We start from the raw sequence: 72,089 nt of genomic DNA, 5'->3' as shown, positions 1-72,089 counted from the left end.
GCCAGCGTCGATTCCTGCGTGGATTCCAGCACTCCAACTTGATCTCTGATGTTGACGACAATATTCTGAAGGTTCTCGACTTGATTCAATTTCGAGCTCTTCTCGGTAAGATCGTTCACGATGCTTCGCATCTCTGTAAACTGCGTGTGAAGGTCGGCGACGCTCTGCGAAGTGGGCAGCGTCGACACCAGCGAACTAATTTCGTCTCGAATCTGTTCCACGTTCCCCGTTTCCGTTTCTAGTCGTTTCAGCATTCGAGATATGTTTCTTTTCAAAGCGTGCAATTCTTTGGAGGTGGGGAGATTGGCCACCCTACTCTCGAGATCGCTCAATGAGCTTTTGATGTCGCTCGAATCGGATAGTGCCGTCACCGCCGTTTTCAATTTTTCCAAATCTTCGCTCGAAGGCACGCTCGTCCGTAACGATTCCAAGTCACCCTGTATGTTGTCGAGTACGTGATGAAAATGAGCGAGATTCGTTTCGACGTTCAAATTTTCTAAATATTCGATTTTCTGCTGAACCGTGCTTAACGTGTCTTGAATGCTCGTCAACGCTCTTGCTTCAGCGTAAATATTTTTAATTTCTTCGTTGATCAATTCCAAGGACGCCTGAAGCGTAGCGATAGTGGTTTGAATGTGTTCGAAATCTTGATACGCCTCCAATTGAATTTTTATGTTCGCGACGCTTTTACCGATGACCTGCAGTTCGTCCGACGATGGTAGGTTCGTCATTGTATCTTCCAAAGTCTGCAACTTGGATTTAATTTCTTCCAACGTGCTGGTGAATTCTTCTTGTAATTTGGAAACGACGACATGCAAGCGTTCTGCGTCTATATCGTTCACGACGGTTTGAAGTTCAGAGAAATTCTTTTCTATTGCGGAAGTTCGTTCTTCGATTTCGAGTTTCAATTTTTCCAAATCTTCATTTTTCGATTGAAATTGCTGTAATTTGGCCAAATCATTTTGAAGCGAATCCACGCTCAACTGTATATTTTGAACGCTGTCGTAAGAAGGTACGTCGACATAATTTTTTATCAGCGTCTTCAGTTCGGAATCGATTTTCAGAATGGGGTCGAGACATTGCGTTTGGAGCGTAGCGATTTCCGACTCTAAACTTTTGTTTAAGGTCTCCTGCAAAGCAATCAAATCGGTCCTCAACTTCTTAACGCGAATGTCCAACATGAGAATCTCTTCTGCGTGGTCTACACGCTTGGTGTTGCCGAAAATGTCGTTAGGCATTTTTGGTTAACGGTTATTTATAATAGGATAGACGATTCGTAATTCTACGAAGACAGGAATGAGTTTGTCGTAATCTCCGAGGAGTTCCATGTAAAGATAATCTCCTGCAGACACATCGTACGTAATGTTAGAAAGCATCTTGTCGTGCTTGATTCGAAAAATGTTCTTGCCGGTAGAAATTTTGATTTCGCCTACGTTTTCCGGATTCACGGTGATCCGAAGTTTCCCGTCGATCGGAATTTCGTAGAAATGTAAATTGTTATTGAAGACGTAAAACATCTTGCCCACATCGTCGTCCAATTTCGTCCAAATACTGTTGAGGTGAACGATCAGTAGACCGTTGAGTTTGGATAACATGGAAGGTAAGAGGTTATTGGAATTTGGTGGTGCACTTTCCATGTTGATCTGTTTCCGGAAACCAAAAAGATTCATTGTCCTTGTTAGTTATTTAAATTTTCTATATGCTGTGCCCCTTTGTAGATCGAATAAAAAGAAGAGAAGATTTTATCTACGGCGATGCAATTCAAAAGACTCGAACGTGTAATTATGTCATTAGATCAGGATGAAGAAGAAAAAAATAAGAGTTGAATTTAATGAGGCCTCGTTTAGAGCGAGCTTAACAACATAATAACAACTTCCAACTTTTCATCCCCCGAGGGTTTCTCTTTTTCTCCATATGTTTTTGAAGAATGGTAAAAGACACAGCGGACTTTATGGCTATGGGGTTACGGTTAACACACGTCACATTTGTCGCTTCCATTACAGTGGCCCCACTCTCTCGTGTGGACTTGACAATCGAGAACACGTAACTTGTTGTCTCTGGCATCCAATGCGACCTTGGTTACGCGCGTCGTGTACAGTTCGTGTAATTTATTCGCAATGCGATGATCTGTGCTGAGTTGTCTTTTACCTTGAAACAGGCATTCCTTGTAGTCTTTCATGCTAAATTTGCTGGTACTTATTTTTCCTACCCCTTTCGCTTTCTTGATCTCTTTTTCTTCTGCAATCTTGACGCAGTACATTTTGGCACGAAGCCCCGCAAATTCGCTGATGTAATTACCAGCCGTTTCATCTTTGAACTTTCCTATGGTCATTTTATTTTCTGTCGAATGCAAGTGATGGCCTGATGGTAAGTTGCTACAATCAAAAAAGATGCTTCATCGAACTCAGATCATGTTCGAGGCTTGGTGTTTGGATTAGAAAAATGAAGCTATCCGTATCAATGTAACATATTTGGATGTTATCTCCATAAAAGGGTTGAAACTGATCGTAGTACGATTGGTACATGTGTAATTTTGATAGTTCAAGGACGGTGGCACCTATGGCAATCGGCTTGTTGAGCATCACTTGCTTCTTGTTCTTCTCGACGAATACTAGATTCTCGTCGAAAATGGTGAAGTTTTTGAAGTAGGGGGACGCGACAATCTTCTCAAATTTCTTTTCGTCCGTGACCAACGTTGCGTCGATGTAATTACGCACGTTCTCCATCGTCTTGCCGTAGATGGCGTTATTGAACAGTTTGTACAGATCCTTGTCTGCAGGCGATGTCGATTGCGCTCTGCGTCGCGTGTTCTCGGCTATGTACGGTTCGAGCCACCTACTCTGTCAGAACTTCAATCCTCTATGTACTTTCTTCAGCTGCAAGCCGTGACTCACGTAAAATTGGAGGAGTCGGTAGTGCAGAACGTAATTCCTCTTGTTCTCCATGCTTAGTATTAGTTTTGGCTCCGATGATCCTCCAGGTGGCTTCTCTTTGGTAGGGGCCAGGGCCAATCCGTGATGTTTCTCGTGAAGCGTTTCGGGATAATCGAGATCCACTTCCAAGAAACAGCCCCATTCGTTATCTTCGCTCCAGTTGAGAAAATCCTCGCAGGAGAGTTCCTCTTCGGTCATCCACGCGTAGTCGCTGATGGGAAGACACTGGGACATGGAGTGGCCGTACAGGTTGTTGACATCCCAGTAGACGATGTAGGTGTTGGGCTTCGATGCATCGTAACCAGGCGTATGAGGATTGTTTGCCCGAGCATGGCGTCGGGGACATTGGACGATGCCACCGCGTATCGCACTCTCCATGAATGCATACTGTTCCTTCTCTGCGATGAGACCCAGTTCCACGTTGGTGTATTTCATCATCGATTCCCAAGTCAATCCCGGCGTCGTGAAGAAATACGCAGGATCCAACTTGTAGATCGAGATGCATCTCTTGCGAAACGATTCGAAAATGTCCATGAGGAGAGTCACGTCCAATTTGAGATAGAGATCGTGATAATCACGAAAAGTTTGGCAATTGAAGGCCGTCCACACACTACGAGCGTGTTCGTAGTCCTCTTCGGAACAGACGTCCTCCGTGAGATGGAAATAAAATGCCTCCCGGGGTGGAAGTTCCGCCTCGTCAAATTTGTCGAAATCGTTGACGTACTCGTAGGGGTAGACGCCCTTGCGACGCAACAGATTCAAATTCTCATCTCTCCCCGAAAAACATTTTTGTTTGGTGGCCACAAGATCTTCGTCGCCAAGTTGAGCTGCAAGAGTAGCGAGGCTGGAGGACAGGAAATTGTAAGAGTCCAGGATTCTAACTTCCACACTTCCTCCTTCTTCGAGAGGGATCCACACTCTCACTGTAATATACTTCTCGCTCGTTCTCGGAATGATACTGATTCGAGTCGTTATGTTGTAGAGCTCTTTGACGAACAGATGCGTGTCGTACTTCTCCGTGTAGTGAAGAAACACGGCAACGAAATGCGACTCCTTAATCTTGAGATTGCACGAATTACAGATCGTGCTCAGGAATAATCCATTCTGATGGTCATGGTGTACGACCTTGTGATTTTCGGGGGTGAAAGCCTGGTTACACTCCGCGCATCTTGTCGTCGCGTCATGTCTCCGCTGTTGTTCCGTCGTGAGAGCAGGTGGAGAAACGTAAGAGCCTTTCAGGCTGGGTGCAAGTTCTCTCGCGCATTCCGCTATCTTCTTAACAAAATATTTTGCCGCATCGGGTCCGCAATACAAGATGACATCATTCAATTTTTCTCCGTAGATGGAGAAACTACAAGGCTCGTGGTGAAAAATTTGTATCGTGCTTGAGGTAGAGGGATCAGGGTTGCAAGACGTCATGGGAACTTGGAAGCTTTCAAAGTCGGCATAAAGGACAGCGGGATGGTGGAGAAGAGCCTGGTGTTTCTGAAATTTCATCTTGGTTCCGGGTTCCGGCATGACATCTTCGGGTTCTGCATTCACGGAGCCAAAACACTTGTGCTGTTCTTTCATCTTCTTACCCCCGCGAAAAATTCTCAAACATCGATCGCAAATTTCGATCTTATCGTGATGCTTGCTCATCTGTCTTCCTACTAATCGTGAGAAATTCCGTATCAAACTGTAACGGTCATCTACAAGCAAGAGTCGAATTACATTATTCTGGCTTCTAGCAGGTCTTAACACACGAATGTTGTCGCAATCGTCAACCCCAAACACAGAAATATTGATATCTTCTCCTTTTTTCTCTCTATAGTTTTTTTCAAATTGATTTATCTTATTCAGAGGCACAGGATAGGAAATTCCTCTCATCATATTCTCGTATCTCCCCTCATATCCTCTGTAATTGGACAGGCGTTGGGGGGTCATTATTATTTGCTGGGTGTAATGCGGCGATGACAGACCACAGGAAACTCTTCGCATCGTTACTTTGTATGTTCAACACTGCATTTTGCTTTTTTTTTTTGCTTGTTTTTTTGAGCGCTGCGTAACGGTTTAAAATTGCAGACTCGAAGCTCTAACATATGATTCTCACCGCAAAGACTCCATCCACTCCCACGTCCTTCAAAGTCTTCTTGTTTTTGTCCCAAGTGGTCGAATAGCCGTGTCACAATCTCATCAAGATCCTCCTTATTGTCATCGTGTAAGCCTTCGCACCCTACGTAAAAGCTGAAAGTGCTTGTCTCGGATGAGACAACTTTCTCATACATGAGGGTCAAGACGAGATGAATTTTAATTGAAACATTGACGAGGCAATCACGTAATTGATCAACTACCAGAGATTTCACATTGTCGAGGAAGGTGCTCGAGTCACATTTTTCGTCACCTCCAGATTTATACGTCATGATGCGTGCACTTTTATTCAAAGCACCGCCTTCATGCGCATCAATGCGAGATTTCTTTGCCGGGGGGCGACATCATGTTCAGGTAGACGACATTTTTTCAAATGCCTGGCAATATTGGGTTTAGAAATTAATTTTCCACAGTTACGACATGCCACTTTCCCGCAAAAACCGGAGGGACCTGGTTGCGGTTCCATTTTTTTCTCTGTTATTTATATATACAGAGAAATTTTTTTGGGGGATTGTGGTGATGGTGGTGGTAGGGGAAAGCGCACTGAAACAGAAGGAAAAAAATAGATCAAAAAAGCTGAAAAGTGCTAGATATTTTTTCCTTACACAAAAATGCATATATATATTAGACGCGAACAGTGTGTGCACTGTTGTAGGAGGTGTGTGTCAATTTTTATGACTCCTCTCAATATGTGCGTGTGTGTGTGTCAGACGCAAAACAAAAGAAATATATATCGTGAAAACAAAATAAAACACACTTGAAAAAAAACTTACCTTTCAAGAGAGATAGAGAGACTTCAAAAAACTTGTAGCTCTCTAAAACTTCCACGATGATATATGTATACTGTCAGACAAACAATTAAGAATACTGAACTGCCACGATTGACGTTCACCTTTCAAGAAAGATAGAGAGACTTCAAAATAAAACTTGTAGCTCACTAAAACTTCCACGATGATATATATGTATACTATCAGACAAACAATTAAGAATACTGAACTGCCACGATTGACGTTCACTATGATAATGATGTACAAAAAGAGAAACTGGTGTGTTATATAGGAACGGGGAGTTTGTTGCCGTTTGTGCTTGCCGAGGGTGGAGTCGTCCACTGCGGAAGCGGATGGCAATAAACACCGTTGACAGTTCCACCTTATGCGTGTTTGTCATGGTATTCGATCATTTTTCCTCAACCAGATTCACCTCGGGCGGAAGCAGATGCGAGATGATTAGGTTCGGGGAGTTTGTTGCCGTTTGTGCTTGCCGAGGGTGGAGTCGTCCACTGCGGAAGCGGATGGCAATAAACACCGTTGACAGTTCCACCTTATGCGTGTTTGTCATGGTATTCGATCATTTTTCCTCAACCAGATTCACTTCGGGCGGAAGCAGATGCGAGATGATTAGGTTCGGGGAGTTTGTTGCCGTTTGTGCTTGCCGAGGGTGGAGTCGTCCACTGCGGAAGCGGATGGCAATAAACACCGTTGAGGCTTCGCATAGGATTATCGATTTATGTTTCATGGAATAATCTACGTAAGATTCCAGCATCGAGAACAATTTTTGGCAGCATTAGCAATACAAATCCAAACTCGTGACGATTTTCGCCGCCACGCACCCTGGCGAGGTTATAGGGGCCAGGAATCCTAAAAAACAACAATTATTATTTGTTTGTTTGCGTCACAATACGGAAATAATAAGAGGCAGGCGCGCGCGTGTGGCACATCGTTCCCCGAGAGAGGTTTACAAAGGTCACGATATATAAACATTTTTGGTCCCCCGGGGGTTGGAAAATTACGATAAGGTGCATTCATCCTTCAAAGGATGAGAGGATGAGAGGATGAGAGGATGAGAGAATAAGAGGATGAGAGGATGAGGGGATGAGAAGATGAGAGTGCATCTTTCACTCATCACTGCTTTTCTGCGCCGTGAAACATCGTCAGCGCAATAAATAAGGCGCGGAACGTGGGGAGAAAGTGATACACACGCGCGCGTGTGTGTGCGTGTGTGTGGCACATCGTTCCCGAAAGAGAGAGGTTTACAAAGGTCACGATATACAAACATTTGACCGGGACTTGGAAAATTACAATAAGATGCATTCATCCTTCCAGGATGAGAGGATGAGAGGATGAGAGCTCATCTTTCACTCATCACGGCTTTTTTTGCGCCGTGAAACATCGTTGGCGCAATAAATCAGGCGCGGAACGTGGAGAGAAAGTGAGATTTTCAGGTTTTTGTGGTCGTTTGGTCAAGAAATCAGAGTTGCGGTCAAAGGTACAAATACTATCTACTAATGAATATGCACCAAGTATAAAATCCTGATCATCTTACAAAAACATATTTTTTATTGTGTTTTCCCGGATTTAGGGGGCTAAAAATAACAGTCCACTGGCCAGGGGTGTCCATCCCTCCAAGGCCAATGGCGCATCCCCCAATATCATGTAATGCGTCCCCCCCAAATCATATCATTCGCGCTCTCAAACCATATCGTAATCCCCACAAGGTATTTAAATACGACAGCGTGTCTATCGAAATTAGGGTCATTTGTTCAAAGACGGCACCCCTAAGGACTTTTCTCCTTAATAACAAGAAAATATTAATTTTGAAGAAAAAGCCATTTTTTTATTAACACTATTGTTATTTAGGTTATCAGAAAATACAGGTAATATCCACTAACCAAACATCCTGTCTGCACAATAAATCAAAATTGCAGGTAGTGTAAAGTAGGCCGTTTTTACAAACATGTGTCAAAGTCGGCCCACCGTTAAAAAGTTGGCTGTGCAAAGATGGACTCCCCCTTAAATGGTACTCCGATATATGAAAACTTACATTAAATGTAATAAACAAGTGAAAAAAAACGTCAGCATTCCATATTCCATGTACCCCACTATAAACCATCATTATCATCACTATAAACCATCACTATCACCACAAACAGCACATATTCCAACCTGGACTCTATCTCGCTCAAAACAGTCTACCAACCCTAGCAATCAATCGTTACACTTGAACCAATCCTTCCCATCACTTGCATTGTAATAATAACCGCCACACTTAGAACAATGGTTTTTACTACGTTTCATTGATATTCCTTTCCCTCGATCTGCACAACTCTTTTGCGCCTGAGTACGTTCCTTTTTTGACTGTTCATGCTTCCCTTTTGCTTTCTCTATGTATTCAAGGGAAGTTAACTCTTCAGAACATGCACATCTGCGTTTCTTCTTGTGCCCAGCAGTATCATTATATCTGCAAACCGCACCATGCTTGAATTTCCATTCATGGTCCCACGAGATGTTGAAGGCATGGGCTCGAAGGTGGAGGTTGAGACATGTGAGTTAGCCCTAGATCGGACTGGAGATTGAACAAGGCCAACATCGGCGTTGGGACCACTGGATGAAGTGGTTGCACCTGTGGATGAGGCTGTGACATCGTCTGCAGTAGCCCTAGGTCTGTCAGTAGTATCAGCGATGTTGAAGTAATGTGGTGTACAGGGTGTACAGGGTATAGACCTGTGCTCGACAACCCGGAAACAGCCACGTCTACACTGGCACTTTTGTTGCTTACAGCAAAAATAAAGTTCACACAATACAAAAGTACGACTTACACTAATTTGGACAATTTTGTTTCTGGTCGCCAGTGCATGCTCCCGCCTAAACAATCTAATGATAATTACCTGGTTATGTTATGTGCATTCATGAAGGAGGCGAGCCTTGTAACTCTTGTACTACATATCATTGCAAGACACATATTTATTAATCTAAATTCACGACATATTCCACTAGCGTAACAATATTAGTGGGGACCGTCTTACCCCACATGGCTAATGCACAGAAGGGGCCGCCTTACCCCAACGCGTATCATGCAGCGAAAACAACAAACGAGAAGCTTGTACGTTATGGAATTCAAACCAGGAAGCAGCGTTGTATGCTCCACACCTCATCTAACACACCTATAAACATGACTTTTGTACAACTACAGATTCGCTTGTTTATCTAGAGTTTTTCATTAAGCAGAGAGTTATATCAGCCATTTTGATCGTTATACTTTTATCACTTATCTTTGTATTTATGAATATGCAGCTGGATGCTTCATTTAAACAACACGGAGCTTATGTTACCCCATTTCAGAAAGCCTCACTGCGTGTTGGAACAGGCACCGTTAGCTCCAAATTTCGCCACGTGCGACGCTGCACAACAAAACGTTGCAGGTAGGCCGTCTTTACAAACTGGCCGTCTTTGAACAAATGACCCTACCTTTTTTACTTATCTTTCCTGAACACTATACTTGATCTGCCCCTCCTCCCTGAACAGGGATGCCCATCACTCAAGACCGCTCCTAAAATCGTTTATCATAATCGAGAATATATCTTGTCTTGTAATGCAGCTATAGTATAAAACTTCACACTCACCTCAGTAAAGCGCCAAACACGCATGCTCGCAAAGAAAATTTTTATATCCATTTCTTTGCAGGTTTTCAAGAATATTAATTTAATGGGGTGTCAATACTTTCTGAAGATCCCGAGATATTTAGTCTTTTCCAGCTTTTCTACTGGCACGTTCGGGGTAGGAAACGTGTGGATATCATATCCAAAATTTGATGTTGGAAGACTCTCTTCACTACAGAAATCTCTTGACAATATAAGATTTAACACTTTATCAAGAGCTTCCTATCTCCCCCTTTAAATGTAATACTCAATCCTACCACCAAAATGTCCATGCCAATTTTAGACTTACTGTGTTGATATTGAAGACTGAATTTTGCCTCTTCCAAAAAATTAATTCTGTGTCCACACCAGAATTTCCGCAACAGTCTAAGAAAATAGTAATACACAAGAATTGGATACCCCTTCTAACTAAAATACCCTCGATAATAATCTAAGACCTAGAATTGGATACTGCCCCCCAAAGTTTAATTCAGAATCCCCCCCTAGAACCCATGTGTTAATTAAGACTTAATATGGAAGAGTTGGATATTTTTCTCTTCCCTTCATTTCGATAATACCCTTAAACACTTTCTTTTCTTCATCGAATGGATTAAATATGGTGCATTTAAGATGTAAAATTTTTATATATTTTTTGGAAAATTGTATAAATGTTGAATTTTATATTATTTGAAGGGAAAAATCACCCACCCCCCTGTGGGCGCCCCTGCTGCTGGCTGTTGCACGCTGCAAAGTGCAAACACCCGTTGGAATAGGGAAGGGGGTGAGAATCTGCAGGCAAAGGTTTGCCAGTAACCTCCCCAAGGTCTCGAGTGGTTTCTTGCATCTGTGTGTACTTTCTTGTTTTGAGTGGTTTTTGAAGCTGTGACGAGACAATGAACGGCTTTGCTAATTTTGGATGAGAAGTTAGTAGTACGTAGTAGTGCGTATTATGAGTACGCAAATATTAACGATTATTATATTAGTTATTCTTAATTGCTTTTACGCCATTTATTCGTCTTGGAGAGGCAAATAGTGGTTCGGATTCCACTTTAAACTGTAAGTGCACTCCCCATTAGACTATCTGTGCACAAAGTGGACTTAAAACAAACTCGAATCGTAAGAACATTTTGAAAGGAATTGCTCATTACTCCACAGTGCTATTTTCCTCCAAAAAGGGTAAAAAATAATATATTTCTAAATAGTGCCATAACCATAATTTTAGGTATTTCTTGGAATTTCTAAATGCTCTTGTATCGTGTGACAAAGGGCCGTATAAAATTGAGGATAAACAAAGTTTATAATGCGAAAGAAATGGTGTGAATATCCCTCTGGGTTTTTCATGTTATTATCGATCAAATATAGGGTAATAAGACTTTGGTTCACCTTGTATAATAGATTCTTGCTCTCTTTCCAATGATTTAATTCATAATGCGCCTCATTTGAAACGTCGGGTATCTAAAGAAAGCAAAAATATAATATTTATTGCATGCCACATTTAGAAAAATAGTCAAATGTGACTAAATGGGGGAAAAACAGCCAAAAGAAACGGTATATATTTACAATACCGGAAGTATCTCCGATTTGTTTGAAATTCGTTATACTTTAATTTTGGCCTCCTAATCACGAATGTGCAGTTAAAATTTGGCGCTCACGTGTAGAAATTGCAAGAAAACAGCTTCAATTCTCGCAATCATTCTCCGGATAGAAGTATGGGAACTATATTTGTTGATATGGACAATTGACGTTCGCAATCAGTTACCGTGTATACAGCGTTGCCACAGTGTTGACTTCATACTTGGAGAGCACGGATCGTGTTAGAATGGCGGAAGGGAGCAGTAAAAAAGTTGTGAATGTTGGACAGATCGTTAGGTGCAGTGTGGAGGAGGATGGCCGTGGGCTAATTAAGAAACTTATGGATTTCGGTGTTTTGCCCAAAACGATCCCACAGAGAAATGCGTCGAGGACGAAAACGACAGAAGTGAAAGTGACAATCACGATTTAGAAGAGGATGTGGAATGCAAACTGATTTCATTAGAGGTAAGTTTAGCAACAGTGCATGGATCGTAAAATTGCAGGATACGAAAATGGCGTCTTCGATGAGCAACGTTGGCCGTGCAAGTGCTACGAAAATACGATTTCTTATCGGTTCCTTGTCGCAATTACCGGAAAACCAGGGTTTCGGAGCGGAGCGGATCAACGCTCCGACTGTTGCCAACGCTCCGGAGCGAGGAGCGAGATTCTAAGAAATGGTTCGCTCCGCTCCGGAGCGGAGCAGCGGGAATCGGAAAATTTCTCGCTCCGCTCCGGAGCGAGGAGCGAAATTTTAGAAAATGGTTCACTCCGCTCCGGAGCGGAGCGCTATCTTGACACGCTCCGCTCCGGATCGGAGCAGAGGAAGTTGGAAAATTTCTCGCTCCGCTCCGGAGCGGAGCGATACCTTGTGACGCTCCGCTCCGGAGCGAGGAGCGATATTCTAAGAACTTGCCCACTCCGCTCCGGAGCGACTCCGGGGCGCTCCGAGGTTGGATAATACGAGTGTATATAGAAAACTAACGATCAAAGGTTCCGAGTACATTAGTAATTTTGTTTGTGAAATTTGTACGGCATTTGAAAATCGCCCGTTATTGTTGTTATAAAACTGATTATTACTAAAGCTAACGCCACGGAAACAGTCCAGAAAAATTACGTCACTCACCTACAGTGTTGCCAATAAGCAAGGAATAATCCTTACACAATACACCAGGGAAGGCACAATCAACCGCATACGTACTGTCCGTGACTGTACAACGCGCAATGTGTCAACTGTGAAGCGTAGAAGAAGTGTGGCAAACCTGGAGGGCCAGGGGTGTGGAGGAGGCAAGGGGAAGCTTCGATCTTCACTGGACTGTTTTCGTGAAGAGAGCGATATTATTATTATTATTATTACATTTTCATTATCACTTTTACTACTCTACTACTACTTCTGGGGACAATATATTTCAATAGCAGGTGTGCCACATGTGGTTTTATAAGTTGAGAGAATGGAACCACTCTCATTTCCTGCCACCAGGGATCGCGACTGAAACTCATTTCGGTTCAACTTCTGGTTCGGGATAGGCATATCGGCCCGACGTTACAGTCCACGCCGCGGGAGAAGTGAGTTATTCCTGAATATTGGTTCGAGTAACACTGGCGAAATTACTGCAGAGAATCCATTCGACCTTCTAAAAGGCCAGAGGAAAGGCGAAGCAACTTGTACGGAGGAAGATAAAGGCTAATAGGTGTTCATGCAAAACACTCGCTGGTGCATGATTGTCATATCTAACTTTCTTTTACGCTGGTTATGTATGATACTTTGAATGTAGCGAAAGGGAAAAGTTTAAAGTAATTGGAAATTCAGGTTGCTAATTTTAACTTTTCGATTTTTGAATGTATGAAGTTGAAAATCGGAATCATGCTTATTAATGTTACCGTCGGCCAATAAGGAAACGTTTTAATTTGAAATACAGAGTTTTCATATCTAACTTTTTAAAAATCCTGACACTAGAAAGTTGAAAACCGGCTTAACCAAAAATGTAAGTTGCCACATTTGGTTTACTTTTATGAAGGTATAAAGTCGAAAATCGGAATGCTGTTCGTATACAGCCGAACAGGGGAATTTAAATAGTATGAAATACAGGGTTGTCATATCGATTATTTTTCCCAATTTTAAAGGCAGGAAGTTGAAATAGGTATTTAATGGTTACATACGTATACTACTGCAAAAATTACAAAATGTCTGTTTGCCATATCTAACATTTCAAGTTTGTAAGCAGTAACCTGGAAATAGGCATGGTGGTTATAAGAAAATTGAAAAATTTTGGAAAGACGACGAATGGAATGTTGCTATATTTAACTTTCTGAGTCTAGAAAGCCAGAAAACGTATACGTATAAAATTAATATTTTTTGTATTGAGTACGTTGTACACAGCAAACTGAAAGCAAGTTTTCAGTAATGAACAATGTGTAGTCAGCAGATAAGTCGAAACAAGATGTATAAACCTTAATAACCGTGATAAACACAAAAAGTAATATTATCTACTTGGATAGGGTCATGTCCTGAATTTTATGGTTTCATTTTGAAAAACAGGGCTGCGAGCAATACGTGCCTTCCTCACTGATGGCATTTGATTTGATTTTTGTAACTTAGCTTTGAATTTTGGCTAATCGCGACGATGATAATGAGAGAATTGATAAATGTGTACTGAAAAAAAAAGTAGCGCCCTGTACCCCGATAACATAGTGGTAACAACGTCTCCTTGTAATGAAAGGGCACTGGGATCGATACCCGGTGGAGGGACATAGTGGCTCGAATCCCACTTTAGGTAGGATTTAAACTGTAGGTCTATTCTCGATGGCGTATTGTTGAGTCTTAAATCCACCAAAAGTTCATAACAAAAGGCATTGTTTCAACGTATGTTGAATGTATAATTGCAATGTATCGGGTGGTTATAATTAAAGTGACGGTGTTCAGAGTGGTACAGCACGGGCTGTAATGAGAGTAGCAGTCTGAAACTTCGTAGATATGCTAATGAAGCAATGCGCTCGCGAATTATGCAAAAAAAAAAAAAAAAAAAAAAATAGTTCCAATTCTCGCCACCAGGGTAAAAAATGGCGCTGTAAGCAGTCAAAACTTGATATAGTTACAGGAAAAACACTATAAATCGCAGAAAACAATACTCTTTGTAATAAAATATCGCTACAATTTCACTATTCGAATTACATGAACATTACTAAAGGAAAAAGCAACAAGCTTCACCAACCACAACCAGGGAGCTCACACAATGGTTAGGCAATGTCACAGACTTTGACGTCAGAGTTACGGAAAATTCCACGTTTTGACTGCTTACAGCGCCATTTTTTACCCTGGTGGCGAGAATTGGAACTATTTTTTTTTTTTTTTTTTTTGCATAATTCGCGAGCGCATTGTTTCATTAGCATATCTTTGAAGTTTCAGACTGCTACTCTCATTACAGCTCGTGCTGTACCACTCTGAACACCGTCACTTTAACTATAACCACCTGGTATATTGTGATAAATTAATCCTTAAGCAAATATACATTTGTAATTCTGTTTAACAATAAGAGATGTCACTTTCCTTTAAATCTATTCACAAAATCATAAAAATACAACTCGGAAATTCATTTCCAAATGAACAACCTCTTATGCATATCTTTTACGTATGTGTGTGTGTGTGTGTGTTTTTTTCTGAAATCTGGCAAAGTTCTAATAATGTATTCACTTCATAAATGTCTATTACATAACAGAAAGCATCATTGGGTATTCAATATCAGACGAATAATGAATTCCATGGGAATATTTCAACGAGTTCGTGGATTTGAGTTAAGCTCACAACGACAAATGGTGTTGGTTTGACCCGCGTTAATGTCATTGGTGTTTCCTTTGTGTTTGTTTCTCTATCACAGTATAATTCTTTTCCATAGTTTCGGGGTCCTATTTTTTTACCGACTTATCTAGGATTTGTTTAAAATTACGGATCATGAGAAATGTACGATTAAAGGCAAGGTAAAGTCCGGAAAAAACAAATTGAAACTTATACTTAGTTGAAAGGACAATTGGTTATTGTTGATTACAATTATAGAAATAACTTTATCGAAATACTTGGTTTTATTTTACATACATATTTGTAATTCCTTTTGTGCACCATTCCATTCCTACTTAAATATGTAGACTATAAATAAAAACTCGGCATGGTTTCCTTCATTTCATTATTACAGTATAGATCTTCCATGATTCTCGTGGCTTATGATGCATAGAATTAACAATTACGGATTTTTTCCTTCTTTTTTTGTTCTTTTATATTGATTTAACAAATCTAGTCACCTTATTATTCTATTAAACGATACTGGTTGGAATGATTTCTCCATTCGCATGGACGTCCGGAAATGGAGGGGGCCACGCCACCCGGAAATTAAAGGTAATCAAGAAGTACATATTTCACGCATATAATTTCATTTCAGTCACAGTAATATATGTTAATTATTGCAAGGGCGTTGCAGGAACATGATAACTTCAAACTGTAGAATATTTTTAATGGGAGTAATACTATTTTGGGGAAATTCTGCCTCATTCTGCCCCCCTCCCTTGGACAAATATCTTGCTTGTCCCTTCCTGGAAAAAATCCTGAAGACGTCCATGTATCAGCGGCGTTAAAAATTTCATTAAATGTCCATACATCACCGTTGACAAGCACACATAATATGCATGTAATGATACAAGAGAACACAGCTTTTAAAGGCTTCTTTTTATGACAGTGAAGAGAAGAATAACACACGCAAGTAATACTTTTAAAAGAGAACAATCTAGCCAGAATTGGTGTAGCATAATTCTAATACAACTGGCAACACTTGATCTGTCTGGCAAAGGCGATGTCTCTACCATGTACGGATAAGTCGAACGCAACGTACAGCGCAGCGAACGAAGTTCTCAACCCCGAAAGCACACACAAACAAGTTATGTACCAGTTTCACCCTCCTCCCCTCTTGAAACGGGCACAAGACCAATGAGCTAGCCGATTGCACTGAGTCACCTGCAAGGAACACGGAATACGGCACAAAACGAAGCTGTCTGTTGTATGGGGGAGGTGGGTCGGAAAAATCCGTAAAGCAGAAAAAATTGATTGCTCGAAATTATTCGTAACCCATTCAACACATAACATTCAAACTCTTATATCTAAGAGTCACAATACAAAATTTGAAATACCCCACGGATCCCTGACGTCATAGGGTGCTGTGCTGTAGAGCGACCACAAACAAAAAAGCTTCGGTCAAAAGTCCCCGCGCACCTCCTCCTTCACCCGTTCGACTAGGGCCATAAGGAAGCATGATTCACTGTGTCCCTCCCATCCAAGCGAGGGCGATCATACAGACAAACAACTAGAGTACGTGGAAACAGGACTGCAGGCTCTTTTCCATATGGTCCCATTATAACCACTCCGTCACGCAAGTCGGCTTTAACGCGCCCATTCCATTATTCATAGTTGCATTACAGCATTCGTGTAAAAAAAACTCCTAAACGGATCGGAGCGTGCTGTCAAAAGCACAACGCTCCGGAGCGGAGTGCTGTTGCCTCACGCTCCGCTCCGGATCGGAGCGTGCGTCTAAAAAATCTGAACCACTCCGCTCCGGAGTGGAGTACTGCTGCATCACGCTCCGCTCCGGATCGGAGCGTACGTCTCAAAAAGCTGAACCACTCCGCTCCGGAGCGGAGTGCTGTTGTATCACGCTATGTCCAACGTGGATACGGGCAGCACGGTGCGTGCGGGGCGATGCGAGCAACGCGGCAGTCGTATCCGATCAAACCTGTAGTCAGAAATGAGCCCGTCCTACGTAGACACGTGAAGCGTGCGATTCGTCCGCTCGCAACGCACGCAACGTTTGATTTTCAAACAGGTTTGTTTTGTATCGCATTTGCCGTCCGGTGGCCAGTCGTCAAGAAAGATGGAAGGGCTTATTGCAGAAGTGCAAAGAAGAAATATGTTGTGGGATAAAAGAAACCCTCGTTACAAAGATCGTTTAATTGTTGATACGGAGTGGGATTCCGTAGCTGAGAGTACAGGAATTAATGATAACAAGCACCATCCAATCTTTTCACAATATAGTCAAAGGTGTTTATTGTCATTCTTGTGTACTGATGAAATGCATTTTCATCTGCTCGTAGCTGCGGATACAGATGATGAAATTCTCCATACGACAACCTATTTCTGAAGATTGTGTGCGTCTTTTGTCTGTGACGTCTCTTGTGTTCTTTCAATATTTTCATTTTAATTACACTACTTTCCATTAATAGCACGGAGCGCACCGAACTGGAAGCCATGTTCGTCGCAACTGCTCAACACAATCGTACGCAGTAACGTTGGACACTCCCTGCGTTCACGCACATATCTGCGGTGCGGCGCTCGCATCACACCGCACGCACCGCGCTGCCCGTATCCACGTTGGACATAGCGTCACGCTCCGCTCCGGATCGGAGCGTGCGACTCAAAAGGTCGAACCACTCCGCTTCGGAGCGGAGCGTGTCTCTCAAAAAGCTGAACCACTCCGCTCCGGATCGGAGTGCTGTCGTACCACGCTCCGCTCCGGAGCGAGGAGCGGAGTAGAAATGACGCTTCGAAGTCGTTCCGGAGCGCTCCTTTAGTACGCTCCGCACTCCGCTCCGAAACCCTGCGGAAAACCAATGACGGATAGCCCCAAGAATCATTCACGGTAAGGTTAGGTTAGGTTAGGCAAGCATAGTTAAAATTTGGGGTCGTAGCAATATCAGGGGCGTATATATCGTTTTTTAAATATTTGAAACAGAAAAATTTCCGGTAAATAATGAGCAATTGTGCAGATCGCGGACCACTCAATTTCGCTTATTTTGAAATTTTTACACGTGAGCGCCAAATTTTAACTGCAGATTCGTGATTAGGAGGCCAAAATTAGTGAGTAAGCCGAATTTCAAACAAATTGGAGAAACTTCCGGTATTGTAAATTCGCTCCAAAGAAAATGTTTTTCATACCGTAATAAGCTCCTACGGGTTGAAAATAGATTGATTGATTGATGTTTTAAGTCCAATTTATGCACAGTAAGGCTAATCGGGACTGAACCTACAATTTAAAGTGGGATCCGAACCACCATATGCCTCCACCGGGAATCGAACCCGGGACCCCTTGATTACAAGGCGACGACGGTACCACTGCGTCATCGGGAAGGCCCAGGGTTTGAAAATAGAAAATGATAAATTTTCCAAATATCACCCCAACACAGAGTTTAAACAGTATCAAATTCAACACGACCTAATCATGAACTGTACTCTGCAATTAAATGAACAAGACAGAAGAAAGAGTACTTTCTGCTTTCAGATTAACATAACAGGCTATACCACATGCACACATTCACAGGTATTAAATTAATGCTAAACTTCGCATTGTCTATTGAAGTCTTAAAGTACTTATTGTATTTTTTTACTATCTCCAATCCAATCAATCACCTTTCATCACTTCCATTCCATATCCGATGGCTTAGTGTTAACGTCGCCGCCTTGTAATCAATGGGTTCCGGATTCGATACCCGGTGGACGCAATAGTTGTTCAGATCTCACTGTGAACTGTAGGTCCAGTCACGATTAGCCTATCTGTGCATAAAGTGGACTTACATTCCATCACCTCCCCCCCCCCTTCCGTAGATTGTCACTCCACTAATTTTCCTTACTGTACTTCTCTTTTCCTGTTTTTCTTTCTAGCTTATTTTTTCTTTCTCCCCTCTCTCTTATTCTTTCAATGTTTCCTCTTTCTTCATCTATCTTCCATTCCTTTTCCTTTTAGTTTTCTATATCTCTTTGTTTTTATGTTTCCCTTCTCTCCCTCTTCATCTCATTTTCATTCTTTTTCTTCCGTACTTTCTCTATTTTGTTTTTCTGTTCCTACCACTTTCTTTATCCTTCTACACGTTAGTGGTGATATATTGAAATTGATGAAGGAACATTCACAAAGAACATGCCCAGTCGGGATTCGAACCCTTAGATCCCTGACGTTGTAGCACTCTGTGCTAACCACTCCTCCACGTGAGCACAGGGTGGCCTAGACACCACCCTCACCCGCCCATCGGCAAGGCATCTGGTTCTCATTGAGCCTTCGAATTAATATTGCCGACACTGTATTACGAAGATGGTAACTGTCACTGACAGTACTGAGTTTCAAGTTTCTAGTATTAAGTGTTTGATCGAATGAAATCAAACGTAAGATCCCTAAGAAGTAAGAATAAACGAGTTTCAATACGGAACATTTCCCACTTGACTGCTGTCAAAATTTAATTTATCCAAATGTACTCACGTGCTTCGGCTTCATTGAGCAATCTATCGAATACTCCCAACCATTTTGCAGCACACTTGGAACTTCACGAAGACATGACCTTGCTCTTCCTAACCACAACACTAATTTGCAAATCAACATGCAGTAACACGCAACACGGTACACACGACCAGAGCCACAGCATGAAGAATACTACCGCCGACAGGGGGAGCAGCATACGCGATAACCCTGGACTCGTAACTCCGCAAAGCAGGCTTGCGCACACGATTTGGTCACTGGAGATAACCCTAGCAGATAACGCACATAACAATGTTCTTCTAGAGTTTCCAAGGCCTTCACATTCATCTTTATCCCATTTGGAAAGAAGTGAGCGCTTAGGATTAACACTGACATGAACGTTGTTGCTTTTTAGCAAGCTGAATCTCAGTGTCACATTAAAATGATTAAGTGCTTCGTGCTCTTTTGCCCCTCAACATCTGTTGCGCCAGATCTCCTGGTGTGCTGTTTCGAATGAAATTGCGAAGTCTGGCAGTACACTCCCAAACTGACTTCCGGTTTGGAGATGCACGCACCTGCGTGAACTTTGTACCCAATCTTTTACAATTGGATTTGCTGACCTTGATGCGTGTTAATCATTGTCAAGTGTTTCTAACTGTTGGCTAAACGCAAAAAATTGAGGAAAAGGGTGCAAAGAAAATGTTCAAAAATTGAAAAGAGATAGCTGCTCTTAAGTGACTTGATTGATTGAATTAGGTTTATTTTACGTCGCTTTTCTTCCACTTTTGGCTAATCGCAATGAGAATGAGAAAGTGATGATATGATGGAGAGACATTCACAAAGAACACCCACGACGCTCGGGTCGGGATTCGAAACCGAGACTCCCCTCCCTGGCGTCGTAAAGCGCTCTACTAACCACTTTGTAAAATGAGTAACTGTAACTCAGGATAATGTAATTATGTGAACAACATGGCGAGAGGGGTTAGATTAACAAAGGCAGTGGCGGCGATTATGGGGGGGGGCGAGGGGAGCAGTTGCACCCCCACTTTTTGCCACAGCACTATGCTAACCCTCATCTACCAAGGGAAAGTAAACTGCCCTTGCCCCCCGTACTTTTGGAACCCAATCGCCGCGGAGTATTGGTAGATGGTTGTGTCTGCTGCCACGTTCTTTTTTGCGCGTGGCAGCAAACTCGGTCTTTGTTTTATCGTGATTTCATCACGCTATGTATTCAATTACGTATGTAACACATACTGTGAAGTTGTAGCGATTACTTTCACATAAATGTTTTAAGATTATGTCCCTTAGCATTCTTCTAATAATAAACCTAAATGCTCTCGTAGTTAGGTTAGGTTCCGTTAGCATTAAAATAATATCACTAAATGCTTTCTGAAGAAAAAGGTTCTAAATTACCTGTACATTCATTCCCACTAATTGCATTTTTCTCGTCTTCATCTGTTCTTAAAATTTGTAACATCTTTTTAGCAGACGAATTTGCAGGAGCAAATTTGACGCTTATTCTTACTGCTGACACGTGCGTGGCAGCAGACTCGGCCGTTGTAGAAACTAAACGGAATTATACAATTCTTGAAGTGAGAATATCTTATTCTTCTTTACAATTTGAATAATTTTTCGGCAAGGAACAACAGCAACATAGCATAGGTAATGTTCGCGATTCAAGCTATCTGGCACGACATCTTTAGGGAGATTTTGGAACTACTATTTCCAGAGGTGCTTGAAAAAAGAATAGGATGGTGGGTGCTTGCTTTGCTTCGCCATACGTGGTGTGGATGTAATGGAGAAACACAGAACGTGCATTGATTATTAAGCTAGTATTCTTGTCTAAAGAAGCTTTAAACCAACGACAAGCGCCCCCATCCTAAGCCTTCTACGCCACATTTTGATAGTAATAGCATTCGTATGTTGTCCCCGCTGGATGTTTGAAAAAAAAATGCAAGACAAAAATGCATCTCATAATATGATATTTAACGTTACACTTTGTAATAAACTCTTTCTGATTTCAATCCACTAATGTGATCTGTTTTCATTCCATGAACACGTAGAAAAAAAAACCTTCACAGAACGCACTCTTGTCAAGTCGAAAACTATTTCTAAAGCAGTTTCACACTGTATAGTTTACACAGGCTTACACTGAGGTATCCGTCACCAGTATCAGCAAACATTTCTCACCACTTACCTGCTTCATAAATAAGATCGGAATTGATATGCTTCATCTTTCACCTGCTGGAGCTTTCTATGTTCACGTATATTTGATTAATACGTATGTCATCTCGAACATCAGCAAATGAGGCATGAACTACGACACTTACAATTCAAATGCATATGTACTTATTGTGACTGAATTTTCTGTATTTCTTCCCCTACTCGTAAGTAAAAAGAGTACGAATTATTCTTCCAACTTCGTTGTACCTCTCCTTGTTCTCATCGGATTCGCAACACACAAAAACATTCCGAAAATTCGAAGTTTCCTCTATTCTGAACGAAGTCCATTACCATAAATCATGTTGTGCAGACGAATACAAATAAATGCTGTGGCACCAGTGTAGTGTTACCAAACGTCCGGTTTTTCCCGGACATGTCCTACATTTTAGCCTTGTGTCCGGCGTCCGGGAGGAATTTGAAAAATATCATAAAATGTATGTCCTATATTTTGAGTTTACATATTAATTAGGAAAATGCGTGTTTCAGTTAAACACAGGGAAAAAACTACGCTCCCAAACTCAATAGTGAAATTAATTTTGATACAGTATTTAACTTTGTTTCTGATACAACAATAATGATGGCTATTAATGATTAAATTTTTGGGGCCACATTATGATGATGTCACTGTTCAATGCCTAAGTGGAATTTCTTGCTTTGGTGTTTATACCAATGAGACAGGGTGTTTCCCATGCTTATTCAATATTTTGATTGTAAAGCAGGGGGTACAGAGAACAAAGTTATTAAACTAGAAACTACCCTAGATCAACCCAAGGTAGATAGAGATTAGGTAAAGCCATCCGAAGATTGCCGATCTTGCACGAACGCGTGACGTCACCAGAGAGGGAGTGAGCTCGGCTCAAGCAGACGGCCCCTAGCATTTATATGGGAGATTCAGAGAGCGAAAGTATATTATTACTTTTAGGAGGGGAAAATTATTAATTGTCATCCTCCAAGATGGTATTGAGGCATCCTTTTAATGATTAGTAACATAATTGAAAACGCGCTACTTTTAAAAGGGGACAAATTACATGCGAAAAAATGTATTTTGAAAATCCATATTCCTGAAACTTTCTGACCGATGCGCTACAAAGAAAGTTGCGTGTTCTCCTTTAGAATTTTCATTTTACAAATCGTAATATAATTTTAACAAAAACGTGACATGCTAAAGAAGAATGAAAGAGTTTTAAAAAATAATTGATTATTTGACTTAGTTTATTTTACTTCGCTTATCTGTCACATATGGCTAATCGCAAAGATGAGGATGCGTGATGATATGATGAAATTGAAGAAAGGAAAGTAGACCCATGCCCGGGCGGGGATTCGAACCTGGGGGTCCTTGGCATCGTAAAGTGTTGTGCTAACCACTTCGCCACGGAGGTCAGCATTACAAGGAAATAAACAGAAAATGACGATCATAAGGCATCTACGTTTTAATATGCGAGAAACATTTGCGAGGAGGTTATTGAAGTAACAAATAATTATTACTAGACGTTGTGATGAAAATTATTAATATATCTGAAATATCGAGAGTTGACCTTGCAGTCTCTAAATGTACTTTTAGGGTTACGTAAAACCTTTACTCAAAATTGCTAGTGTAAATTTATAAGCTATTAAAATTTAAAACTTATTCCTGTTCGAAAAAAGAAACTGCCAAGTCAAATTAATATTTCGTATCAATACATATATTTTTCTTTCATGAGGCCAGGACAGTATTTGGAGGAGACTGTGGCTTGGGAAGGCTATAGCCCCGGATCTCGAACTGCAAAGGGGCTTCCAGTGGGAAAACATCGTCCAGAAGAAGGGGCGAAATGATTCTTTTTAAATGGCTCAAGAATACAAAGATATAAGTGGACATTTGACAAGCTTAGTCTAAAACTTACAACTGAAATCGTACATACGCGCGTGTGTGTGTGTGGGGGGGGGGGGCTACGTGAGGTAACACAGTGGAATATGATTCACAATACTAAAATTAAAATAAATATGTGGGAACAATAGAAATCAAAATATGTTGTAGCTAGTGACTGCGCAATAGAAAAGATGGAGGGGTAAATCATATTTTCCCGGGGCAATCATGTTTATTATTCCGTTACATACGACACAAAAATGCATATTTTGGCTAAAAGAGCATTCATTCATTTATTTATTTTTGTCGTTATACTGGGGGCAGATGAGAGAGAGAGAGAGAGAGAGAGAGAGAGAGAAATTCTCCTGCCCCCCCCCCTTGTAGTGTGGTCACTGTCTATAGCTATGCTAGAGAAGATTGCACCAATTAATACGTTATTAAATAAAACAGATACTTTTAAAACTTTTAATCAAATTATTTGTGAACTATGTTTAAATTTAGAGAGAGCACATACCTATTTAATTTAATTTGGATGAGTTAACTTCTGAAGCCTGCCATTTCCGAGCCTTCTTCCGGTGTAACTGCACTGCCCTTTGAGCCCTAGCTGCTGCGTTCAGGTGGCGGAACGAGCAGAATACTAATTAAAACAAATATGTGACAAATATATATAAAAAAAACAACGTGTTGAAGCTATTGACGGCGCCAAAGAAAAGACAGAAGAGAAACGTGGAGAGTGCAGTGATATTTTACGGGAAGTAGTCACGTTTATTACACCCTTACATTTACATACAATATTAAAATGTTCTGCTTTTAGATCTCGCACAATGCCTTTTTCACAAAAATGGGCAATCTCGCATTTTTTATAACAATCTTGTCTTTTCGTTTACTTACGCAATTACCGACTGGAAAGGCTGTGATATTTTAGATTTCTTCCGTTAGTTTTCTGATAATAGTTTTCACAACTTTCCATAGAATTTAGGCATGAATTCAGTTGACAAGAACAAAATAATCTTATTTTAAAACATAGAGCAAAAAGAAATCCAACGTGCTTAAGTTAAAACTCCCTTATATTGGAAGCCTGGAGATATTAGATATTATTGTGTTCCCTACATGTTAATGGCAGTGGCGGATCCAGAAGATACAGTTGAGAGGGGCGAATTTCAGCTGGGTACCTCACAGAGAATCCATTCTGCCCTACGCTTGCACTGTTTTGTACGAGGCATATTCATAAAGTAAGTACCATTTGCAAATATTGCCGATGTAGCGCTACAGTCGCGACCATGTGAGTTCTCGCTGACGTCCTTCATCCATTAGTAAGCCACAGGCAGTCGTGGGAGCAGGTCATGCTTTATCTTCGTAGGTTTATGAAGGTTTGAAATGTTCAAGAAAATCAATCGGCCCGCCGACTGTGAAGTCTGGTCTGTGATTAGTTTTCTCAATGCAAGAAACGTGAAACCGGTAGACATCCACCGTCAACTGTGAGAGGTCTTTATTTTTTATGTTTAAAGAAGGTCATGAGACAGTTCACGATGAGGCAAGGAGCGGTCGTCCATCTGTTGTGACTGAGGATTTGGTGCATGCGGTCAATGCAGAAATTCGTGAAAACAGACGCTTCACAACATCGTCGCTTTCCATGGATTTTCCACAAATTTCAAGAAAACAGTCATCTACGAAATTGTGACAGATCATCTGGAATCGAAAATTGTGGTCAGCGTTTCGAAGAGGATGATGACGTTGAAGCAAGAGTGCATTGATGGCTTTCATCACAGGTGGGAACATTCTATGACGATGGGATACAAAAACTAGTTCCAAGCTATGCTTGAAAAATGGTGGAAACTACATAGAAAAGTAGTTTAAGGTCTGTAGAATGCAATGCAAATAAAAAAAAGGTACAAAACTATTTCACTTTATTTCTTACACCCTTTCGGTACTTACTTTCCGAATATGCTTCGTATAAACAATATATAGTACTGTAAACAGGAACGAATTACGTTCTAGAGATGACAGTTTCTCTATTTTATTTATTTTTTTGGGTCAAAAATAGGTGTCAAGGCCTGGAATAGATTTTTATTATTGTATGTCGTTATTAACACAATTCCTCCCATTGTCACTGTAAGCAGAACCATCAGATATGATAAATAAAATTAATGAACAAGAAAACAAAAACTTATTCTGTCAAGTGGTCTCGGGGTTGGTTCCCTTTTGAGGCATCTTGCAGAGTGGTTTGGATCCAAATTTAAACTTTAGGTCTAATTCTGATTGGCCTACCATGAGCAAAAAAAAAAAAGAAATCCTCGAGCCTGTTAAACTTGGTGATAAAAGAAGAGACATTTTAGTCTTCAAAAATATTAGGAATAATAATGTATCCAAAAACCTGGCTGTTGGGAGGGGAGATCGATCCTATCGCCCTCCCCGTGGATCCGCACTTGGTTCATGCACCACGTTCCGAAGTGATTTATCTGGCTGTCAAGTGGTGTGAATTATCAACATTAATAAAATGTTTGTGCAACTCTTGTAGCGTATTCAAAATCCACAAACTTCAACCAGTTTTTCTGAAAAGTTAGTGCAGATGGACATACGACAACAGTATTCAGCCAGCAAAGTGTTGCGTAAAAGGATAAGTTGGAGAAGGACTAAAGGTGTCTGGAAGGTACCTGCATTTGTGTCATGTAGCATCAATTTTCTGTTACTTTTATCTAATCACGATGATCAGGATAGTGATGATCACATGAAATTGATGAAGGGACACTTAAAAAGAACACCCTGTTCACGAATATGGAAGGTATTATTGACAAACATACTATGTGGTGTCACCATCATTAGTACATTTTTACTGAAATTGTTATAAGTTACTATTACTATTTTATTAAGGCAACAGACAATTTTCTAAAAAAAAGGATAAGATGTAAGGATAAGGTGTAAAAAGTAACCACTTTATTACAAACGTCTATTAAGGAAATTGTACATTTCCACAAACACACAATGAAATATATACAGAACTTACTCTACACACACATGAAAAAGATTTTAAAATGTCATAGATCAGGTTACATAAATATATATATATATATATATATCTGAATATGATGATGAGTTCATGAATGAATAAGCATTCCCCAAGAATGTCTTTGCTGCCACTTCATCACTGTACACCTAACAAGTTCCGTGCCTCTTCTTCTTCCTGCATTAAAAGCTCGCTTGCATATCTCTCCAGTAATTCTTGTTTCTTTCGCTGCAGTAATGCTTCCTCCACTTCCTTCTGTGATGGAACGGGAACATGCGCAATGAACCTTGGCTGTAACGCATCATCAATGGCGATGTTTTCTTCATCAGACTGTTAATGGAAGAATGAATAAATGTTTCAAGCATTATTGTACACATGTTACTTAACCTTAACTTACTTCAGGCTCGGATCGACCTTTGTAATGTGATGTGTAGGGCTCGGAAGTTCAGGAAAAATCATTTTTTTCCCTAGTGTCCGAAGACGAGGCCCAATATAATATATGTTCATTTTGGGTCATTGTAGGCCAGAAAAAGGTGGGTTTTATTTGTCCTTTTTTGCCTTTTTCGGCGTTTTTTTGGCTTATTGGTCTTCTTTTAGCCTTTTTTAGGTCTTAACGGCTTCTTTTTGCAACTTCACCTTCTTTCGACTACATTTTTACTGCCCATTCTCAATTCGAATCTTCACCAGTTCATCACCTCTTAAACATCCTTTCTGTAGTAAAGAAATAAAAAAAAAAAAAGGAAATAAATATACTTGAACCGATCCCTGAAACGAGAGAAAAACATTTTTGGACGACCGAAGCAGGTACGGTACAGGATCCTTTAACCGTAACTTGTCTGGAAGGTCGCGCCGTAAGTGGCAACTTTATCTTGTTTTGAAGCTTTCAGCACGGTGTATACGACCAGACAGCACACGCCTGCAAAGATCTCAAGTTGCCGCGCAGAGGGAGGGGGTGGGGAGGTTAAAACTGAAGTTATTAATTAATTTGGATCACATTTATACGTCCTTTTTTCCGTTTTTAGGTCTTTTTTGGGGCAATTTACGGGTCTTCAACTTCCGAGCCCTAGTGATGTGGTTATGCAATCCTACTGAACTATTGATAATATCTCACTCACTCACACTCACTCACTAGCCTTCTTAAACCCGAAGGTTCATGGCTGCAGCAACACAGGCCTTCAATCTGTCCCTATCCTGAGCAAGTTCTATATACTCTTTTCCATCCCTACCGATTTCCTTTACGTCCATCTCGACGTTGTCCCTCCATCTTCGTCTTGGCCTTCCTACAGGTCTCTTACCATCAGGTTTCCCAACAAGAATCCTGCGAACTCTTCTTTCCTCTCCCATTCGTGCCACGTGGCCTGTCCACCTAAGTCTTCTTGATTTAATTATTCTAGTAATATCTGGACATGAATACAAATTATGTAGTTCCAAATTATGTAACCTTCTCCACTCACCTGTCTCCTCGTCCCTTTTAGGCCCAAAGATTTTCCTAAGGATCCTATTTTCAAATACTCTCAATTTATGTTCTCTCTTTCAATGTAAGGGACCACGTTTCACACCCATAGAATACTACAGGCAAAATTACTGTTTTGTATATTTTAACTTTTAGTTTCTTAGATATTAAACGAGAAGACAAAAGTTTATGAAGAGAGAAGTAACATGCATTTCCTGAATCAAGCCTACTTTTTATTTCCTCTTTAATATAATTTTCATTTGTTAATATTACTCCTAAGTATTTGAATTTGGAAACTGGTTCAAACGAGTTGTTATAATATCTAGAGAAAGAAAAAATCAAACCACACGAAGATTCACACGAATGCTCTAGAAAGAATTCTAAACATTTGTAATTTTTCAGATTTTGGAAAATCATAGCCATAGCAGATATTCAAAATGAGAGGAAAATTTGAAAACAAACTGGCCTGGTGTCGGCCAAACGTCCAGCCGAGCCTTAACCTTTACTTGCTTCTCCAAAGTGTAAACTTATCAGGCTTCCACTTTCCAAACTTAATAAAACATTAAAATACTGACCAAGGCAGAATTTATTGTATAAAAAATATATACACTATTCCTGACAGGAATGTTCTAAGATAAGGACTGGTGCCTTCATGTTGTTTTGTGTATTGACCCTGTCTGGGAGTATGATGATGTTTTGTAATTTTCATCATTCTAGTGTGAATATTCGTCTGAAGAAGACCCTGTTAGAGGGTGGAAACATTACCTTTTTAGTGTATATATTTTTTATACAATAAATTCTGTCTTGGTCAGTATTTTAATGTTTTATTAACATGGAAGCAAGACTTAACAGTGTTACCATTTTCCAAACTTGCCGCAATGTACAAAAAAATCATAGCCTGAGAACTTATTGTTCAAGATAGACAAAATATTCTTTTCTCCCTGGAAGGATGGGGCTTTTAGTAGAGGTGGAATTTATACGTTGTACCTCACAATAATTAAAACTTTAAAGGAAGAAGTATATATAAATTTTACAAAAAAAAAAAATGTATTTGGCACACCCTTCTGGCCAGCAGAATACACCAAAGTGAACAAGAAAACATAGTATGTAGCAGTGGTAAATTCCTACAGCCATGACCAGTTGGACTGAAAATAAGCTGATACTTCTCGGGGAAAAATAATAATGTTTAAGAGCAGCAGTGTTATTAGTTTACAGAAAAAAATTCTGGAATTTCACTTATAGTATTGGCCCTATGGATGCTCGATGAACCACATTTGCAGGGAAGCACAACAAAAGACCACTCTTTGAGGGCATGTAATGCCTGTCCCTCAATTTTTAAAAAGAAACGGAAATTATGGAGCATTTGCGAAAGTCGTAATTTTTGGGAAACTTTGAAAATTGAGCCTTTGCCCACTGGTCCCCTAATTGTCGAATATTGTGCACGTGTTCTTTTGTTTTCATTATTACATCTAAAAGTGAAATATATTAGCCATGGTTAAACAGTTAGAGCCCATTTTGTAATACTGTGAGCGAAAATAAAGACAATTTCAAACGATGTTTGTTAGTAATTGTAACAATGGATATATTGTTTTGTGGTTCAAATATGTCATAATTTCATATGTATACAAATGAACAAAATAGACAGGATCATGTGTAGTTTTCAAGAAATGACACAATAATTGCTGCCATGTGGTGCTGCGTTTAGGTGTCCAGAGTGGCTTACGTGTGGCAGAAAGACATATTTCTGCCTGTCCACTAAAAGTTAAATGTAATACTTCATATGTAAATATATATAGTGAAAAACATAATTCTGTATTCCTTGATTTTACATTATCCTGTCCAGTACACTTTATATGTTAGGTTAAAGCAAAATGCCCCTCGGTTTTAAATTTCCAGCACCAGATGCTAGTGCATGGAGAGGCCCATCTCAAATTTGCATGTATAATTATGCCTAGTTAAACAATTTTGTCCTGCACTGTGGCCGTGCAGTCTCAGGCAACAGACTTTGGGTTAGGGCTACAGGATGCATGCTGGTTCAAGTCTCCAGTGGGGAAGCATAACAACTTTTCTCCTGAGATTTCAGCCAGTGTAAGAAACCGGTGGCCATCCACCAACATTAGGAAATTGTAGAGCTACCAGTGAGTAGCATAGCGGCTAGGAAACCTACAATGACTGGGGGTTCGTGGTGCTGACCACACATCATCCTGTAACTGGTTGGATAACCATCCACCTCTGCTGAGGCATGTGGGAGTGAGGTAGGCCTGGATCTCAAAGGTTGATGCACCACAGGTTATTAATTAAACAATTTGTACTTAAGATTTCACAGATTCATTTCAGTTGCTTCTCACGGACCATTGAGTAAAACTATACGTTTTAATTTTGAAGACAGCAATGTTACTAAAGGTATTGATGATTTTGTAATTATGACATGTTTTATGATATTACAGACCACTAACTGAAATACGACACTAAGAGTTTAACTGCAGGGTAAGCACCTTAACTATCGTATTTCATTTAAATAAGTCCATGTTTGTTTTGGCAAAATGGATGTGTTGTATAATTGTTGTGGAAATGGGTAAGAATTGCAGTATAATTGTTGAGCAATGTGTTTCCAGGGAAACAAGAATTCAGAATTTGAGAAGGTTGACATTATTTTGAGCACATTTTAAGTAATAATCTTACTTTATGCACATTAATTGAGGAACTGCGTAATATTACCTTGTCAAGTAGAGTGATTCAGAATGTTAGTAGATACTTAAGAATGGGCAGAGTAAAACTGAGATAGTTTGCAGTTACTGGTATCATGTGATAAAGAGGCATATATAAAAAATAGAATTTGTGTCCATGTTTCTCGGGCCATAAGATGCACTTTTTATTTTCTATCTTTAAAAAAATACTGTCTAATATTTAACTGTGTCATATCTTGTAAAGGTCAGTCAATGCAGGCTGGAGCAAAAGCTGGCAATCAAGTTTACACCTCAAGGTCATGGTGAGGCTACAATGGTTTCTTTCTTAAGAAAGTGGTTGTTGTCACGAAGGTATGAGGGCAGAGCTTTCCCAAGAGGCTGGAGGTGGTAGGAAAGCAGAACTTCTTCCGGGGAAAGTTTTATATCTGAACACACTGCCTGGGTTACCTGGTTTGTGAATTATCAGCAGTAGGTAAAAAATAGGTTGTCCAGGACAAGCATTGATGTCATAGACACTCGGGTACTCTAGATGGCTTCTGGTGTGGATGAAATATTGGATTTTGCTGAGGTGCGCAATTGATGGTGGTTTTGTAGGTGGAGAAGTCTGCTAAGTGGTGAGTGGCTTCACCCTGAACCACACGGCAACTTTCTGAACCATGTCCATCTATCCCCATTCGTCCCTTCCCCTTCCCACCACACTGGCCCCCCAACACACACCTAGCACTCGCAAATTTTCAACAAGCCTGGAGAGAGAAGCATGATTTTCTCAGCCAACTGAATCTTAGCTCTGGTAATTTCTTACATGTTTGCAGAATTCAGTTTACTCAATGCCGTAACAGAAGGAGGGAAGGAGGCTGTCAACAGGCAGAAATGCATATGTAGTATATGCAGAGCAAGGCCGGTGCTGCAGGCAGTGGACAGCAACGTGTGTTGTTAATGCAAGACAGCTGATCACTATGAGGAAGTTTTTAAACAATTTTTCTTTCCATTTTTAACCATTTTACTTTTTCATGTGATTTTATTGGAGAACCCTGAAGAAAGATCCAGCGAGGGATTCAAAACCTTGTGTACTATCTGTACATTATCTTCGCTATGGGCCTTTGCAACCTTGCAGGTCCAATATGTAATTCCACTTCCACCAATCTTTAACTATTTGTGAAGATGTTGCCCACAACTGCGGAAATTTAAAAATTTCTGATGTCTGGTAATTAGGGATGAGCTGATATCACTTGATACACATACCAATAGTCTTATCGATTTCCACCAATACTGATACCGATGCTTCAAAATTGTAACAATTAAAAGTTGTTCAAAATATTGATTAATATTGGTGAGTGAGCATTCCACTCCAATTACAAGCATAAAAACTTGCCAGAGAGCTAATTCAAAATATTAAAGAAATGCATCAGAATATTAAAATATTTTTGATACCAATACTAATAGTATCGGCTAATACCAATACATCAGCATGGGGATTGCCTACCCCCTAGTTTTTAACAATAATGTACAAACTAGGGTTGGCCAAATCCGGATAAAATTGTATCTAGATATTGGATAATTTTCTATCCAGGTATTGGATATTCATTATCCAAATTACCTGGATTATCCACATATCCAATATAGATTATCCAAAGTTTCCAAATATTCAAATGTGTGCATTATCTGGAGAGTTTTATAGTTTACGGGCTATCCACATAGTATTTTATTCGTCGTGTTCGTATTTCACTCTACGGATTTTCTACAAATCCTTAATAAAATCTGTACTATCTGTATATCCAGATTATCCATTATCCAGATTCTGTTGCCATCCCTAGTACAAACTCTTACATCATCTCTCTCTGGAGCTATTGCGTAGATATCTTCCTCCTCTTCTTCTGGCTCTGCAGTCGCGTTTCCTTCCAGCATTGCTTCTTTCTTGGCCTTCCACTCTTCAACTGCTTCAGCAATGGCTGCAAATAAATTACATATGTAGTAATCGTCAAGAACCCACGTTAAAGAAAATGACTAACAAAAATCTGCAATTAGTGACAACAATATAGAGGATAATATTTAAGCATTCACTAGTTTTAAACTTAAAACAGGGCAGCTAACATAAAACCAAGATAATTCCTGAGATGAAATTTCTAAAATTTCAAAGCTACAAATGCATTGACACATAGACATTTTTTTCCAATTTTGATACTGTATTTTGGGTCTCCTCAATGGCATAGTGGTAAGTTTGTAGCCTTGTTGACCTGGGCTCGACACCTGGTGGAGGTACATAGCAGTTTGGATCCCACTTTAAACTGCAGGTCCAGTCCTTATTAGTCTTTCTGTGCATAAACTTGACTTAAAAAAATACACTCAAATTTCACTCAATAGTGCATTTGGTAACTTAAAAAAGTTTTATTTCAGTGACCGCCTGTGATTGAGGTACCTGCCACTGATGTCACATGACCACTTTTCACAAAATGGCTCCTACGCCAACGGAGAACGCCTTTTGAGTTGTGGATTGATTGATTGATTTGGTGTTTTAAGTCCACTTTATGTACAGTAAGGCTAATTGGGACTGGACCTACAGTTTAAAGTGGGATCCAAACCACTATGTGCCTCCACCGGGTATCGAACCCGGAACGACTTCATTAGAAGGCGACGATGCTACCACTGTGCCATCGAGGAGGCCCTTTTGTGTTGTAGAGTTTTGAAAGGCTGAGTTCGTTACCCCAGTGCGTCACAAATTCAAGACCAAATTTAAAAAAGATGGGATATTTCTGCAAAGGCAAAGCAGTGGGAGACCATCAACATTGGAGGAATGGGTGAAAGAGATCTGGGAAACATCCCTCTGAAGTCCAAGAAAATCAACATCTCTTGCCATACTGAGCTGAAGACTGCTAACTGAAGCCTTTGGTCCTGAATTTGCGACACACTGCAATAGCTCACTGGGACTTTGAAAACTCCATAACACAAAAGGCCCTCTCCGTCAGGGTAGCAGCCATTTTGGGAGAAGTGGTCACAGACTTTTTAAGTTACTCTTTTCACACATATGTAACATATTAGCACATCTTAATAACAACACAAGTTAGAATTTCTGTGTGAATAATCCTGTATTTTCCTATTTTCTAAGTCTCATCAAAAACATAAAACAAAGGATTTGTTTATTTGTAAATTAGGTTATCATTATCTTACCTTCTCTCTCCTCCTCTTGTTCTATAGGTACCAGTATTCCGTCATCATCATCCCTGTAGCCATAATAATCTGCATCAATGTCTTTCATGAGTTCTGCCCGCGTCTTGCGAGGAGGAGGTGGTGGTTCCTGTTCAAAGAGTTCTCGTACACCTGAAAACGTAAGTTAATATTTAGCTCAAAATTTCAGTACAAAAACTGGGCACGTTTCGAAATCAAAAGCAGTACATAAAATGGCATTTTGGTGTTAAAATGGTGAATATAACCCTAAATTTGACTTTAAAAACTACACTGGGTACATAACTTCTTATGTACTTATCAGAGTATTAAGTTTATTCTTGTGAGAAGGAGTCCATTATTGTATGACGTATCATATGGCCATGATTATGATAACACTGGGGAACATTGAAATTGCGGCACAGTGTTTGAGAGCTAATTTAGGGCGATTTCATGCTGCTGAATAATGATATAATAATATATTTCCTGAATTGGCTCTAATTTATGAAATAAATCCAACTAAACCAAAATGGCGGATACATAAGACATACATATAAATGAACTACCAACAACAATTTAATATTTCTTTTTGTGATTACAATCATTAACATGATTTTTTGGTTCACTGCATGTCATGGGCACTCCCAATTTGAGACCTTTTCATCCGCCTTGGCCCCAATAACGAAGTGATTCCAAACAAGTTTTGCAAACTAAATCTCGCACTATATCCGTGATATTTCTTCTCTGTGATGGTATATATATATTCTATATATTCCACATATATAGCAAAAAACAATTGGGTTATTGAAACACTTACTACGTGAGGAACTCATATTTCCAATGTATTCACATTAAACGCATTTCGCTTAGTTATACTACAAAATTCAACATTAAGAGATATATTACCTAGCAATGCTTCATAAGTTGCCTAGCAAAAATTTACAAATATATAAATAAGTTTCTTAATGGGAATTTCAGCCCATTATCAAATTTTGATATTACCGAGAAAAGTGTGGAGTAATTTTACCTCCTACATTTTCCATTGTGTTCATTTTTATAACTGGAGTCAATTCAACTGAACCAATCATACAATTGGCAATCACATCTGTTTTGTGTGCTGAAACTGTTATCAAACTTTAGGCCACAAAATAAAATCTTTTTTTTGTTCCCCAGTGTAATGTAAGTAGAAGGAATTTACCTTGATAATTTTACGTGGGTAAATTTAAACTCTGACTACTTGCTCGCAAAGTTTATCATCCATGTAGTTTGCAAAATTAACAATAGATGGGGTACAATTACCACATACTGCCCAAATAGAAATTTGAAGTAGCTTGATAAGATCTCGGTACATGTCTCGAGTAACATTTGTGTGTCGGGATTCTTCAAGTTGGTAAAAAGTGCATCAATGGAATGATGAATGTATTAATATAAGATGTTGTTGTCTTTGGACAAGCACATTTTTGTTGTGCACCATTAACAGTGCTTTGTTGTAGCAAACATGATTTTGCGCTTCCTGAAAATGGAGTAAATTTCTGATCGAAATTGAATTATATTCGTGGACGTTTCATAAGACAAAAAAGAGAAAGGTGGGAAAAGATGGACACGGAACAAGAGGTGTTAAATTGTTGATTGCGATTTGGTTGGATTTCAGGTTGACAAATGGTCAATTTGGCCTGATTTATTGCATTCCCTCTGACGGCGAAGATGCCTGGAAGTCCTAGGTGGTAAAAATCTATTGAGGTAGGTGCCGGATTTCAAGGAAAAGTGTCGCCCACTGGTTTTTGCCATCTCCATTGATTCCCACATACATAGGTAAGAGATCAGATGCTACTTATCTAGTTTCCCGGAACATAGTACCATCTCCCGTTGTGAATTGGCTTGCAGATTAAACTGCTGTTTGAGTTCATCGAGTGCATTGAATGATATATTTTTGTGACTGGAAACATATACGGTTCTGTTGGTGTAACAGTTGGGCTGAAAAGTTTGTAGGCTGACTCATAGATGGCGTTACTAGAATTAAATCCATGTGATTTTTACCTAGTACTAACCTTCAAAAGATACGTGTATAAATTTCACAGCTGCCGGATAATTAGTTCGTGAGATATAGCATTGTGAGTGAAGCAGCTTTTGTCATTGTGAAAAAATGGATAAAAAAGAATTTCGTGTGTTAATAAAGCATTGCTTTTTGGCGAAAAAAATACTGTTGAAGCCAAGGCTTGGCTTGATAAACATTATTCGGACTCTGCACCAGGAAAATCAACCATTGAGAAGTGGTTTGCTAAATTTAAACGAGGCGAAATGAGCATCGAAGACGATGCCGCAGTGGACGCCCCAAAGAGGCTGTTACCGACGAAAACATCAAAAAAGTCCACAAAATAATTTTAAATGATCGTAAAGTGAAGTTGATCGAGATAGCTGAGATTATTACATATGGTTGTTGGAGCGTTTAAAGGATGAAATCACGAAAAAACGGCCCCATTTGAAGAAGAAAAAAGTGCTGTTTCATCAAGACAATGCACCGTGTCACAAATCAATGAAAACGATGGCAAAATTATATGAATTAGACTACGAATTGCTTCCCCATCCACCATATTCTCCAGATCTGGCCCCCAGTGACTTTTTCCTGTTTGCAGACCTTAAAAGAATGCTCGCTGGAAAGAAATTTAGCACTGATGAAGAGGTAATCGCCGAAACTGAGGCCTATTTTGAGGCTAAAGAGAAATCGTACTATAAAAATGGCATCGAAAAATTGTATGACCGCTATAATCGTTGTATCGCCCTCAAAGGCAACTATATTGAATAATAAAATCGAATTTTGTCAAAAAAATATTTTTTACTATGTTAGCCTACGAACTTTTCAGCCCAACTGTTACGTGTATGCAGGATCAACGACAATGTTTAAGTGACGCCATCTTGCAAGCATTGCCTTATGCAACTGATTTATGCAAAAATATGTATCATAGAAACTGTTCGAATGTAAATAAGGCTAAGGAGATAAATACTCGTATATTTTGCATTGGCTGTGGAATGTAAAAAAACAGGGTAATAAGAAAGCATAACGTCACATGAACATTCTTCGTAATGTGATTCTCAGACTTGTTTCTTTACATTGGCACATAGAAAGTGCTTTTCCAACTGAAAGCTATTATGTGAATGTTCTGCGAAAACTGGTTGAACAGTTTGAAAGGCATTATTTTTTCTTAATTTTATGAAATTACCTACGTGGCCTCAGAAAGATAAACTTTTGTAAGATTTCTAAAGGAATATTTGTAACAATATATTATGAACAGAATTTTTTAGCGAAAGTTGTTGTAATCTGGCTAAAATGTGTGAGGCCTATCTGAGTAAATAACTAAATTATTGTCAGCATGTACACTGAAGTACATAAGTTTAATCAAGAATATTGAATGGAAACTCTGTGAATGATAGTCATGTAAATTTTTATTGCCTCTGACCTAAATTCTGTCAGAAGGTGTTGTAAGGTTGCCGGCTGGTAAATTACATACTGAAATAAGGATTTATAAGGTAATCACGTGATCGTACAATGGTATTTTTCCAATGTTACCTTGGTTTAAGAGGAATGCAATAAACGGTAAAAGACTAAGAATTTACCTGTACATTCCCGTTCATTAGTAACTTTCATTCCTCCAAATGTACCTCATATATTTATATATTAATCTTCATGTTCTTTTGCAGGAAGAGATTCAGTATTCTTATCGTGTATAATACTCACCACTCAAAAGCAGCATACTTGTAGATCATATTGCATAACCCATCAGGAGGGAAGGGGAAAGTGAAAGGCAAAGTAAATTGATATATTTCCTATTGAGGGTTAAGATCCTTGGGTTGATAACAAGTTATTCACAATGTGTGCTACGCAAGCATAGTAAGTGACCATGATAATGATGCTTGTCCTCTTGCATAACTCTTAAGGGGATAAGTACCAAAACTATAAGCACATTGATTTCTATTATGCCTGTGCGCTTGTCTATTTCAGTATCACCTGGTTGAACCTTCTCGTATTCGAAGTTTTATAGAGAGTTCATAATTGGGAAAAGAGACGCGGTAGTATATAAATACGGAGACTTTGACTTGACTTGATACTTTGTAGATTTTTTCCTGAAAAGTAAAGGAAAAAAAAAAGGGAGAAATTTTCGTTGATTTCGAATTTGTCTCCAGTTGCTAAAGTTATCTGTGTTCATGTTAATAGTGAATTGAGACACATTTGAAAAGTATTCTGATTTGTAATTGAGTACAGGGTGATCTAAAAGGAAACTAACAAATTTCAAATTAGCTTTTAACACATTTATTCTTTCTTTGTATTGTCATTTTTTTGATGGGGTTTATTTTCTTCTGTTAGCAAGATTAGGGTTTCACGAGTGTTCAAATTAGTATCCTGTGATACTGTACGGTGATTAAGTGAAAATTGGTCGGAGTTTGAATAAGTTTTGAGCTTTGGAAGTTTGTTGATATGAGGGACATGGATGGGATTTTCATATAACCTGATGGGGTGGGCTCCCACACCAGTGGCGGACTGTTTTAACTGCTTCTCAAATATTTCAAGCAAAATTAATCAATTTTCCGTGATTTGCATTTGCGTAACTCGCACAGTAATTCAGCATCGGTAAATAAACTCCAAATTTCATGTTTAAAAATTTATTTCGCACTTTCAAGTTAATTTCATAACAAAACAGAGTATGGAAACACACCTTTCAAAAACATGAAAAATGAACATTGCGGTGTGTTACAGAGGTTGTTTCCGATCTATGATGATGAAATTGCATATGTGCAGCACCACCAAGCAGGAAGAGAACGAAGTTGCCAGTCGTGTGGGCGGGCACCTTCGACGTTCACTGTGCGTGACAGGTGTGGTCAGTGCATATCGGAAAGAATGCCACCGAAAATCAGTGCATATTGGGAGGGTTACATAACTGCACTTTCCGACATAAACTACAGTTATAGTGCCATTATACAACTGTGCAAGGAGCGTGGATTCACTGTGTTCAAAAATGGCACATCACGGGTGTTGAAAGGTGAGGCATGGGATGATTCCTGTGGGGCAGAAACAGACCAAACCCCCGCCTACCACTAGCCGCACACCAGCTACAATTCGGGAAGTCAGGGCACTGGTCACCAGGGAGAATCCAGCCACACAGAGAAGTATCGCAAACCGGCTACAAATATCACTGAAGACAGTGTGCACACCATCATTCACCGTGATTTGTGTTTGGAAAAGCGACGCAAGGGGCATGTTCATAAGCTCTTGCAAAAACACACCAACTGTCGAAAGCTTTATGAGTGGCACCTGTCAGGTGAAAAGTGGAAGTTCGTTGTTACATTGGACAAGACATATGTTTATCTTGACGACTGTCACAAGCCACATACAATTTTTCATCAATCGACAGGTGCGAGGGACTTTCAAAGATGTTTCATTGAATGTAAGGAAAGTTTTGGCACAGGTTTCATGATTATTGCTGGATACTCGTGCAATGGCAAGCTGGCCATACATCGTGTTGCCAAAAATACTAAGGTTAATTCCGATTATTATCAGGCTAACATCCTGACACTCTTTTATCGCCATGACATTCCCCACCTCTACGGGAGGGACCAGAATCGTGTGTGGGTGCATCAAGACAAGGCGTCAAGTCACACATCTCGCTCAAACCGCCTCTTCCTCCAACAAATGGCAGAAGAAACTGGATTTCGTGCCATTCCTTTCGCAGACATTCCAGTGAAGCCACCTGATGCCTCACCGATAGGACTTTTGCACCTTCAGCCTACAGAAACGAGCCTTGTCTCACAGGAGACCCCACACCATTGAAGGCCTATGGATAGCCTATCAGGAGGAGAGTTGAGGCTGGACATGACTACACTTCGTGCCAGTCTTCTACAGTGTAAACTTCGCTGTCGATCAATTGCCAAGATTCAGGGACACCAAATAGAGCACTCTCGATGGTGGCGACATGGTTTGTCTTAAGGTAGGTGCAGTTTGAAATCATCACCACAGATTGGAAACAACCTCTGTATTTCGCATTTCATGTTTCCCAAAAAACAAAATATGCATACCTCTATCAATTTTACATAAATATGTGCAATTTTTAAATTCACATTTGTACAGCTTAACATGAAAGTAACCTAATATGTAATTTAGTAATTTCATAGCAATGCTGAGAGTGAATATTGCTATTGGAGAGTACAGGTTGGAAGGGCCTCACTGATGGTGCAGTGGTATTGTTGTTGCCTTGTAATCAAGGAGTCCCTGGTTCGATACCCGATGGAGGCACCTAGTGGTTCGGATCTCACTTTAAACTGTAGGTCCAGTCCCGATTAGCCTTACTGTGCATAAAGTGGACTTAAAACACCAACTCAACTCAAAGAGTAGAGGTTGGAATTTAATCACAAATACTTTTCTGGCATCAAGGAATGTTGTACTCTGTAAAATGCATATTTTTTTTTATTATAACAACATTGTGGAGAGAAAAGGATAAAATGTGATTAAATGATTTGAAATAATGAATATTAGCCTGACTGGAAAACTTGAATACTCAATTCATAAATTTTATGAACTACTATATCTAGGTTATTCAAGTCATGTAAGTTTGTTTGTTGTGTGTGTGTTTATCTTCGCTTGAGAAAGTTCTGCACAACCAGAACAAAAAGTTGCAAAAAAAAATATTAAAAACCATTTGAAATAGCTGTATACAGCGGAACCCCAATTTTACGTTCCCGGATTTTACATTTTCCCACATTATACATTCAATCTTGATGGTCCCAACATAGCAAGATGTTATAAAATTTTCGATTTTACATTTTCCTTTATTTCAAATTTCTTCAGCTCGGTCTCCTGAAAAATGTAATGGGTATGTGCAGTGGCACAGGAACGTTTTTTTCATTTGGGGGGGGGAGGGTACAAAATTCGTAAGAGGTCTATCTTTGGAACACTTGTGAAACATTTGACAAAGCATTTATTTGTAATTTACGCGTAATTAGCTGTACCTAATGATACTCATCAAGCACTGAAAGTACTATCATTACAAATACAAAACCGAAATCCTTCAGATCTTCAGATCTCTCACTCGAAAGTTTTTCTTTTCTTTTCAATCTTTGGTGGACAATATGAAGAGCCGGCCAAGGATTCTTTTCATATGTAGTGGTATTAAATGCAGATACATGCGTGTTGTTTATGATGACATGTCAATTTCTCGTTTATGTGAAAAAGTGAACTTGAAAAGCACTGTGTATGTGGGACCCCTTAATTACTATGTGAGATATCTCATCCTGACCAACAAAATGTTTAGTACAGTAGAGCGTCGATTATCCGAACGTCGGTCAACCGAACGACCGCTTAACCGAACTGTGTACTCGCTCACTTTCAGATATCTGTAATGAAAAAAGTACGTGACTTAGCTGCTCGTAAGCGTGTAGGCTTGCTTAGACAGACCAAAATAAAGGATTTTTTTAAACGTTAATTTTGTGTACTGTGTGTATTGTTCATGCAAAATGCGTATGTAATATGTACATATTTTTGTTTAATAAACTGTACCACATACTATATATTCCTACTAAAGTTGCCTTTGTACATTACTTTGTAATACATACTTAAAGAGATGCCTGTTTTTATGAATAAATTTACTGTACAGTACTTCTTTTTGGCAAATAAACATGTACAGTTCGATTATCCGAACAAACCAGTTTTCCGAACACCCATGTCCCCCAATTACTTCGGATAATCGACGCTCTACTGTATATGCATCTTGTACATTGTGTCAGCACTCAAAGATTCATAACATACAATATGTCATGAAAACAAAAAAAAAAACTTTCCTTAATAACCTTTTTCTGCTTTACATCTTGTTTCGATGTTGCGAAGCATCAAAATACGGATTTTTTTTTTATCCTGAATATATGAAAGCGGGTATCACACGCTCGCAATTATCACTAATGGATTAAGTTTGCAAATACAGTGAACAAAATATTTGAAAAAATCAATAAGATCTACGCTTGGTATGTCTGGATAAGACACACAGTCATTTAAATTTATTTCAAGCAATTTCTTCAAATATGATACCAAAGTGTCGAACGAGGTCGTCTTGGACATCAAGTATCGTCATGCTTTCAGTCTCGTCTCGAAATTTGAGAGGAAACAAGGAACTTTTTCTTGTCTCAGTACCATCTCTATTTCCAAAAAATCCAATATATATATGTATATAGCCCCAATCCCACCACTGACTGACTCACTGACATAAATGTTCTCCATGAAGGAAGCCCTGGAGGCGAAAAATGCCCGACTACGACCCCCCATGAAATCGTCCCAAAAGGCCGAGAAAATTAAGAAATCGCTCAATCAGCCCTTCCTTAAGGGTGAAAATGCCCTTTTCTCACGTCCTTAGCAACCGTTTCCATGGGCATTTTTTGCAGCACACATTGTTTCCTTCAATTCTTAATTGTCGAGATACATTATATTTCTCACAGATCAATAGCACACAGATGAATGAACTCATGGTTTTGAAAAGGTGCCTGAAACAAGGGTGACATCTACATGATAAGGAGTTTCAGCCCAGATACAATTACATATATATTGTTATACTAAATGCGTAAATATCTACATCGTGCTTGTTTTAACTAAATGTTTAGGGGGTATAATGACATGCAATTCCTTAAAGCTTGCCGTGCTTGTTGTTCACCATGGAAACGGACGTTGCTAGGGAACTTAAAGAAAATTTATTTTCACCCCGAATGCTACTGTAAGGGAATTATGCTAGAGTTTTCGATTGATTGATAGATTGATTTGGTGTTTTAAGTCCACTTTGTGCACAGCATTAGAGTTTTCGAATTTTAAAATGTGAGCATCGGAATTCATTGCAGAGGAGAGATAGAAATTTGCGAAGAATGAAGGAAAACATTTCTTTATTTCAATTATGTTTAAAAATGTAAAACTGACTACAGAAGTAAAATGTTACTTTTCCAATTTAGTGTCGCTATTGAATTCGTTTACATAAAACATCTAACTAACTATCTTGAAACTGTTATTACTTACTAAGCTTATTATTAAGAAAAAACAATAATATTTAGATTATTTGTACATATTACAGTGCATACACACATGAATTTACGTTCAAAACTTTCCAAATAAGCGAACCACGTTGGCGAGCGCACGAGACGTGGCCGAAGGCCACGTCGAAATTGCGCGAATCTTTTAATATATAGGTTAAAGTATAGTTTTCCGAACACCTTCTTACAAAGTTATGAAAATTATGGGTGAGGCACAGGAGTACATTGTACTCCCCAAGTTGGTCTGTCGTGTCTCGTCTTTTTTCTGGAAGTATTTAATTTCGAAAAATTCCATTTGAAAAAGTCATATACTCTTCTGATGAAGATTCGTATCTTTTCTTCGAATCGACACGACCACTTCTTTAGAAAAGTGTACCTCCCTTACACAAAGATCATTCATCTCCAGCGTCATTTTCTGAAAGCAAACTTTATCTCATTCCATTGCTCCACACTCATTTTAAACAATTTCCACCGCCTTAAAGAGGTTTCCAAGAACACAAGTCAATGAACTAACTAGTAGCAAGCACAATGTAGAATAAATTTACAATGGTTTAAATTTCTGTGGTAAGAAAGATAATGCTTTAAGTTATAAACAATATAAATATTTCAATTGAGCGAATTGAAAATAGTAACAGTAGAACCTTGAGTCTGCCAAACTATCTAAAAGGGGTACAGGGGGGACAATTGGATTTAAGGATTTAGGGGGTACAGTAACTCCTTCAAAAATTTGGGGGGTGTAAGGTACACCTGTAACCCCCCCCCCATTTCCTGTGCCACTGGGTATGTGTACTGTATTTTGCATCTATTATGAACTACTGTGAACCATTACAGTTTTCAAATATCAGTAGCAATGTATGTGGGAAATGGTACGAGTTTCTGTACTGATATCAGTATTGGCTTAGCCCATTGAACTTACAAAGATTTTTTTTTTTTTTTTTTTTTAATCACATGTTACCTGGCAAATCTTTGGCAGCTCCAAAATACTTGTATCCTCTGTTGCCTGGAACCTCCTTGCCTTCATGATCCAACATTCGAGGCCCAACTTTTGCATAGTCTGGTCCTCCAAGTTCCCTTATCTGGACTTCCCAATGGCCTTTCTCCCTCAGCAACTTGTTGATCTCATCGTTCAAGTCACGGATTCGAAACTCACCAAGGCCAGCTGAAAATTAATTAATAATTAGGGACCTAAACTTATCATATTCATGGTAACAACAAAGAACACTACTGTTATCAGAAAGTGATTACCGTATTGATGCGTGTATAATGCGCACCCTGGTTTTTGATGAGGAAAAGCGACAAAAAATTATATCACATATGTGGGCGAATCAAAAAGTAAGTTACACCTGAGCCGTGTTCCTGTACTAAAAGAGAGAAAATAATCATGCTTGGTGGCAGCACTGTCCGGAACGTATTCTCCCCATACCCGAAGCAGCTGCTTTAATATGAGAGTAGTCACCGTGTCAGTATGGCATGTTGTACTGAGGTGGCATCCAAAATTGAGTTGCGCTCAGTCGTCCCATTTTTGTGGACACGAAGGCATAATCAGATTGAAATCCATCGCCAAATTGTCAAGGTGTATGGTGAGAATGCAATGCCACACCCCATGATCAGGAAATGGTGCCGGATGTTCGAAGAGGAATGAACGAAGGTGAACGACGAACAGTGTGTTGGGCAGCCTGCAACTGTGAACACTATCGACAAAACTGAGTGTGTGAATGTAATCGTCCTTGCCAAATGCAACATGAAAATTAAGAGAGATTGCAAGTGAACTGAACATATCTTATGCTAGTGTCTCTATGCTGATTCATGACCAGTTGGGTGTATAGTAAAGTGCGCTCTCACTGGGTGCCGTGATTGTTAACCGATAGCACAAACATCAACTCAATTGAAAATGGACGGAATTTTTACACACAAGAAATAAAAAAATGGTCACATGATTCAAAATGTGCTTGGAATACCTTGGTGTTGAAACAAGTTAAATGTTCATACATTTTTGTCCAATAATTATTTTCTTACTAATGTGTTTTGTTTGTTTTATACAGGGGGATGTAACTTACTTTTTGATTTGCCCTAGTATAATGCACAGTACAATTCAGGTTTAAGAAATGGCTTTCTTAGTTGTAGGTCGCAAAGCTGTTGCTATGCCGGTCAAGAGCGAATGACATTATACCTATTCAGTGACCAAGATCAAAATTACATTAGGAACTTGCAGAGGTCAGGAAGTTATTTTCTATTATTTTTTGCCCGACAAATACCACTGATACGCACCTCGTGTGACAGTACATGCTCGAATTCTGCCAGAATGGCGCCGCAGAAGTGAAAAATCATTGGAAACGCCTCTGAAAATTTTATACATTTTTTAAAAAATTAACATTGCTCAAGGACCTCAACCTAATAATTTGTATTTGCGCCTGTTGGTATATACAGAGCATTCCTTTACATTAGCTACGAGACTCAGCGGCAAGCGGCCCAGCATCAGCGCTTGTCTTTCCCGGTAAACGGGTCCGCGACAGTCGGTAGAGTCGGCTATTAAAATTACAGTTTTCATATTGTGAACTAACCTTGACTACAGAAGGTGTTGAAAATGATGTCCCTCTGCTGCAACACATTCCTGGCATCTCCGAAGGAAATTGGCATTTACATGTGCAAGTTCGTCTACTGTAATTCTCCCAATTTCTCGTACAATACTTGCTTTTAACTTACGGATGGTGTGCAGATTGTTTTTGTATACTTTATTTTTTCAGATTTCCCCATTTTTCTTTCCACAGGAAATTTGGTTGCAAAACGTCGTCACACTTCTACACAATTCCTCTTTCCGAAGTAACACTCGACAAGATAAATCCTTTGTTGTAATGTAAACTTTTGTGGTGCCATATTAAGCCACAATCTTCAACACACAGACACGACACAACACAACACAACTTCCGAGGGAGGATTATACTGGTGTCAGAATGCAACGTCAACAGAAAGGGAAAGAGAGTGAAGACAGGGAGAGTGAAAAGAAACAGAACTGTAGCATGCGACTGTCGCGGACCCGTTCACCGGGAAAGGCAATCGCTGATGCCGAGCCACTTGCCGCCGAGTCTCGTAGCGAATGTCAGGGAATGCTCTGTACATGTTATACACAGAGTGACATAGTGAAAACACATCTGGTTTTATGTTGGCTGTCTAAATTATTCCATGCATAACACGCACCACATTGGGGGGGGGGGGGGGGGGAATGTTGGGGGAAAAAAACATGCATTATACATGAGTGAATACGCTATATGAGAGAAAAAGTGAAATACTATACACATCTTTTATACACAGTAAGCTTGATCGCTAGCTGTATGCATTAAGTGGTTGACTTCCAATCTCATCACCGAAAATTCCTTGTTCGAGTCCCAACCTGGGCATGAGAGTGCTTTATGTGTCCTATCATTGATTTCATCTGATTATCACTCATTTTCATCGTTGCTGTTATACGACACACGTTTTTAGAAGCGATATCGGGTGAAGCTACTGAGAGCGTGTCCTTGGCAACCAGCCAATGGCAGGAGTGCAACGTTCTACAGTTAGGAAACTGCGGCGTGCAAGTTGAACACCGTGTTCTGTATTTTTTCTTGCGTGCAAGAAGTTTGCATAAAACTCGCCACTTTAAGGTTCATCATAAGATAGGGCACGACATTTTGAACCTGACCATCCAAGTCCCATTAATTTACATCGCCTACAACCGGAGGTATCGCTTTTCGAAGAAACACAGGAAATAACATGTCTCTACACACACACAATGACACCTTCGCTTTCCTTCCGTGTTCTGTCTGTTTTTTTTTTTTTTGTTGTTTTTTTTCTTCCCTTGCCACAGTGCTGAGCTTGGTAAAGCTATGGGTATCAAATTTGGCTGAATATACACAATGACCCTTCATTGTTGTGGGCGTTCACGAACATTGCAAGTCAGTTTGAGTTCAGCGTTTTCGTAACAAGGGCGGTGTAACATAATTTTACTCGTACGCCACGAAGAACAGTTGTGAGAGGATTCAATACAGCCCTTATTGATGAATTAATTCGATTTATTTTACTTTGCTTTTCTGCCACTTTTGGCTAATCACGAAAATGAGGATGGGTGATGATATGATGAAATTGATGAAGGGACACTTATAAACACCTATGCCCAGGCCAGGATTCGAACCCAAGAACCCTGGCATCGTAATATGCTCTGCAATACAGCCCTTATGTTCAAGCAATGTGTAATAGTGTGTGTTCCGTGAGCGTTATTAAATAATGTCACACCAGCCCGCATGGTGCAGTGGTTAGCATATCGTGCTACGACGCCAGGGGTCCCGGGTTTGAATCCCGGTCTGGACATGGATGTCTATGCATGTCCAATCATCAATTTCATTAGATCATCACTTATTCCCATCTTTGCAATTAGGCAAAAAGTGACAGAAAAACAAAGTAAATCAAATCAAATTAATAATGGCGCTCTTGAAACGTAGTACCAGTAGTACAAGCACCGAGGTTAAAATATTACCTTCACAGAAATCTTACTTTTAAAGTGTTTTCTTACTTCAAGGAATTGGCGTCAGAAGAAGTGTGTGCTGAAACAGTGTTTTCTCAGTGTCGAGAACTTACCACTAAAGTGTGTGGTGTATTTGTTTTTACTGTGTTGCATATTATAAAACAGGGTAAAGTATCTACCACAGAAATCGGTGACACCCTATTCAAATCTTCTGGGAAACATGCCAGAAAACAGAAACGAGAGCGATGATGATGACCTTGCAGTTCCTCTACAATAAATACCTTCAAACTTCTTTCAGGTACGAGTTTCTTTTATAATGAAGAACTTTAAAAAGATCTAAGATCAATTACGTACGTGTGTGAGTATGATTTGTCAATTAAAACAACATTTCAGAGGTCAAGACTGCCTCCTTCTTCAGGTTAATGCGTATTCTTAGGCACCAAACATGGTGTCACGTTAAGAAAGTGTTAGTTGAGGATACAGGTTAAAGGTTATGGTAAAAAAAAACACTTACTGAAGAACCTGCATTGTAGCTATAAAAACCGTCATTCGGTCCACACACAAATCTAAAACTGCGCATATCACAATCTAAAACTTCGTAAAAGAAATGTCCGAAGCAGCTGATAGGAGACACCCAGCCAGTGCACGTGGATTGTAGACATGCATTGACTTGGACAATGACAAAGAAAGACAAAAGAAAGATGCAGGCATTGGAGATGAAATTTTTAAGGAGCATATTGGGGACGACTATAAGGGATAGAATAAGGAATGAGGAGATCCGACAGACAGTGGGTGTGGTGAAACTTCAGGACAGGATAGATCAGGCACAGGTGAGATGGTTCGGACACATGAAGAGGATGGATGCAGAAAAACTACCAGTAAGAGCTTACGATACACAAGGAGTGGGAATAAGGCCAAGGGGGAGACCAAGATGTCGGTGAAAAGAGGAGATAATGTAGAGTGTTAGGAGAAGAGGACAATTTGGAACACCGTGGAAAGAGGAGAGTGGTGGAAGACCAGGAAAAATGGAGAGGCTTGACTTCTATGCCGACCCAGCCAGAGGCAGGAAACGGGAAAGAATGATAATAGGGATGGACAGATATGAAATTTTGCTCAGTAACAATAAAGTAACACTACTAAATTTACCAATGCTGATATTCTACCAATCCAACATAAAATTCCAAATGTTTCACAGATCTTCTTAATAAATGTGTTACTCGATAAACCAATTGTTTGCAGTGTAAAAGAAGGTTCATTTTTACCCTTTTACTTTTAAAAAAAGTACACAATAGAAATTATATGCCTATGTTCATAAAAATTTTAACAAAATGCACAATATTGCACTACATTTTAAGATATTTGTAGATATATAGAATCAGTAAAATTATTCCTAATTATACTGATACACCGGCTGATACCGACGCAACCAATACAGCATCTGATACCGATAGTATACCGATTAATCTATCCCATCCCTACAATGTAAACTAGTTTCCACTCATGCATTTTGAGAACTTTATTTTAGTTTACCATCACCAATTACTAGTGACATACATTTCATTTCTGATGGAAACACGCACACATATTTAGCTTAAATTGCGAGAAAAAAGTGTTCAAGTGTACACTTGTAGAAATCAATAAAAGAGTAGAGTTGAGCTGGCATAGATCGACCGCAAGGAAAAAAACCTTGGGACGAAAAGTCCCCGCGCAGCTTTCCTTTCTTCCCTCCACCTCGGGCCATAAGGAAGCATGGTCACACTCTACCCCTCCCCAACTTGCAGGGTTATGGTGCACAGAAGTCGCATGTCTGCGCAGGTTGTTTTGCTCGTGGTTCCACTATAGCATCTATGATCAGCCAATACTTGCAATATCAACATCAGAAAATATTGGTTGGAATTTAATTACTAGACTGGATTTTTAAAGGGAAGTCTCTTTTTTTATTTTTCAACACGGATCATGGAATAAATAACGACAGTGTTGATAATTATGTTCCACCAACAAGATTACATGATTTTGACTTCCCTTTTTCAGCCCACATTCCCATTTTTAAAACATTTTCCTTTCTGGTCCCTGTACTGACTACTTTTTCAACCTACATTCCATCCCTTCCCCCTTTTAAACAACACCTTCCTTGGTATCTTTATTGACAAGATATCAAATATTTAGTACAACTATTTTTTCCCTGAACAAAACATTCAACAATTTTCTACTTGGTGCAGTTTTGAGGAAAGAAGCAACAAGCACCTTCTATCTTACCTTCCCTCCATGAGTGTTGGGAGTACATTGCAGCAATTGTTGAAACAATGTAATCTGGGCTTACACAGCAACAAACACATTGTAAAAGGCACACCCGATGGGTTGAAAGTGTACTTATCTGCTAGATTTAGACTTTGATTGTGAAGTTTTTTGGGATAGTTGTAACTTAACTGTGTGACAGTGAAGACAGTATTGAGTGTCAGTGAAATGGCGAAGCCAGGTACAAGTGGCAGCAAGCTATGGAATGTGGTAAGCTGCTGCAAGGAAGATTTCATCGAAACGGATGGTAAGATTATTCGCTGTACTTTACCTTCAAAAAAAGGAAATGAAAAAAGGACCATAGCTTATTTTTGCACTCCACTAAAACTATTATTTTAAATGAAAGCATAATATATAGCATTCCTTTTTATATATGAATGGTATATATTGTGCTTTAATTTAAAATAGTATGTTTAGTGGAGTGCAAAAAAACTATAGTTCTTTTCTCTCTCCTTTTCAGAGGAAAAATTTTCCCTTTAAAATCCAGTGTCTATTAATCACTGATAAATAACATCAAAATGCCATATAATATACCATACCATTTTGTATCTGTGCAACTTTCTTTGCAATTTCTCTTATGATCTGCATCCTCCACTTCTCTGCCTTCGGGAGATCAGCACACTCTGATGCGAGGTACGGCCGCCTTTCTTTTTCTTTTCCTTGGTCCTGCAGCTGGGCTGCTCTCCATCGAGCAAGAGTTGTCCTAGAATGAAAAGCATTTAGATACGTATTGTTGATGAAATATGCAAATTATATGTATTCACAAACATTTAAACTTTAATGCAATTAAAGACAATACAGATTAATTCATAATGTAATTTACATGGAGTAGGATCACTTTTCGTGGAATGTCCCTAATGTGAAATTACTGCCTCGCGGTTAACACTGTAATCTGCCAAGATTTGTTATTATTGCTTGGATATACAAAGGAAAACATATATGTACCTAAATAAATATCTGGACCACATACACAAGTAATAAAAGCAATACTGCAATTGCATAAAAAGATAATACAAATTCTGTTTTTCAATTACTTCTGGTATTGAAACAAAATCTCAAGAAGAAAAGTATTAAGAAAAAAGTTTCCAACTTTGTCTGTATGCTGTGAAAAAAATCAATAATGTGGGAACACCCTATAAATGACTATACAGAGGAACCACGATTTTACGTTCCCGGATTTTACATTTTCCCGCATTATACATTCAATCTTGATGGTCCCAACATAGCAAAATGTTATAGAATTTTCCTCAATTTTACGTTTTCCCATATTTTAAGTTTCTTCAGTCTGGTCCCCTGAAAAACGCAAAATCGAGGTTCCACTGTACAATTATGCTGATTTTCACTCACATCAAACTTTCCAAACTGAGCAGTCATTGAATCCCCTCTCAACCCCCTCCCCCCCCAAAAAACTCTGAACAATGTATTAAATAAACACCAAACACATAGTTCTCCCTAAGCCCATAAAACATCTTAAAGTTAAAAAAAATACCAATCCTAAAATACTAACAGTCACAGAAACAAATGAAGGGCCAGGGGGAAAAACGATGAATGTTCATTCAAGACGATTTGCCAGGAAATTAAAAACAAAGTATTTCTTTCCATAAGTACGTTAATATATGCCAAAATAATAATGCGTTTTTCAGGCACTTCTCATCGTTTCCCAACCAAGGCCGTTCTCATTCTTATAGTACAGCTTCTGAACTATCAGATGGCGTTGCAATCTCAAAATGGGCGAAAAATCGACATTCATCGTTTTTCCCCCTGGCCCTTCAAATGCAAAGTCCAAAATTCTTCCACATACTTCACCTTTGCACATACGACAGATATTAAAAAACAACTCCACCTCTTTGAAAATATCATGTTGGCTGCACCCATGGTGACACAATTGCGAATATTACATGAGTTTATCAGGATTTTTTTTCACAAAAAATGCATTCCATGGCATTGAATCTGGTGGCTTGATTGATTTATTTTACTTTGCTTGTCTTCCAGTTTTGCCTAATCGCAAAGATAAGAGTGAATGGTGATCAAATGAAATGCAGGGGTTGAAAAACGAAAACTTATTCATGCGCCAGCAGCACCTTTCCCTCATGAGCCAGCTTTTTTTTTTTTTTTTTTTTTTTGGCAAAAATGATCTAAGAAAGCCATCAAGCCAACTAACATAAAGCTACACATTTTGAAATATGATCTTTAAACATTTAATTTATTAATTAATACAAGATTGGATTAAAAGTAATTAATTCTTAAACTATGCAATAGATAGATTCTAATATGTGGCAGACTCTACCGTATTGCTGCAAAATTCGGATAGCATCACAGAGAAAAATATAATGGCATTTTTACTATTCTAATTTAGTGATACAGAAAACACACAGACATTAAAAAAATATATACTGTACTCGATATTAAAAAAAATGACAATGGAAATTTCCATAAGCAAATTCGAAATATTTTTCAAATATATTATTTTAGCACTGAATTTGAAAAATTAGATGTCGGTTGAAAATTTTCAATTGTCATGGTGACCTGTCTACCCCTGATAAAATGGATGAAAGAACTAACAAAAATGGACAGTATGCAACACCAGCCTCACAGAGGATTATACCGGCTGTAGGTCCAGATGCAAGATTCGTTACTCTGCAAAATGCAGTATATGATGTGAGGCATGGAAATGAGGTTGACATTTGGTTGTCTTCAGAAAGGGTCACCTAATCCGGTGACAGAGAGAGGTCCCTATGGCAATAATGCCTTTTCTTCTTCTGACCATGCATCCAATGCAACATTTTGGTAAGTGTTTTAACACTGTATTCTGCCAACACTTGTCATTTTTGCTTCACTGCATACAAAGGAAAACATAAGTAATTACTGTATTTACCGGCATATTAGATGCACACATTCTCAAGGGAAAAGCTTTATCACTGACTTTATAATTAATTTACAGTATTTCAAATATAAAGTAATATGAAGGTCTACTTTTATAAAATTAAATTACCTAATCTAACCAGAAAATAATACATTTTAATCTTCTTTGTCACGCACTGCAAGAAAGCAGAACACAGAAAATTTTCAGATATTACGGATATCAAAAACTGATTATCGGCTTATGATAAGCACCCTATTTTTCAGACCTCCATTCAAAGGTCAAAAGTACATCTTGTATGCTGTCTAATACAGTAAATATCTGGATCCTGGACTTTGTTGTGGTAATGAGGCAGATTGATAGTGCTTTGTACCATGCCATGAAGGCATGTACGAGGTGTGGAGTTAGGGCTCCACACTTCCTAGATCACGGTCGAAGATGGGGATGATGTGATCAGCACCATGCCCCTGGTCACCTTTACCCCCCTAAGTTTCCTCCAGGTACGAACTTTATACGACGCGCCGGAACTGATTGAACAAGGTGGAAAAAATCCTGGTTCTACCTGCCAGGGATCGAACCTGGGTCTCTCGCATGGTAGTCAGACGTCCAAATGACTGTGCTACCGTGCAGATAGGTATGTGTACATATAACTAATATAACTACTTTCAACAACTTACATACTGCAAAAATTTTTTTTTTAGTCTATCTAGTAAAAATCACTCTCCTTTCATGTTTTATGGTATAACAATACGAAAGAAAAAGAAAAGCCTAATGAGTACTTACATAGCCTTTTCTGCATTGCGAGCCTGAAAAAAGATAATGCAGGGTCTTAAGATTTCAATGATTCATTTAAATAAAAGTAGAAATACATTATATAGCATATTAATAGCAATTTGTATGTGATTAATTTTAGATTTCTAAAAATAACAAACTAAGTTTTTGGGTGGGGGATTTCAAAATGCATTCCATCACAGAATTTACTTAGAATTAAATTAATACATTTATTTATTTCTTATGCTACACTCAACAGACATCTGTTCAGTGTCCAATTAGCCTATCTAAGCATCAAGGGGACTTAAAACAAACTTTGTCACACTTTTTGCAAAATATGTTTGTAATTTACTTCATGTTAATTGCTAGTATTGAAAACCTAAATTCATCTATTCCCCCATCCATCTTCTGAACTGAACTAGTAGCAGTGCTCGAAAAATCTTCTTTAGAGCTAGGCGCCAGCTCTAAAAATCAGGCGCCAGAAAACCACCTACTAGCAATTGTGCATACTGTAAGAAGGTGAGCATCATCGTATTCAAAACATCGCTAAATCATGTGAGAAAGCAGGAAAGGGGGGTTGGGGGACAAAGAGTAAGAAATTGTTACTGATTCTATGGAATGATCACAACAGATAAAAAAAAAACATTTGCTAACTTACACTGTACTGCAATTTGAACTTAGAATCTTCAAAATTTCGTACGTGCAAACTTAAAAATGGCAATATTACAACAAAAGACCAGAGTCGCCAGACTGAAATTTTTTGAGCCATTTCAATTGATGCAGATTAACAGTGGTGTTACAATATGCTTTTCTTTGTCAGTTTAATGAATCTATGTTTCATATCCTGTCAATTTTAAACAAGAAATAATCAGAAAAGAATAGTGAAAAGCTTAATGTATGCTTATTACTTTTACGTACCTTTAATTAGCACCAATATAGAACACAACTGAGACTCATAACTTACTGTATAACGTACATAAATACTACATACCATTGTCTACAACTGTTTGAACTTTGGAGTCACAATTCTTCATGACACAATAGCAAACTGCACCTTCTGTTTATTCTATAAAATGCAGCATTCCATGATTTGTGGATGCCTGTAAGAAAATAGAAAAGAGCATTATATTTTCCTTATCTATTAATATAATTTATGTATGTGAGACTAACATGGCGATTTGCAGTGTCCCTTATTTGATATGAGTGCTCACACTTAAAAATCTCCTGCTGGGTAAGGAATATCTGTCTTCTAACAGCTCACGGATAGCGGATAATATCTTATCCTCACCTCTGACCTAAACACAGATGTAAGGTATTCGAGAACATCCAATTATGCACCTGCATTTTTGTGCGAACTAATTGCTGAACATTTATCTTTTCTGAGCAACAATGGCAGACTATTACCTAAGGCAAGAGATGAAAAGGCATATTCTGATTGTTGGTATACAGGGTGATTCAGAATTTCTATTACACACTTCTAGAGGCTTTAGAGGGGACTTAGTAGATCAAGTTTTGATAAGGAACCCATGTCCGGAAACGTACAGTTTTGGTACTACACAGATGACAAGATCACATAATTTCACATATCCCGCTTTACCTGCATCACTGCAAGAACTGCTCGATGTGGCGACCCTGAAGTTCGTTGCAAACAGTATACCTCCGAAGGATGTTTGCATACACATGCTCAAAAATACCTGGTGTGTGCTGAATCGTGTCGCTGCAGGCAGAACTCATGCAAACCAGGTCTTCCTCCGACGCTACAGGAGTCTCATAAACAAGGCTCTTCATGTGGCCCCATACGAAAAAGTCAAGAGGAGTTAGATCCGGCAATCGTGGTGGCCAAGGAGTTGGTCCACCGCAGCATATCCACTTGTCCCCGTATGTTTGATTGAGATGTTGTCGGACTGTAAATCACACCGGATTGTAAACAGCGAACTGTCTGCAGTCACAACTGAATAGCAACTGACGTGAAGTTCGAAGCACACTAGATTGAAAACAGAGAACATTGGAAGCAGCACACATGGTATCAGGTGACTGAAGAAATCGCCCTCCGTAAATGTGGGTTGCCTACTGTGAAGCGGGAGATGTGAGATTATGTGGTCTTGTCATCTGTGTAGTACCAAAATGGTACGTTTCCAGACATGGGTTCCTTATCAAAACTTGATCTACTAAGTTCCCTCTACAACCCGTAGAAGTGTGTAAAAGGAATTCTGAATCACCCTGTATATGCAAAGCTTGGCGATGTTGAGATTTCACTTATTGAAAGTCACCAGGTCATTTGTGCACAAAATTCTGAAATATCTGGAAGTCTCCAACAATGATGTGTCAGCTGTAGCCAAGCACAAAAAGCACACACACCTCTCAGACAGTATGCGGAGCCACAGTTCGTACACTAGGTGCAGGATATCATTGATGCGAACCCTGGAATATCCATAAGGACCACTGACAGAGATAGGTGCCTGAGGGCAGAATCTGCAACTGTGATGTGGTTCAACAGGACTCTGCATCTTCACACAATACTGTGACAATACAAGATTAGATGGTGGCCAATCTGCACAACCACATCACACCAAACATGTGGCCACCTAACTCACCAGTCCTAAATCTCCTAGACTATTATGCATGGGGCATTGTTGAATGGGCGACTAATCCCTAAAAGCCATCATGTCCAACATCAATGAGGACCACTTGATTCTTGAATGTCAATGCTTTCTGTCCCACATTGAAGCAATCATTCTGGCTGAAGGTGGTTACATCGAATAACCTTATACTCAACCTGATTTCTGGAAAGAGTTAATGTAATTCAAACAATGAAACTGTAGTGATATTTTGTATCAAAAATTATTATTTTCTGTGACTTACAGGTTGTACGGTACAGCAACTATTATTATTATTATTATCATTATTGTTATTATTATTTTACAGTACCCTTCAGCACATAAAAACATAGGGCAGAAGTACCATGAAGGACAGTAGATTAAGTGATCTCTGACTCTGATTGATATCTGTGCATTGTGAAAAATTACAAAAAGATAAGGAGCGATTTTACAATACCGGACCCTTTTCCAATTTCGTTTATATTTCGCATTTCTCACTAATTTAGGGCTCCTAATCACGAATCTGAAGTTAAAATTTGGCGCTCACGTGTTGAATTTGCAAAAAAAAAGGGGGTCCGTGATCGCAACCGGCAATGCACGATTGCTCATTATCTATCGCAAGATTTTGCATTTTGAATACTTTAAGAATGAAATATATATTCCTGATATTACTACGACCCCAAATTTTAACTATGTTTGCCTAACCTAACCTTACCGTGCATGGTTCGTGGACCTACCCGTGCATTGTTCTAGGGGTTGAAGGCTAATTCCGACCAGGCACCGTCAAAAAATGTCAGTTTCGTACCACTTGAGCAACAAATTTTAACTACACAATCGTCATTAAGTGTCCTAAATTATTGAATATGCGAAATATGAACGGATACCCCCGTATTATTAATATGTACCCAAATGAAAGTGACTAAAAAATAGCCTTTTTAAAAGCAAAACTTAAGAAATGATTTCATTGCCTACCTTCACACCAACAACTCAAAGATTACTAAAGAATTTCGAACGTCACTTGTTCATATGAGCAAACATGGTTTCCAATCGTTCTTGATGTATCGAAAATCATCTTGGTAAATCACAACGTCATTTTACAACTTCTGCACAATAATTTACAATTTCTACATGTTACCAACAAATCTTAACTGTAGATACGTCATCAGAACTCCATAATTAGTGAGTATTAGAATTATTAACGAAATTATGCCTTTTTTGGTATTGTAAATTCACAACCTTCTACACGTTACTTTGAAAGTTCCACACGACAGCGCCAAATTTTAACTGCAGATTCGTGATTAGGAGCCCTAAATTAGTGAGTATGCGAAATTGGAGAAGGGTCCGGTATTGTAAAATCATACCACAGATAAAGAACTGTTCATCAACAAAGTGATAGCGTAGACGTTTATTAAGGGAAGAAAGGTGAATCCAGTTTCTATTTAAATAGTAGATTTGAGTCTGAACTTGTATACAATGCCAAAGTATTTTCAATTCAATTTGAATTTTATGATTTGTAAAGTAGTAATAGTAGCTATTATTATTATCATAAGTATAATAACAATAGCAATAATAATAATAAATGTTTCTATGACTCTGCCCCCACCCCCCTGAGAAAAAATCTTAGGGGCCTTGCTTGTACTTCAACCATTACTCCATCTGTGTACCAAATTTTGTATCAATATATTTCATTGTTCGTCAGATATCAATGTTTCTCGTACTGCCCCTGATATGTCCTCAAACACCTCATGCACCCTTTACATATTCATAACTAGTTATATTTTTCCTCTACATTTTTGTCCCCCATATCTTGCCATTATCCTTATTCATGCATTATTACTAGAGCCCGGAAGTTTGGCAAAATGCCTCTTTTTATCTACTGCATATATTGATAAAATTTTTCCGGATATACGTTTCTTATGTTGTTTCGAATGTTTTGGAAGCCTTTTCATTTTGCCTATTTTGCCTATTTGGGACCCCACTGCCTATTTTTAATTATAATGCCTTTTTTTGCATTTTTCAATGAAATTTGACATTTATTTTTCTTCCGTTTATTATGTGAATAATTTTCGCCTTATTTAAGTAATATTGAACTCACGCATGTTTCAACATTGCTGAAGGAGAAAAGTGTAAGAAAAAAGTATTTCATGCTGAGTCAGGATATTGCCTTTCGGGTAACATTTCTTGTGCATGATTGACTGCTGAAGTGGACAGGTTGATTTCGAACACAAAGAAAATATTTCTGAAATCTCCCTCTCGAACCCGAAAATTTCAGGAAGTTGCGATTGAGCTTAGTTTACCTCAGCAACCAGTCTTGACGAGATAGGGAACCTGGATATCAGCAGCTATATATTATGCTAACAACCTTCAAAAAATCAGTGAGGTGATCGATGCTCTTCCAGAAAATGAAGCAGCTTCAATTCGTGAAGTGAAAAAACTCCTGTGCTATTCAAGTTTACTTTTGCACATTATGGTGCATTGCCAGAGACAATTACAATTATAGCATCCATGAAAATCTTCGAGGAATCTATGCAGCAGATGATGGAAGTGCCAGGAGAAAAGGGGTGAGTTGTTGCGGAAAAGTGCTAACGGGTAGTGAGTGCAAATGAGGACTTGAAACAATTGAAAACAATTTGTGATATTCTAAAAGGTGAAAATACTGTTACCAAAATGAGTCCAGCTACATTAGCTTGTTATATGTATGCTCCAATAACTTCTGTCCAAGTAGAAAGATCATTTTCTATTATGAAAAACATTCTCTCTGACAGACGACTATCAATGAATGTTTAGAACTTAAAAAGCACCTTGTAGTTATGTGCAATCAAGACGGAGAAAATTCAAATGCTCTTCCCAATTTAGATTTTAACATTTTGCCAGAAATTATAGATAAAAGTAAGCGACTTCTAAATGTGCCTTTTTTCGGTTTATTTTGCCTTTTTTTTCATTTTTAGTGCCTATTTACCACATTATAAATGCCTTTTTGCCTGCCTATTTTAACGAAAATAAATGCCTGAACTTCCGGGCTCTAATTATTACATATTTTTATCATCATTTTAATTTGTATTACTTTCTCTTAACTAAATGACACCAAGCATAATCATGTCTATTCAGATGTATATCCTTTTGTGTACGTTTCTTGTATTTGTTATTGTATTTTGTAATTTAGCACTGTGTTTCTGCCAGTTTTTGGCTAATTGTGATCATAATGATGACTGATGGCATGGGTGAGGTGACACTCAGAAAGAACACCCAGGTCAGGATTCGAACATGAGTATTCAAAATATGAAAACTGTGCCATGCTCACATTAGGCTTATATGACATATACTTTACGTTGACCCCTTTTTGCCAGAAAATACTTATTGTGAGATTTACTTCAAAAACCATTTAGAATTAATTATTTAAGAAACCATCACCATATGAACCATGGGCAATGGTTCCGATTGTTTTATGATTTTTATTCAAATTCTCCTAGGAGGAAGACTAATTATAGTAGAATTATGGAAATCACAGTTTGGATTAAAAAAAAAGTTATTTATGTTGAAAAAACTTAAAAATTACCGTATGCAAGCATGCACACTTCCCATGGACAAGGTATTCTACTTGTCAAGTGACAGTAAGTATCATAGACTAGTAGGAATGAATGTAGAAGTAAATTGGAACCTTAGTAGAATGCATTTAGGGACTATTTTAATGCTAAGAGAACCAACCAGGTGACCTGCCTAACCTAACCACGAAAGCACGTATTGAACAAAATCTCCTGTAATTGCTAAAACTCCACAGTATGTGTTAATAGAAGTAATTTGAAGTCGAACTATGTTACAATTGAATTTGTAGCATGATGAAATCGCAATAAAACAAAAGGAACTTGGGCAAAAATATTTAATTTGCTTTATTTTACTTTGCTTTTTGTGCCACTTTTGACTAATTTACGAAGATGGGGATGAATGATGATATGATGAAATTGATGGACACTCACAACCATCCATGCCCAGGCCGGGATTCGAACCCGTCGTAGCGCAATGTGCTAACACTCCGCCATGGGGGCCAGCTCAAAAATATTTGTATGTGACCATAAGAATAAACTATCGATATGATGGTAGATATGCTGATTGAGTGCAGGATTGGTTGATTGATTTGTTGTTTAAGTCCACTGGTAAATTTTCTGTATCCGGAAAACGGATTTCTTAAAATTTACAGGAGAAATTACTTACCGAATGCAGCTTCTTGAGACTTGTGGAAGTTTGGGGAAGTGTTTTCTCGCATCATTCATTGAATTTTGCCGGTAAATCATGTATTTTTCGATATAAATGTGCGACTGATGCACGAAAGCTGTTGCATCCATTTCCTTCCAGCCGGATGCTGCCCGTGTGTGATGACGTAATCCCGGTCAGCTTTTCCAAACACGTGTTTTTGTAACTGAAGAAGGTACCTTTCTGCAAATGGTTTGTGGGGCTATGCGAGAATGGTGTGTGGGGCTATGCATTTTTTTTCTAAACCAATTTTTAACTATTCTAACCTAAACGTGACCCAACCTAACCTAACCTTACCGGAAATGGTTAATGGGGTTATATATGAATGGTTCGTGGGGCTATGTAGGTATTTTTGGGTGGAGTGGGGTGGAAACACTGCATGCCACCTACGGTAATGAAACTATGACTGTCATTTAACTTACTTCGGTAACGGTTCCGATTGTTTTATGATTTCTCCTAGCACAAAGACTAACTATTGTAGAATTTTGGAAATCATTGTCACATGAAATTTGAACCTTCCTTAAAGTAATGAGCGCTGTTTGGACTCGAGAAAAAGTTATTTATGCTGACAAAAACAACTTGAAAATTACCTTACGCACTTCTCATGGACAAAATATTCTCTGTCGACAAGCGACAGTAAATATCGTAGAAGAGTGGGAATGAATGTACAAGTAAATCGGAACCTTAGTAGAATGCATTTAGGGACTTTATTTTAATGTTAAGGGAACCAAACCATGATAGCACATATTGAACAAAATATTAAGTGATCACTAAAACTCTGCAGTATGTGTTAACAGACATAAATCGAAATCGAACCATGTAAAAATTGCATTTGTAGCATGATGAAATCGCAATAAAACAGGTTAGACTCTAGTTTACATCCTTCCTGCCCACTCCTTCTTATCCGTTTACGTCTTTCTTGCACACTCCTTGTTGCCCGTTTACAAAACTGTGCTAGCAGACAGCCGGCGCTCCGGCATCCGTAGGGTAAGTTTTTGTTTTTACACTTTCTGTCACTAACCATTCACGGGAACGAGGTATGCCTACGAGGCTAGGTTAGGTTCCATTAGCACTCATTTCACCCCTAAATATGTGCTTCATCATCGAAAAATGTCCTCAGTACGTTCAATCACGCATATCCGGACAACATCGTTTTTTCTCGATTTTCTCCTCCAGGAAATTTTTCCTCGCCTTGGGATTTACTTTGTTGAATTCCTTATAAAATAACCTTTCCAACGATATATGGCACGTATTCGGTAAATGTTCACTATCCTTCGGACACCTATAACTTCTGAGTTTCGTCAATTTTTGACATTTCTACTTCCTATCTGCTTCGCGGATCATTTTTTAACGTGTATTCACGTTTTTTTTATCATTTTTTTTTTTAAAAGTGTTTTTGTAACTGAAGAACGTACGTTTCCGCAAATGGTTTGTGGGGCTATGCGAGAATGGTGTGTGGGGCTACGCATATTTTTTCGAAACCAATTTTTAACTATTGTAACCTATTGTGACTCTACCTAACCTAACCTTACCGGAAATGGTTCGTGGGGCTATGCGTCAGTGGTTGAATTTCCGCTATGAAACATTCCCACATCACACAAAACACCTTCCAGATGTTAGACAATACTACAGGAACTTATTACGGTAAGTAGTTTCTTCTGTAGAAATGAAGAAATCTGTCCGAAGGATAGTAAACTAGTACCTAGATGATTTCCGTGAAAAAGCGAAATGCCACCTTCAGCAATGTTTCTCAATACAGAATACGTAAGTAGGAATATGGAAAGTGACATAAATAGCGAGTTTCAGGCGTTTTCCGGATACAACGCTACCACTGCGCCATCGGGGAGGCCCTAATTGATTGAGTGCAGGAGTGCTGATACAAAAGATTTTATGGTGCATTCATGACTAATATAAATATTTGAAAGACTTTTTTTAAGGCATTGTACCGAATCCATCAACCTACTGATGGAATCATATTCATGGGGTAACAATATTTCACTACAAAAAATGCACACAAATGGTCAAAATGCGTTAAGCAAACTTATTAATCATGCATACATGAAAAAAAACTTGGCCTATTTGTCAATCAGTTAGTCAGTCGATTGTAGCGAATAATGGCAGAATAATTCAGATGTTCCGTCCAGCAGTGTAACAAGTCTCATTTTTGGTTCAACAAAGTTGTAAACATGTACAGGAAGGGTAAGAACATAAGTAAATTTTGAGGCATAATCTACAAACACATCATCTAAAACTGGACTAAAGCACTCGAAATTCCAATAATACACGTATAATAGTGACGAAAACGTGTGTACACATAAAATATGATAGTGTTATCTTTCATTTTTAACCTTCTATGTACATGCTTCATCTTCATTATTAATTATTATTACGCGTTAGTTGACCATATATAACAACCGTACAGAATCACATTTCTTTGGGTGATAAAATAGAAAAAATAGATAAAATAAAATGCAAAAACTTACGCAGCTTATAATTTTCTTAAAAATTCATAAACCTTACATTTGCACAGCGATGTCTCCCGAACGTCAGGCAATACACGTCTGCTTAATATTCCTACACCAAATGTAAAAATGCTGGTAAAAGATAAATATTCCTTTGAAAGGAATAATATAAGTATCACATTATTACAAGATCTATCATATATAATATATAAGTAATATCATGCTAGGATACCCGTGTCGTTTAAATTATGGGCCAATACAAGGATCTCAAAGTGGCTTTTGGTGTGTGTGACAAATCGTACAACCATAGAACCAACCATCTGTACAAAAGCTCACCTACCAAATTTTCCTTCACTGGATTACCTGGTTGTTTACTTTATAAATTTAAAGCTTAATCGAAAAATATAACAATTTATGTATAGTTCTCTTCTAATTTCAATAACATTTTGGTGGAATATTCTTACAGTATCGCAATTGCATGTTGATAAATGTATAGATATTTTAAAATCGAAAATCGTGGAATCATTTTATTCCGTGGCAACACATATGTTATTTGGTGGCACTGGCAACACTGCACAGAAGTAAATGGCTGCTTGTGTAGTAGAGAGTTGTGAATTTTTGTATTACGAATAAGTGCTGATTATTTAAGTAATGTCAAGTTGTAATTAAGTATCATTTTGAAACAGTGGAAGTTTGGCATTATTTTGCAAAGTGAATTAGGCTAAGTTCGTTTTGAACGGGGCCGCTAAAGTACTTGGAGATCATAATTTTTTCGCGTTGAAGGTTTTTGAAAAGGTAAGAAGGTTTGATTTGCGTTTTACAGTCTGCTGTTTTTTGGAAACATTAACTAATTGAAATTGTATTTTGAAATAAACATACATCCTGAACCATTTCTGTGACTAGTTCTCATAGTTATTTTGATTAAATCGCGTCTGTAAAGGTGAACACGTATCTGTTTCGTGTGAGTAGAGAGCCTTGTTTGCATAGTCATTGATAAACATTTTGAGGTTAGTTTCCATTGAAGTGTTGAGAAAAAGGAAGCAAACGTTGCATTCCGAAAAAAAAATCTGGAAACAGCCAAAACAGGTGGAAGGGTGTTATTTTTACTGATGAGAATTAGTAGAATTACAACCCCAAAATTATACAACTGTCCAGTATATAGGTGGGAATGAGATGATTTGGGTATATATTGTACCAGCTGGATTGGCGGAACTTCATTCTGTAGTGATTTTGATATCAAGGCCAATGCTGCTGATTTTATTTTCCGACTTAAATTTCTTCATACTTGTTTCACATAAAATTGAACATATTTTGTTTACAGTTTACCTTTATTTGAAATGTGTGTACTGTCATAAAATGAATTTGTTGTTTACAGGTCAAGACGTCGGTCCTCAAGGCAGAGCTGATGGAAAATAGTACAAGTAGTGATGACTTAGGGAATACATTTTTACACGACGGCCAGTTCATAGTTCATGGGGATCCTGATGGTAAGTTCGTTTCGGTACCAGTTTTATATATTGGAGACACATTGAAATCGGATATTGTGTGTTTCGCATGGTTCATACTTACCAATTGTGTATTGCGGAACATAGTTCAAGGTGCCATTATGCTTTTTACACGAAAACAAACTCAATTTTTCACATTCTGAGTGTTTTTTTTAATTCCTTTTTTCGCTTCCGGAACACACAATATGGTGTGCACATCTTGACTACCGTTGTAGCTATGCAGTGTTTCAACCTTCTTCACTGAAAAATACCTACTATCGTGTTCGTCACTGGTGGAAATTATACATTATGCATGGGTAGCTGATGGATAGCCCCACGATCCATTATGCATGGTAGCTGACCAATAGCCCCACAAACCATTTCCGATAAGGTTAGGTTTGGTTACGTTAGGCAAGCATATTAAAAAAAGGGGAGGTTGAAACACTGACAGGGGCTTACGTCAGCAAACGTACGCAGCATCAGGTTGTTCTAGGGTAAGCAAATGAAAGCAATGGCAATTGTGCGTCAGTGAGATATTTATCTTGAAAAATACATGATTTCACGGTCAAATATATTCCACGATGACAGAAAATACCTCGACGAATGTTCTAAACCTTGGAGAAACTCATTTCCTTAAGTAGTTTCTTGTGTAAAATTGAAGAAATGTGTCTCCGATGTATGAAGCTGTTACCTTCGTTTCTTACCTTTTCACATTATCCCAGCTCATAACAGTGTCTACACAAAGGTTAATAAATTTGTGACACACTTCATGTTCACAAATCAACCTGCTGAACAGATGAGTCTACTCTTAAATATGTGATTTGTTACTTCCTGTGCTTTTCGAAGTTGGTTTCAGATCAGTGGATGTGGCAGCTATGTTTCTGAGTGATAGTATCGGCAAGAAAGGTTGTTGCTATTGGTATTTTCCAGTCCCTGTCTTCCATTCATTCAGTGCTTACAATTTCTTCTTGCCCGCCATATTGTGTGTTACAGAAGTGAAAAAAGGAATAAAATAAACTACTCTCTATGTGAAAAATTGTGTTTGTTTTTGTGTAAAAAGCATAATGGCACCTTGAACTATGTTCCGCAATACACAATTGGTAAGTACGAACCATGCAAAACAGAATACATCCGATTTTAATGTGTCTCCGATATACCGAAATGTTACCGAGATCTGATTAAATTCAACTCATTAGTGGAATATCCTTCATTGTAGCAGCACAACTTCTTCACCCTCCTTCCAAGAAGTCATGTACACACTTCTCTCCATATCGCTTTACATGAGTTATGTTCTCATCAATTAAGATTCACAAATACACACAACTTGAATAGTCATCTTCAATCTTCAGATTAAATGCTTAGTCATGACAAATGGAATACACAATAACTGTGGGTAGTCATTCAATCGTATGCAGTTTTGATGTATACAGGGTGTCTACCAGTCAAGAAATCAATAGGTAGGTCAAGGAAGTTAAGAAAAAGTCAAGAATTTTTGCTATTTACATTGTTATACTGGGATTTGATAAAATTTAATATTTGGATGTGTATTGAATTGTTATTAATATTTGTTCACTTTGTTTCTTAAGAATTACATTTGTGTATGTGTGAAGTTTTGTAAAAATATTAAATAAAGTAATGTGGCCATTCCTCATTTAGGATGAAGTCTGAAGCATTAATTTTTACATCCATTTATAATTCAAGCAAGTCTAAATCTATTGTTAAAGTACAGCTCCAGTTTTTATGTTTACCTAACTTGTGGTAGGGGTTTTTCATTGAATAAGAATATATTTTTCTTAATTTCCAACTGTGCCTAACTATGAGGCATTTAAATAAATGTTAAGAAATAGAAAAAATGGTCTAGAATTTTGGATTTGTCATTTTTGTAGACACCCTGTGTAATATTCAAAGTATAATTATTATTTTGAAACCTTTTAGTTAATTTACACAATCATCACTTTCTTGTTTGTTACAGATGATGGAGACGGAGGACTTGCTGCTGAAAATACAGATGATTCGAATCATGATGGTGGAGATAAGTCAAGTCATCCCTTAAGAGAGCAAGATAGGTTCTTGCCTATTGCCAATGTTGCTAGAATTATGAAAAAGGCAATACCAAGATCTGGGAAGGTAGGTTCGTAGGAAGACTTGGTTGCATTGGAGTAGAGGAGATATTGTTGCCAATTATTTTTTCTATGTGCAACGTGATACAAAAATCATGTAACATCTGAAGTTTTGATTGTTTAATTCTAAATTTATCATGCTGGACAGTCATTTTTACATGGTTCAATTTCTAAATATGGTATGTTTGTTAACACATGCTTTGAAGTCTTAGTGATTACTTACTTCATTTTTTCTGGATGATTATTTTCCCTTCTGTGTACATCCATATGATTCTTTGATTGCAAGCAGCCATTCGATTACTGTCATCTTGGATAGAGGTTGCTGTTGCCATCTACTTCACATGTCAGAGTGCAAAGAGGTATTGCATCACACAGATTAGCTTTAACATTAATGTAATATCCCTAAATCTTTTTGTTGTTACGTGGGCCAGGTTTAGGGCTCTTAGCATTAAAATAAAACTCCTAGTCGTGGGGACGAAACTTCCTTCGAGCTTCGCATGTGTCTGAATCGACCAGAAATCATAAAAACAGCTGCTTGCATAAGCTACATTTCAGATCGTATTTTTTCTGGTAAATAATACTTAATGAAGCTTTCGACTGTGTTCTCCAAGTTCTTCCAGTATTCGAAAGTAATTTGTAATACTTCTATAAAACTTGCAAACAATCATTAAACATTCGGAACTGTTAGCCATCCAACTCTAACTTCGCTCTTTAATAACATGGAAATCGTCACATAAGTTGTTTTCCAGAAATGTCTAGAAATTAATTAATGATGTGTATCTGTTCCAAAATACACACGCATATATTATGCACACAAACACATCAATTTTGTAACCATGTTTTCTAACGACTGTACAGATTCTCATTTGTTGCTTTTGTTATTTACTTTTATTTAAACATTGGTTGGTACTGATCTGTATTGAATGGATTTTCAACTTACCGTCAAAAAAAGATCGAAACTACACTTATGTTGATGCCCTGAAGAGATTTCTGTCTTGTCATGCTTGTTCTTTCAAAAAGTGATAAAGGTAAAAATAAGCATTACACACTGCAACATTCCATGAAGACATACAGGGGATGTGGTGGTGACATGATCAGCACCATGCTCCAGCAGCTATCTTAATCCTGTTCCCCCCATACTCATTCATTAGAGGTTAGGTGAACCTTAGAACCACTTTGTAGACTTCCATAGTATGAGGTCAGTCTTGAAGTTTATGAATGGAATTCAAAGTAAACACTATGCCAGTCTCTCTTCAATTTTTGTGTTTCCATAAACTGGTAAATTGGAGAAATTTTGACTAATATTATTGCTAAAGTCTTATCAGCTGTTTACAGTGGAACCTCAATTTTACGTTTTCAGAGGAACACAGCTGAAAAACTTGAAATGTGAGAGAATCGAATAAAATTGTATAGAATTTTGTTAAGTTGGGAATATCAAGGTTGAATGTATAATGTGGGAAAGTAATATTGGAGTTCTGCTGTATATTACAAAAATAACAATGAAGTTTTTTTCTAATTTCAGATAGCCAAAGATGCACGTGAGTGTGTTCAGGAATGTGTTTCGGAATTCATAAGCTTTATTACCAGTGAAGCCAGTGACAGGTGTCATATGGAGAAGCGGAAAACAATCAACGGGGAAGATATTCTCTTTGCCATGACAACGCTTGGTTTCGACAATTATGTGGAACCTTTGAAATTATATCTTCAGAAATACAGAGAGGTATGATTGTTTTTAAATAAATTACCTTTTTTTTTAAATTCCTTTTTGAAAAATAACAAATAATAAAAGGTGTGATGTAAGATAACCCAGCTGAATTTATGAGGGAAAGTCAATATATTAAGGTGCAAATCCATGCAGTGTGAAAACTGTTTGAAATTCAAGGTGTGCGTTACTGATGTCACTAGTACCCAAAGCCCCAGATAATGTGCCCAATTAAACAACTTGAATCCCCTATTCTTCCTGAGGATTAAAAATGGATTGGAAATTACATCATCAGGAGTTAATAAATATACGTGAACAAGTTACCAACTTTTTCCACGAGACTTACTTACAAAGGTTCTATTAATTTCGGTGGCACCTGCCACTATCCACTTGGGGTGAAGCAACAAGTTCCAACAATGATGAATAGATTCTCTCTCGGGCTATCGACCAGGTGAGTTGTGGAAAATATTCCAAGCTTTCGAGAGCTAACATCACACTCATCTTCAGGGTTCGAGTTCTAGTTAGAGTTCAAGCCCCGTGTTGCGATTAAGATTATCTTTTTCTTCATGAATGACTGGCTATTGCTTCCGTGATGATATGGTCAATAGCCCGAGAGAATCTATTCATCATTCGCCACCAGGAAAGCTTCAAGTCTTACTTCAAGTTCCAACAACCTTTGAAAGTTAGGCTCGCGGAAAAAGTTAGTGACTTGTTGACGTATAGCCTATTTATTATACGTTCACTATCATGAAATCAAGAGTTAGGATACAAAATGGTAATATGTATCATATCATTTTGTACAGTGAGTGTTTAGTGAAAATATAGTGTAAGAATTGGGTATTTTTTTTAAAGAATCATTTTGGTAATTTTGTGGTATTTTTTAACAAAAGAGACCATATTGTGTTTGTGTAAAAATTGTATAAATCCTGTCCTGTGGCATGTGAAGAACAGGTGAAAATGGTCATTTCCATTCATCACTTTTGGGTATTTTTAATTTTTTTAAAAAAATATTTGTTAGGCTTAAGGGACAAAGATATACATGGATACTGCTGTCATATAGTCATGTTAAATGGTGACATATTTTCTTTTTCTTGTCAGTCTAATGTTTATATTTAATATGTGTAACAATATCTTCCACACAAAGTATTGTTTACCTTTATTAAATAGCACTATTTAGTTTTAAACACGAGAATCATGAGAAGTGATAAAACGATGGGGGAGAGAAATTGTATTGCTTGTCAAACATATACGGCACAGTTATTATTAAATCCAATGATAGGGCTAATTTTATTACTTTTATCTGCAGATATTACTTGACTGCATTTGCATTGCCTTTGTGAGGCATCAACAGAATAAAGAAAGTCATTTTACAGGAAGAACTTATTTTGTTATTCATAAAATTATTACTGTGGCAAGATGGGCAATTCTAATAAATACATTTTGTAGTGTATAGAAGTGTATGTAAGATTTCATTTAATTATGCTTTTGAAAAACTTTCTTTGATAAATCTTAAATTGCTTTTGTCCTTAAAATTCATTACTAACTTTGCAAATGGAAAAATTTGGAGCAATATCTAATCTGTTTATCATGGTTCTGTATGTAGAATCTTGTGTGTCATGTGTGCATGTCCTTTTCTCTCTTTTTTGAGCTGTTCATAATGTTTTTGTTGCAGGCCACAAAGGGAGACAAATCGTTACATCCTACTGAGCAATATGAAGAACTTGGTGAAGAAGCATTTAGTAAGTTTGATTCATTTATCATTTTACTTTTTTATTGTACCACTCAGCTATGCTGCAAGACAAGACAAGTATCCTTAAACATCTGTCTGTTGATGCTACAGAATGTACTATACAGAGTGGTCACAAAGTGGATGTACCCTCCTTTATTTTCGACACTACGATGGTTATGGTTGAATGCTTGATGTCGACACATTCCTGATGGTTTAAGAGTCCGGAGCATCGGTACGGGGACAGTTGTTTTCGTAGCACAGCCATGTGCCATGTTCTGGCAGATTTTTTGAGGAAGTAATCAGGGGGTCGTGTGCACGTGTTTTGCGAGACCGGTTAATTCCGACTCTGTCATTGATAAACCACAGAGGTGAGGTCGGAACTTCTTGGAGACAGGCTGAGGGAGCTGATTAATCTTCAGAACCTCTTCCAATCCATCATCGGGACAGGTCTTATTCAGGTAATGACACTCTTGCAACACGAGGTGTGCCAGGACATTCACAGAATTCGGCTGTGCTACAAAAATGACTGTCTCTATACAGAGGTTCCAGACTCTTACGCCATCAGATATGTGTCCATATCAAGCATTCAACCATAACCATCATGGTGTTGAAAATAAATGGAGTTATGCTCACTTTGTGACCACTCTGTAGTTAGAAAAGAAGATTTGTTGGACTTACGGATTTGTACCGATAATAGTTCAATGCAACACAAATGAACTGGATCAGTCCATCTGTAAGAGAGTACCGTCTCCTTGTCCAAGCACATCAAATGCTAGACTCAAGATTTCCTGACATAAGTATGCCACTGTGAATTTCATCAATTTATATAATCATCATCATGATAACTCGGAAGTGGCAGAAGAGTGACACAAAATAAGGCATAAGAGGGCCATTGCCATCGAACGTCTCTCCATATCTGCAAAAAGTTACAAAGCATTGAGATTCTGAAGGTGTTCACATAGCCAGAATCATGATAGAGTTAATGATATGAAGAAAAGCTCTACTTGCAGTGGAGAAACTTCTTTATTTGTTCATAATTTCAATGCAGTTCACATGAATGTGTTCTCTTGTTGAAATACATGTGAATTACATGTAAGGTTATGAAGTTTTGCCACTGCACATAAGATTTTCTGTTAATATTATGGCGACACTTTCAAGTCCAAACATAGTGTAGTTGTAGCCTAGCTTAATGCTCCAGCCATTCGTTTGAGATGCTAAAAAATGTGGCACACACTGAGATTTGAAATTTGTATATGGAAAAATGTGCACATGGAATTAAGCATACAAATTTACAAACATGTTTTACGATTACAATGAGTCCACAGGAGTAAACTTCTTTTTTTTTTAAAAAAAAAATGCTTTTGGGATGCCCACAAAAACCAGATAACAGATATCCAAACTTGAAATTAACCGATGTCCATTTTGGATGCTATGAATAATCTGGATAATCTGAATATCCAGATAGTAGGGATATATGGATAGAACACATTTGATGAAGAAATTGTAGAAAGTCCATGCAGTGAAATACAAAAACAACAAATTAAGGAACATGTGGTTAGTCCGTAAAATGGGTAAACTATGTGTAAAACTGTCCAGATAATGCACACATTCAAATATCCGGAAATTTTGGATATTCGAAATTTGGTTAGCAAATTATCCAATATCCAGATAAAAATTTTTCAGATTCGGCCATCCCTAATTTGCTAATTTCCATAATGGAAATGAATAGTGAGTTGTTATAATTGAATGTAGTTTTCTTGTAGAAACATTGTACCATTTTTATTTTTCAGCTCAAACTCTGGCAGGGAATATTCTAACAGATCAAAACGGACAGCAGGAAGTGATTTATGCATATCCAGAACCAATTCAACAGTTTCAGTTGACATGAAGCCAATGCTTCAGTTTGCATTGGACCACTCAGGATCACAGTGTACAAGTGGCAAGACTGGATCTGTGGTGTACTTGGTGGAAAAGTGATGCTTACTTGGATTGTTCACTCTTGAGTGCACGCAGACCAACTGAAGGATTTTTTTACTGTACTATACATGTGGATTGTATGTTTTCATTCTTTTTCATTTTAATGTTTTGTTACATGTGTCAGTTGTATCAGTTTTCATGTAATTGACAAAGGAAGTATTAAATTTTTCAAATATTATTTTGTGCTATTATTCTATACTGCTGGACAAAAAAAACCGGACACTTGCATTTTTTGTGATAACGCATAAATTCTGATTCGAAGGCTAACTAAATGTTGCAGAAATTATTGGAAATAAAAAAACCTGAATATATTCAACAGAAAGCAAATTAAAATTTATTGTTAATAAGTTAAATTAGAACATAAACGAAAGTTACAGAAAACTACCAAAAAAAATTAGAAAAAAAAATCTTAGCAATATTTTGTTTTTATATTGTTAAGTGCTACTGGTGGGGTATATAAGCTGTCTAGTAGCGGGTGTTACCTCCCCTGCCATCAATTACAACTTGTAACCTCCGTGGCATACTTCGAATAAGGTTGGCAATCACTTATTGGTCCAATTGCTCCCATTCTTCTTGAATAGCAAGTCTTAGCTCTTCAATTGTTCCTGGAACTATTGCACGG

The 72,089-nt window shown here is 38.4% G+C and overlaps 3 protein-coding genes across 6 annotated transcripts in view; 1 reads left to right on the top strand and 2 right to left on the bottom strand.

Annotated features, from left to right (window-relative positions):
* The window catches only part of LOC145990145 (lactadherin-like), a 299,516-nt gene extending 279,992 nt beyond the window's left edge, over window positions 1–19,524 (bottom strand). Inside the window, exon 1 of one of the 2 annotated variants that reach the window (XM_083125812.1) lies at window positions 19,329–19,524. The gene's annotated coding sequence lies outside the window, so the exon portion shown is untranslated. The remainder of the gene's footprint in view (window positions 1–19,328) is intronic. The other variant, XM_083125810.1, reaches the window with a different exon arrangement.
* Window positions 19,525–26,282: 6,758 nt separating this feature from the next.
* LOC145990144 (pre-mRNA-splicing factor ISY1 homolog) lies at window positions 26,283–62,706 on the bottom strand. Of its 3 annotated transcripts, none has more exons than XM_083125809.1 (8): window positions 62,688–62,706; window positions 54,140–54,248; window positions 53,161–53,183; window positions 50,057–50,220; window positions 43,680–43,883; window positions 33,680–33,829; window positions 32,342–32,463; window positions 26,283–26,704 (listed from the first exon to the last, which is right to left on the bottom strand). In XM_083125809.1, exons 2-8 carry the CDS (start codon window positions 54,140–54,142, stop codon window positions 26,513–26,515), a joined length of 858 nt encoding a protein of 285 aa, XP_082981935.1. In that variant the 5' UTR covers window positions 54,143–54,248; window positions 62,688–62,706; the 3' UTR covers window positions 26,283–26,512. The 3 variants fall into 3 exon arrangements, with proteins under 3 accessions (XP_082981935.1, XP_082981934.1, XP_082981933.1); XM_083125808.1 differs by lacking the exon at window positions 62,688–62,706 and adding an exon at window positions 62,514–62,617; XM_083125807.1 differs by lacking the exon at window positions 62,688–62,706 and adding an exon at window positions 62,477–62,548.
* Window positions 62,707–63,031: 325 nt separating this feature from the next.
* Window positions 63,032–71,645, top strand: Nf-YB (nuclear factor Y-box B). Its single transcript, XM_083125806.1, has 6 exons — window positions 63,032–63,250; window positions 63,831–63,942; window positions 65,912–66,066; window positions 67,582–67,779; window positions 69,434–69,500; window positions 71,281–71,645. Exons 2-6 carry the CDS (start codon window positions 63,861–63,863, stop codon window positions 71,376–71,378), a joined length of 600 nt encoding a protein of 199 aa, XP_082981932.1. The 5' UTR covers window positions 63,032–63,250; window positions 63,831–63,860; the 3' UTR covers window positions 71,379–71,645.
* The last annotated feature ends 444 nt before the right edge of the window (window positions 71,646–72,089 follow it).

Source organism: Lepisma saccharinum, chromosome 7, assembly GCF_977018435.1.
Source record: "Lepisma saccharinum chromosome 7, izLepSacc3.1, whole genome shotgun sequence".
Taxonomy (NCBI): domain Eukaryota; kingdom Metazoa; phylum Arthropoda; class Insecta; order Zygentoma; family Lepismatidae; genus Lepisma; species Lepisma saccharinum.
The sequence above is the reverse complement of the archived record's forward strand: the minus strand, read 5'-3'. Positions and strand labels throughout refer to the sequence as shown.

Coding starts and splice junctions, on each gene's coding strand:
- Nf-YB (XM_083125806.1), top strand. CDS start 63,861: ATGGAAAATAGTACAAGTAGTGATGACTTAGGGAATACATTTTTACAC. Junction 63,943..65,911: donor AGTTCATGGGGATCCTGATG/GTAAGTTCGTTT, acceptor TGTTTGTTACAG/ATGATGGAGACGGAGGACTT. Junction 67,780..69,433: donor ATCTTCAGAAATACAGAGAG/GTATGATTGTTT, acceptor TTTTTGTTGCAG/GCCACAAAGGGAGACAAATC.
- LOC145990144 (XM_083125809.1), bottom strand. Junction 43,884..50,056: donor AGTTGCACAGATACAAAATG/GTATGGTATATT, acceptor ATTAATTTTCAG/CTGGCCTTGGTGAGTTTCGA. Junction 32,464..33,679: donor ACAAGAGGAGGAGAGAGAAG/GTAAGATAATGA, acceptor ATTTATTTGCAG/CCATTGCTGAAGCAGTTGAA.